Source organism: Oncorhynchus mykiss, chromosome 2, assembly GCF_013265735.2.
Source record: "Oncorhynchus mykiss isolate Arlee chromosome 2, USDA_OmykA_1.1, whole genome shotgun sequence".
NCBI classification, from domain to species: Eukaryota; Metazoa; Chordata; class Actinopteri; order Salmoniformes; family Salmonidae; genus Oncorhynchus; species Oncorhynchus mykiss.
The window spans coordinates 73,751,457-73,823,545 of NC_048566.1; the positions used below are offsets into that span (position 1 = coordinate 73,751,457).

The following is a 72,089-nucleotide window of genomic DNA, read 5'->3' on the forward strand; positions in this document are numbered from 1 at the left end:
CACTCAAGTCATACAGTGGGGCAAAAAAGTATTTAGTCAGCCACCAATTGTGCAAGTTCTCCCACTTAAAAAGATGAGGCCTGTAATTTATCATAGGTACACTTCAACTATGACAGACAAAATGAGAAAAAATAATCCAGAAAATCACATTGTAGGAGTTTTTATTTATTTGCAATTATGGTGGAAAATAAGTATTTGGTCAGTAACAAAAGTTTCTCAATACTTTGTTATATACCCTTTGTTGGCAATGACAGAGGTCAAACATTTTCTGTAAGTCTTCACAAGGTTTTCACACACTGTTGCTGGTATTTTGGCCCATTCCTCCATGCAGATCTCCTCTAGAGCAGTGATGTTTTGGGGCTGTTGCTGGGCAACACGGACTTTCAACTCCCTCCAAAGATTTTCTTTGGGGTTGAGATCTGGAGACTGGCTAGGCCACTCCAGGACCTTGAAATGCTTCTTACGAAGCCACTCCTTCGTTGCCCGGATGGTGTGTTTGGGATCATTGTCGTGCTGAAAGACCCAGCCACTTTTCATCTTCAATGCCCTTGCTGATGGAAGGAGGTTTTCACTCAAAATCTCACGATACATGGCCCCATTCATTCTTTCCTTTACAAGGATCAGTCATGCTGGTCCCTTTGCAGAAAAACAGCCCCAAAACATGATGTTTCCACCCCCATGCTTCACAGTAGGTATGGTGTTCTTTGGATGCAACTCTGCATTCTTTGTCCTCCAAACACGACGAGTAGTAGGCTTTGTTACTTTGGTCCCAGCTCTCTGCAGGTCATTCACTTTGTCCCCCCGTGTGGTTCTGGGATTTTTGCTCACCGTTCTTGTGATCATTTTGACCCCACTGGATGAGTTCTTGCGTGGAGCCCCAGATCGAGGGAGATTATCAGTGGTATGTCTTCCATTTCCTAATAATTGCTCCCACAGTTGATTTCTTCAAACCAAGCTGCTTACCTATTGCAGATTCAGTCTTCCCAGCCTGGTGCAGGTCTACAATTTTGTTTCTGGTGTCCTTTGACAGCTCTTTGGTCTTGGCCATAGTGTAGTTTGGAGTGTGACTGTTTGAGGTTGTGGACAGGTGTCTTTTATACTGATAACAAGTTCAAACAGGTGCCATTAATACAGGTAACGAGTGGAGGACAGAGAAGAAGTTACAGGTCTGTGAGAGCCAGAAATCTTGCTTGTTTGTTATTGACCAAATACTTATTTTCCACCATAATTTGCAAATAAATTCATTAAAAATCCTACAATGTGATTTTCTGGGAAAAAAAATCTCAGTTTGTCTGTCATAGTTGAAGTGTACCTATTACAGGCCTCTCTCATCTTTTTAAGTGGGAGAACTTGCACAATTGGTGGTTGACTAAATACTTCTTTGCCCCACTGTATGTCATAGCACTGTCTCTCCTCTGATTGACCTTTCATCTAGATCACTGTAGGAGTGAAAATACATTTGATAACATATTGTCCAGGGATCTGGAGGATAGACAGGCTTGTGGTTGGTTATCTAGGAAAAAAAGATAACAAATGCATATATTTGTGTTCTGAGTTCCAAAGAATTACTAATGTCATATAAATGGAAGAATCCCCCCCAAAAATTGTGGAGGAACATAAGTAGTTCATTTGTGGCATGTGTGTAAAACGTGTTTAAACACATTTGATTAAAATGTCCTCTGAGTGTCTTTGTCCTTTAATGCCTTCCCTCCTCTGACTTTATGAACTTGGGAGGTGACCTGCCTGGTCTTAACTGAGGGACTGGCTCACCTCCAAGCTTTGACTCTCACATGACTGCACTTCCCATTCTTTCTCCCAGTATGGTAACCCTCCACAGCTAATATTAGAGCCCTTCACAGAGGAGACGGAGTGTGAGAGGATTGTGTTGGCTCCATGTCCCAGTCCATACACAACCCATCTGGGCCTATCAAACCATAGAATATATTAACTGCGCTGTGAATTTGGACAACCAGCATAGAATGTCTTTACTCTAACTGCTGCTGAGAGTAAATGATGCCTACCTAAAACGTTATATTCAAATTAATCATGGCTGCGTCTCATTCTGTGTATATCATCATAGCTGCGGGAAGTAGTTTGGGGGTGGGCATGGTGAGTTTTTTTTCGCTGACTGGGTTGGGAGGATAAAAATGTCGCCCAGACATTATCACCCCAATATTAGGTTTATTAGGTTTACAGGTCTGTAGAATGGTGTGTACAATGTACTACTCAACCTCATACATAGGCTACATTTACTTATTTAGGCTACTTGTGGAACAGTGCATACAGTGCAACATGAAATAGATGCATAATGCACACTATCAAGGCCAACTTCAAATACCCACATCAATGTGAAAGTATCCGGAACATAAAACAGCTGACTGCGAATGCGAACTATGCCAGATAAATCCTACACGTGCATTGAAATATAAGGAATACTTCAAAGGAATCGCTTAAGGCTACAATCGACAAGGATGCATAAAGACAAACAAACTCGACCAAGGAATGAAAAACAATCTACACATTAAGTCCACACCCATGATTTAGCACCGCTGCCCGCCTGGTACAGGTAGGCATAGTTGAGCTCTGTGTGGTGTTGCTGAATGGACCTTGTCTCTGTCTAGTAGCCAGCTAGAATTAAGCTGTTCAGTTTGTGGGCAGTTAGACATTTTCTGGGGACAGTAGAGTAGAGTAGCCTACAATGCTTATATGAAAGTCATAACTGGCACGCAGATTTTTTTAAACTGCAGGATCAATTGTAAATTGTCACTCATATAAAAAAAGGTTGCAGACCCCCTGCTATAGGCTATATGAAACCATCCTTGTGTGAAACATTTTGTATCATCAGCAAGACTACTCAGAGAATATTCATATTGCAAAATAGTAGCCAATGAGGAGGCTGCCCCGAAAAACAGTTTGTCTCTATCTGAAATCATTGTGTTGCCTATGCAGCATCTGTTTGCTCATTATATACAAAAGAACAGCCCTACATCCACACTATAGCTAAATAACTTAGTCATATTTAATGAAGTTTTACCATCAATATTTATCTGTTAGAACATCTCATTTTAATTCAGGAAGATGGACAAGCAAGACTGATAGAGTAAGAGATGAAAGAGGCAGGTAGGCTACGGGTAGGGATGCAGGCAGAGGATAATGATGTAGGCCTAAAGCAAGAAGTTACAAAAATTAGCCCAACTAGGTAATAATTAATTATTTGCATTATCTAAATGATCATTCTGTCACTGCATGACAATGCACATTTGTTATAGTCTACAATTTTTATCTTTGAAGTTAAAACAAGACATGTCTTTTGGGGAAATGCTCTAAATATCAAGTTGTTTAGTTGTTTATCTTCATACCAATAGGCCTGAAACATGAAACCAAACTTGCACTAGTCTACTGGGAAAATAAATGAAAGTAACAATTAGGCTTACAGCTCTCACAACCTATATTTTAATAGCGAAAAACTAGCTTTTGGTTTTGAATGGTCACCGAAAAGGAGGGATCCCCACCTCCCAATTAAATTCACCCTTGGATATCAGAATACAACAACGTTAACAAGCAATGTTCTCTCTAACACCTCGATCACACCAACAGTGTTTTTATACACCAGAAGTACATCATTTTCCAATGGAACGCTGCGTTTGCCTTGCAGCATTGCGTTGTTGAGGCAGTTGCAGTGCGTTCTGTGTGGTGCATACATTGGAATTTCTTCTCTTTTTTTAACCTTTATTTAATTAGGCAAGTCAGTTAAGAACAAATTCTTATTTACAATGACGGCCTACCCCAGCCAAACTCTCCCCTAACCCGGACAACACTGAGCCAATAGTGCGCCGCACTATGGGACTCCCGATCACGACCAGTTGTGATACAGCCCAGGATTGAACCAGGGTCTGTAGTGACACCTCTAGCACTGAGATGTAGTGCCTTAGACCGCTGCACCACACGGGAGCGAATGTGTGCATCAAACTGTAGGGTATGTGTAGATGGCTTGACAGAAATGGTAGCAGAAGGTAAATGTTGAACTTTTGTTGCACACTTATCCAGATGATGTTGTGTATCATTTTGCATAATTACCCTATTGGTGTGTTCAAGATGTAAGCTGCACAGCTCCTCCAGCACTGCCACACCAGGCCACATAGAGACGCAAGAGACTGAACTTCACTGAGTTCACCCCATTAGTTTTCACTATATAGATCAACGTTTTTCTGTGATCGAATCAACATTACAGTGTATCAGCCCCTTTTCAATGCAACAAACCAAAACAAATCTAGTTTTGCATTATTGAATCTGTAATTTTGTTGTAGACAGAGCCAGAGCGCAACAGTGTCGATTTCTATTGGTAGGTAGCCCAGGAGGGGTCTTTCAATCACCCCAGAGTGAATGAATGCGCTTTTCAGATCAGAGCCATAATTGTGAAATTTGTTGATATCCTTTGCTAGTTAGAACGTTATTAGCCCAGTTATAGATAAGTATAGGTCAGCAATGGGGAGTTACTGCTTCCTACAAGAGCGCAAAACATGTAGGCTACTTTCAAGCTGTCTTTGAAAGGAGTCAAGTAAAAAGCTTATGACTTTATTAAAGGGGCAGTGTTGTATTTTGAGACAGGCTTGAATATGCAAATTAGCCAACAGTCAGAGGGGTAGCCTACATTGTCTAATTTTCTGTGTGGTAATAATAATACATTTTATTTATAAAGTGGTTTCTTGCATCATACAACATAAGACAATGCACTTTACAGTCAGCTATTTGGCCAATGGTGTTACAGACCAAGTAAAAAATAATGAACTAATGTCAGCCTTTCATAATGTAAAAACATTTTTTAAACTCTAATGCAATGTAGGCTATATCATAGAAATAAAAAAGCTATTTACATGTAAAAATGTCATGGGATATGCTCTATTGGTTTTGTTGGTAGGCCTGCATTAGGCTCAAATAGCCACACAACCCTATTGGCTACTGTCAAAAACTGTAAGAGTACAGCCTCAGTGTACAAGTTTCCTTTCACAAGACCTCAAATGTATTCAGTGCACCCCAAAAATGTGAGGGCACATTGTTTACAAATTCAAATTCAAAGCAATCAGGGCACTGCCTTAACAGCTGACTGGTAAAGCAACTGGCAGTCTGCCATCTGCTTTCTAAAAGACTGCTCTCCGAGCAATGCTTTGCATGGTCCTAGAGCCAGAATTTACAAATGGAGCTATAGCATTTTAATCGGGATTGTAATGCTTTCAATGTACTTTTTATATCAAAGGCTAATACAGGACTGGTAAAGGCCCAGTGCACAATTAGTGATTTAAAAAAAAATAATGTATTTGTATTTTTATTGTATTTAAAATAAAAATAAAAATCTGGTCAGATTTTTCAGAGGGTGCACCCCTACTTCCCGCGATCATGAATAAAACTGAAAGCTAACTGGCTCTTGTCTAGAATCGAGACAGCAGAACGGATGGCTGCGCAGACAACCCAGTCTCCCAGCCTATACCTCTCCTCTCAGATTGGGTTGGCGCAGAATGAAAATCATAAATACCCAATGCGGATTGGGATGGTTAGTTAGAAGTCCCTCCCTCCTCTATTGTCTTTGACTGTGTGACGTAACGTCAAGCGTGGGTGGGGTGGTGCTGACTATATTGCAGTGAGCGGGGGTTCATTTCGGCCCTTCTTTGCTCGGAGTTTCACGGTTATTAAGCTGCAAGTAATTTAGGCAAATCATGGCTGGGTACTTGAAGGTCCTCCGCTCTCTCTCTAGGTCGGCGACCACTCTCTCCAAAAACCCCGCTGTGCTCGCGCCAGCTGCAACCTCCCAGAGTTTGCAACAGAGGAATTGTGAGTTTTGAGCCAAATAGTGGCCATTTGTCATAGTTACATGATATTTTACAGAATCATACAAAAATGACTTTTATAAGGCACACCGGCAAAGCCCGGCAAAGTAACATTAGCCTATCCAGTGTAGCTTTCTCGCCGTTACTTTAGCTCGCTATGGTAGCTGTCTCTTGCGCCCCATTTGGCCAGTTTTTTTTTTAGATGTTTGTTTATTTTTGGTTGATGGGTAAGTAACTGTTACTACTAATATGAAACATTCTTCAATTAGCCAATTTATTCCACGAATGCACATAGCCATTAACCGAGCAAATGTTGTACTAACGTTAGCTGTCAGTGCATAAAATTGACTTGTTACAAAGCGAGTCATCTGCCTGACCTAGAAACCGGTAGCGAGGGGAAGAGGGTCGAGGGAGATTTGTCTGTCACTTTGTTGTCTATAAAATGTAAATAAAAAATGCATTTCACCTTTGGCCTAAAGTAGAGTGCATCACAACGAATTAGGCTAAATGAAGTTCTCGATATTAGATCAATGTATACTAAATATTGAAATATCAAATCTGACCATTACCATTTACCATGCGAGCAACGTTTGTGAATTAATTTATTTTAGATGTGGGAAAAATGTATAGTGTCAGTATGAAATACGGAATATACATGAATACAATTATTTTTAATAACTGTCTGTGTTTACACCTTCATTGTTTTGCTCTAGACACTTTTTTTGTTGCTAAGAAACCTTTACCAAGGTTAGCCTATTGTGGGACAGGGCTCTGCAACAGAGAAATGGTTGCCAGAAGTGTTACGTCCAACCAGCAGCATAACTGAACCATGTCGCAACCGAGTCTATCAAGAAATGTGTTTGACGGGCACTGATCCTTTTTTTTTTATTTATCTTGACCTCCCTAATAACTTTACAGATGCCCTATAACCTTCCAGATTTACATTCAAATTAGAAAGTCCAAAATATGGATGGTATTTAAGATAGTATTATTTTGTTAGTAGCTAGCTGTAATGCCCTGCCACTTCTGTTCTTTGACTTTGAAGCACTGTATAAAGTAGCAGGTCAGTTGAAGGGTAGCTTGTTTCCCCCTCTATCTGCACACATGTAGGCTTTACACTCCGTTGTCTCTGAATCCTAATCCTGATATTTATGTGTTGGAAGAAGTGACCTAGTTTGCTGCCAGTGATGTGTTTGTCTAGAATGGGGTTTTGTGAGGATTGACTCCAACGAAGGGGCTCTAGATAGATTAAAGGCCTTGGTCCTGTTAAAACAACCCACTATCCATCCAGTCATACCCTTGCTGTGGTTGTAAGGACAGACATAAAAGATCAGGCTGATTTTAAAGCAATCACAGGCAACACTTCTGTTAAAGTATTACAATGATCATGGATGGAAACTTTCAAACTATGGTGGATGGTTTTGGTGTGACATTTGACCTTTTCTTAACCAAAAACATCATTAGTCTGAGTTTGTATTGCTTTGATTCAATTGACATGTTCATAAAGGTATTGGCAAACTGTTCAGTTTTTATTATTACAGTCACAAGATGGACTTTGTCTGCCAGGAGCATTTTATTGTGTGTAGCTGGAGCTTTGAATTTTGCTGAGTGGAATGATTTTTAAATACAGGCATGAATGGGTATGGTAAATTTAGTGGTCTACTTTTGTCATTTTATTTGGTATAACATACTTAAGGTAAAGTGATATACAGAAAATGGAGTTATATAAATCCACGTTATAACCAACAAATGTTTTGGTCGTCTGTACCATACACAAACACACTTCGTTCAATGCGTATGCAGAAACAAATTACTACTTTAATTTGCTCATCTCAAGCTTCTTGAAGAGTAGCCAAGTTCTGTTTTAAATGGCTGACCTGAAATGTAGCCTAGACCTTCTGTATGTTTAAAAAAATTACCTTAAACACACTTGACTGAGATTTTAGTTAGCAGAATAAGCATAGCCATGATCTGACCTTCAAGAGTTAAGCGCATGTAGATATTTTGGTTTGCATTGTCCTTGACTACTCGAATAGGTGTATGTCATATGGATATGAAAGGCCTGTATCACACAAGACAAGCTCTTTCAGATAAGCCCTCCAGTTGCAAGTGACTGTTTGCTCATGTGTCCCTGTTGGCCTCCTTCTGATATTTTGCATACGTTAATGACTAATGTATAAACATTTTTTGTGAAAGCTTAAAAGCCGGATGTGGAGGTCCTAGGCTGGCGTGATAACACGTTGTTTACGGTTGTGAGGCTGGTGGACATACTGTCAAATTCTCTAAAACGAAGGTGGCTTATGGTAGAGAAATGAACATTAACATCTTTCGAACGGCTCTGGTGGCTATTCCTGCAGTCAGCATTCCAATTGCACACTCCCTCAACTTAAGATGTGACAACTGCACATTTTAGTGGCCTTTTATTGACCCAGGACCTGTGTAATGATCAAGCTGTTTAATCCGCTTCTTGATATGCCACACTTGTCATGTGGATGGATTATCTTGGCGAAGGAGAAATGGTCACTAACAGGGATATAAAGACATTTGTGTGCAAAATGAGAAGCTTTTTTTGTCTATGGAAAATATTGGATCTTTTATTCAGCTCATGAAACATGACCAACACTTTACAATTTATTTTTTATATTTTTGTTCGGTATAGTAGTCATCTCTCCTGCGCGAGTACACATTCTGGGTAAACAATTTCATCTCACCTGCTTCTTCTCTGGCAAGTTGTCATGGTGGATCACATTCTCAACTTTTCCTTGCACATCTTACATTACAAGAGTATTGCAGATTTAGCTTTGTTGTTTTTTTTTTTTTACAAATGTTTGGAGGGGGGTTGATGAATCTTTCATTCAGAGTTCACCCCAGTCCGTAAGCTTTTTACACCTGGCAACATTCTTGCTCAAAACATCTGATTTCTGCTAAATGTTCTCTACAGTATTCAAAAGTGAAGGATGGCCTAATTGTTGCCAGTTGTGATGGCACGTCAACTATTGGCTCTCAAAGGATTAAGTCCTGTATGACTGAATGAGTCTTCCTTTGATTGCATGCAGTAAACTAGATAACCCAATCTCTCTTTTTACTGTATCCGACTACTGTCTACATTCCTGGGCCATGACCCAATAAAGATGTTCGACCTTTTATTTAACCAGGCAAGTCAGTTAAGAACAAATTCTTATTTTCAATGACGGCCTAGGAACAGGGGCAGAAAGACAGATTTGTACCTTTTCAGCTCAGGGGTTTGAACTTGCAACCTTCCAGTTACTAGTCCAACGCTCTAACTCACTAGGCTACCCTGCCGCCCCGACCTAAATGAAGACTTGCGGCAGTGATGAGTAAGCGAAGTTATGGACCTTATTTTACTCCTTGTTGAGAGGGTTTGTGAATGTCCAACAGAGTTTCTGGAGTAGGGTGTTTTGAGAGGTGCATAGTTGCACTAAAGGTCACATGTTGTGTATACTTAATATAAAGGTTGTCGTACAGCATAGGTCCATGTGGCGGTCTTATTTGATCATTCTACTGAATACCGCCATTTTGTTTCTTTACACTTCTTGGATGTCCTGGGGAGCAGTAGAAACAGACTTGGCAGGAACATCAGAAAGTCACTTGATTCCCTGCACCTCCCCCTTTCCACTCCCTCTCCACTGCATGGTCTATCTGGAAGAGTGGGTGAGGGCCTGCCTTCTGCCAGGGCCTTTTTTAAAAGGCAGAGTCGTGTGGGAGCAGAGCCTTGTTTTCTAATAGATAATTGGACTACTTGTCTGGGTGAATCAGAGGGCATGATGCATTGCAGCTACAGATGAAGGAAAATAGAAATGTCTTGCTGTCAACATTCTTTAGTTATGGGCATTAAGAGAGCTGAATATCTAACTGTTCATGGAGATATGAAACCATGAAGTGCAAATGACAGTGCAGTGTCTTGTAGGAAGAGGTGACTTTGATCTCACAACTCTCCTAATTGAGAACCAACTGTTTCTAGAACCCTCCCAAGCAGCATGAGCCTGTTCATGAAATCTTTTCTGAGACTTTAAGAATATTCAGACTTTCAAAGAAAATATTCCAGTGCATATTGTAGTATTGGTTTTTGGGTGGGCATGTTGCAGTCAAATATCATAAAAAAAATATATTATAATACATTTTGTGTGTGTATGGTAATGAGCTAGAATGACTAGGCCAACATTGGTGCTCCTCACTACTAGGTGTAGGTCAAGATTGGGACAAAGGCTGCCAGTTTCCATTAATGCACTCTTCTATTTTGGACAGATGGGGACAAACGTATCAAGGTGTCCCAGCCTGTGGTGGAAATGGACGGAGATGAGATGACTAGGATCATCTGGGAGTTCATCAAAGAGAAGGTGCTGAACTGGGACCATTGGAGGAGGGTAGAGGGATGACACGGTGGTGTCTGTCAGACCCAGGGGAGGATTGCTCTCTGACTAGTCTATTTTTACACAACTGACTGACCCACAAATTGAGAGTGTTTATGTGTCTGAGTGCTGGGAGATTTCCTGTATGCTGTGTTTTTTGTTGTTGTTGTAAGGTTTCTCTCTTGCATTGGCTGCTCGCCTCCTGGAGATAGCAGATGGTGTGTTGGATTAGTCTGAACATAAATATTAATGGAAGAAAAACATGACCCGTTTTTCTGACTAAACATGTTTAATGCGTATTGTTCCACGTAAAACAATATGGGATCACACCACATGAATGAGGATACAAATTATTATATCTACCATGTTGTCATGTTGTGTTGCTACCATGCTGTGTTTTTATGTTGCTTCCATGCTATGTTGTCTTAGGTCTCTCTTTATGTAGTGTTGCGGTGTCTCTTGTCCTTTTTGTCCTATATTTTGTATTTATTTTTATCCAAGCCCCCGCAAGAGGCCTTTTGGTAGGCAGTCATTGTAAGTAAGAATTTGTTCTTAACTGACTTGCCTAGTTAAATAAAAAAAACAATGAGTGGTATCTAAATGGAATTCATTGTGTTTTTTTAAAGATTTCATGTCAGTATTGAATTGACAATCTTACTGTTATTTTGACCCTGATGTGCTTGGACTGTGTTGTGGACATTGATTAAAGCACATCCATACCATCAGTCATAGCTCACTGTTGAGACAATGTCTGGAATCCACTTGTCCTCTGAATAGATTATACCAAAGATCTATTATATTGACAAGATGGTCGAGTGACTGCTCCAACAATGGAAATACATTTCCTCCATGTCCGATGGGACCATTCTAGCAATGAGGCCAGATATGCGTGACTGGCACAACTAAGTTATTTTTCTCAGTTGCCGGAATGCCACGTGCATCCACTTGGATCCGTACATTTGTAACAGCCTAAACATTACAAAACTTCTATTTCATCAGATACGCCTCACATAATTCAGCACTTTTTCACAAACCTCGGACTCTCACCTGGACAGAATATGGGCGCTGTAAATCCTCTCGCTTTGCTTCGTCCTTTCTGTTTATACGTAAGGTCAACTTTCTTTGTCTGTGACAGCCTGCAGCTGGACATAGTTTGAGTTCTGATTCCTCTGTCAATGTGTTTTACTCCTCCAGCTTATCCTCTCCAACGTGGATGTGGAGCTGATGTACTACGACCTGGGTCTGCCATACCGTGATCAGACTGATGACCAGGTCACCATCGACTCTGCCATCGCCACCCAGAAGTACCATGTCGCTGTTAAATGTGCCACAATCACTCCCGATGAGCAAAGAGTAGAAGGTATTTGAATAACATTTATGTATTTTATAGTTTTACAGTAAAGGTTTCATCCCTTCTCCAAATGCCCCCCCACCCCACCCCCAAGGGTCACTCAACTTCACACAATGCATTACATATTTATTTATTTTTCACTCATTGGAACCTACGGTTTATGGTTTAAATGTTGCCATATTGCTGTTAAATGAGAACTGTGGTTTTCCATCAGAGTTCAAACTGAAGAAGATGTGGAAGAGTCCCAACGGAACCATCAGGAACATCCTAGGTGGCACAGTCTTCCGTGAGCCAATCATCTGCAAGAACATTCCCAGGCTTGTTCCAGGTTGGACACAGCCCATCACCATTGGCAGACATGCCTTTGGTGACCAGGTAAGTTCCTTCTAAATGAAAGAAATTGTATTATTTTTGTCTTCAGTATATGTGATTGTAACCTATCCATTGTTTTTACAGTACAGAGCTACAGACTTTGTTATCAGCCAGCCAGGCACATTCAAGATGGTCTTCTCCCCTACTGATGGGAGCAAAGGCCAGGAGTGGGAGGTCTACAAGTTTCCTGGCGGTGGCTGTGGAATGGGCATGTACAACACAGATGAGGCGAGTTCAGCACGTCATTCACTTCTTAAGATTACTTTACTTTATTTTGTCAACTAGATTAAAAATAAAAAAATACTGACATTATTTTGTCCTAGGTTTTTTTACCTATGAGATTCAAGTGGTAGTGCATGGAGTGAGTTCACCTCCTGTAAACCTGCCTTACCATGTTTGTTTACCATCATGAGGAGGAGTGTTTGATTTGACAATATCAGAGGTCATGTGGTAGACTTTCAACTTGTCTAGTGGAAATAGAAGTGTGAAGTGCGGACTAATCGGGGGGTTAATAGCCAGAAGGATGTTAACCTCTGTACTGCTGCTTATGACCTACTCTTGGGGTGACCCATGTTCTCTTTCTATTCTACCACAGTCTATTTCAGGCTTTGCGCACAGCTGCTTTCAGTACGCCATTGGCAAGAAGTGGCCCCTCTACCTAAGTACCAAGAACACCATTCTCAAAGCCTACGATGGTAGATTCAAGGACATCTTTGAGGAAATCTACCAGGCGTTAGTATTTATTTTTATGACCTCTTTAGCCTTAACCGGTTATGGAGTCAAATATTGGTTGTTTCTTCCTGGTTCATGGGGTTCCTCGCATAGTTTATATTGTGTAATGCACTGAACTCTAGGGTTGTGAGAAATGTACCATTTTCGCTTAACGTTAATACTGCACTATTTAAAAATCGTTTTAAACCTTGTTAAATCATAAAATGAAGCGAATTCACAATTCAGATATGGTTCTGTGTATGACCGCTGGGGGGGGCAATGCACTTCACTCTACCGCAGTCCTGGCTACCTACATACTGGTCGTCACTAGGTACCAAAGTCATAAAGCCAATCTATTTCTCTTCTTAACGTCATTTTAATCCTAACCTCCACTACACTGCTAACCTTATGCCTAACCTTTAAATTAAGGCCAAAAAGAGAGAAAAAAATGTGCATTAATTTTTACAATGGAGAGTTTTGACTTTGGCAGTGGTAACGAGTGAAAACCCTACTTGTACTTGCAGAGCAATCATTGTACAATTTCTCCATCAGTGCCATCACGGTTTTTAGACATGGCATTTGTAGTCTTGTTTTAGATATGCCGTTAAGAGTATTGAAGTCGACATCCTCTACCATTGACAATGGCTGCATATCAACTGCAATAATTTCTGTAATCAGCGCTGTGATTTTCTCGCTGTCTCTTATCGCACTGCTACCAGGAACTGGTTGGGTTGTCCCTTTCAGCACTGCACCTGTACTGCAACTGTAGCTCAGTTCCACATCACAAAGTTTGCATTTCATCAGCTCTTAACGTCTCAAAATATTGCCATACAGGACTTCGCTCCTGTCACTTCACTTTATATCTGTGTCAAATAATTTGAAAGATTCATATCTCCTAACGTTACAGCATTGTTGCATAAGGTATTTGTAAAAAAAAATATATATATATATATATACAGTGCCTTGCGAAAGTATTCGGCCCCCTTGAACTTTGCGACCTTTTGCCACATTTCAGGCTTCAAACATAAAGATATAAAACTGTATTTTTTTGTGAAGAATCAACAACAAGTGGGACACAATCATGAAGTGGAACGACATTTATTGGATATTTCTAACTTTTTTAACAAATCAAAAACTGAAAAATTGGGCGTGCAAAATTATTCAACCCCCTTAAGTTAATACTTTGTAGCTCCACCTTTTGCTGCGATTACAGCTGTAAGTCGCTTGGGGTATGTCTCTATCAGTTTTGCACATCGAGAGACTGAAATTTTTTCCCATTTCTCCTTGCAAAACAGCTCGATCTCAGTGAGGTTGGATGGAGAGCATTTGTGAACAGCAGTTTTCAGTTCTTTCCACAGATTCTCGATTGGATTTAGGTCTGGACTTTGACTTGGCCATTCTAACACCTGGATATGTTTATTTTTGAACCATTCCATTGTAGATTTTGCTTTATGTTTTGGATCATTGTCTTGTTGGAAGACAAATCTCCGTCCCAGTCTCAGGTCTTTTGCAGACTCCATCAGGTTTTCTTCCAGAATGGTCCTGTATTTGGCTCCATCCATCTTCCCATCAATTTTAACCATCTTCCCTGTCCCTGCTGAAGAAAAGCAGGCCCAAACCATGATGCTGCCACCACCATGTTTGACAGTGGGGATGGTGTGTTCAGCTGTGTTGCTTTTACGCCAAACATAACGTTTTGCATCGTTGCCAAAAAGTTCAATTTTGGTTTCATCTGACCAGAGCACCTTCTTCCACATGTTTGGTGTGTCTCCCAGGTGGCTTGTGGCAAACTTTAAACGACACTTTTTATGGATATCTTTAAGAAATGGCTTTCTTCTTGCCACTCTTCCATAAAGGCCGGATTTGTGCAATATACGACTGATTGTTGTCCTATGGACAGAGTCTCCCACCTCAGCTGTAGATCTCTGCAGTTCATCCAGAGTGATCATGGGCCTCTTGGCTGCATCTCTGATCAGTCTTCTCCTTGCATGAGCTGAAAGTTTAGAGGGACGGCCAGGTCTTGGTAGATTTGCAGTGGTCTGATACTCCTTCAATTTCAATATTATCGCTTGCACAGTGCTCCTTGGGATGTTTAAAGCTTGGGAAATCTTTTTGTATCCAAATCCAGCTTTAAACTTCTTCACAACAGTATCTCGGACCTGCCTGGTGTGTTCCTTGTTCTTCATGATGCTCTCTGCGCTTTTAACGGACCTCTGAGACTATCACAGTGCAGGTGCATTTATCCGGAGACTTGATTACACACAGGTGGATTGTATTTATCATCATTAGTCATTTAGGTCAACATTGGATCATTCAGAGATCCTCACTGAACTTCTGGAGAGAGTTTGCTGCATTGAAAGTAAAGGGGCTGAATAATTTTGCACGCCCAATTTTTCAGTTTTTGATTTGTTAAAAAAGTTTGAAATATCCAATAAATGTCGTTCCACTTCATGATTGTGTCCCACTTGTTGTTGATTCTTCACAAAAAAATACAGTTTTATATCTTTATGTTTGAAGCCTGAAATGTGGCAAAGGTCGCAAAGTTCAAGGGGGCCGAATACTTTCGGCACTATATATATATATATATATATTGGGGTCTGTTAGTGGTAGTTTTGTGATAACTGCACTGTGACTATAATAAAAAATAAATACAAAATATTTAAAGTTTTCAGTTAGGGATTGTTCTAAATGTTATTGATCCCAATGTCGTTTAAACTTTCACACCCCTGCTGCACTCACTATCATATTGTTTGTGTCCATAGGAATTACAAACCAGAGTTTGACAAGCTGAAGATCTGGTACGAGCACAGGCTCATTGATGACATGGTTGCCCAGGTGCTGAAGTCTGATGGTGCCTTTGTGTGGGCCTGCAAGAACTACGATGGAGACGTACAGTCTGACATCCTGGCTCAGGGTGAGGGATTAGGAAATGTACACTTCACTTCAAATGAAATGAGTTTGGATGAAAATAGTCCTTGTAACAGGTTTGACTATGGGTGACTGACATACTGTATGGGTTCTCCACAGGTTTCGGCTCTCTGGGTCTGATGACGTCAGTGCTGGTGTGTCCCGATGGCAAGACTATTGAGGCAGAGGCAGCCCATGGCACAGTGACCAGGCACTACCGCGAGCACCAAAAGGTTAGTCAGTCTACTAACCGCCTCCGTTACAACCCTAGGTCCATATTGAAGCATAAATCATGGCGCATGCAACAGTGGTATGGGAGGAGTCAAATTAGTGTGTCTGTTTTAATGTCTGCCTGGTTGATTTGTGTATGAACAGTGCTGTCTTGTGGTGGGAAATATGCTGCCAAAATGACTTCATAGGCTGAAAGAAATTATCCATCACCATGGGATTGTTGTAGCCCTATTTTGTACCTGCTTTTACATTATCAGTAAAGTATCAGTATTTCCATGGTTAAACTTTGACCTTTGTCCACTTTTAGGGAAACCCAACAAGCACCAACCCCATTGCCAGCATCTTTGCTTGGACCAGAGGGCTTGAGCACCGGGGTAAACTTGATGGCAACCCTGACCTGATCAAGTAAGAAATTAATTGAGCTAGTCTTTTAAATTATTATTTTTAACAGATTGTCACTAGATATGATCATTTAATGATCACATTTGGCTTTAACTTAAGTCTTCATATACTGTACCATGAAGGGAATTAATTATCATACAACAAGCAGTTGTGCTGCTTAGTCCCACTGTCCTATTCCATTAGTGTTTGCCAGGCCAAATGGCAGTGTTTTAGATTCACAGGTCAGCTGTTGTGACTATTACTGAAATCTTGTCTGTTTGACCTGCAGGTTCGCTCTGACTCTGGAGCGGGTGTGTGTGGAGACTGTTGAGAGTGGCGTTATGACTAAGGACCTCGCTGGCTGCATTCACGGCCTTTCCAAGTTAGCTCATTACTATTGCATTTACTAAATTATTGATCTGCCTAACATGTTAATTAATGCATGGATCATTGTCATGTTTTTGTATTATAATCAGGGGAAAGAGAATAATTTGATTTTGACCTGTTATTGAAGTGTGCATGACTCTCTCAGGGACAGGGCCTTGACTGAGTAACTTGTGTTCTTTCGTTGCAGATGCAAGCTGAATGAACACTACGTCAACACTGAGGACTTCCTGGACGCCATCAAGAATAACCTGGACAGAGCCCTGGGCAAGTGAAGGACTGAAGAGTGCAACTAGCCTGAATGTGACATTGTCCTGTTTTTGTACCTAATTGTTAACTTCGGTCATACATGCATATTGTCTGAAGAAAGAAGTAATATGTAGTGTGTCAGATTGTACTGTTGATCTGTTCCATCTAGCACTCCTGTCCCTATTTCCAGGGTTCTATTTTTGTAAAGAAGTACTATATTCCGATACTGTATTATGCCTTCAAAGCAACATGAAGGCCATGTCAAGAATATTTGCTAATACATCTTGTTTGATCTTATGCTTGTGTTCTGCCTCATTTTAATATTCTATGATAAAAGGAGCACACTGAGTTTAAAGGTAAATAAATTTATTATTTTACAGTATTGTCTGGCACACATTTTACATAGTTCTAGCAACAGGATATTTCCACACCAATGTGTAACACAGAAAGCCATTCAAGTTCCAGCTATTTTTTTTTTTCCCCCTCTAAATAGTTCTCTCAAATTTGCATTTTGTTTATTAAGGTGATGCAGGTGATGTCTGTAAAATTAAGCAGGGAAAAAAATATAGTGAATTTCCCAAATGTTCAGCTGGGTCTGTGGCCCTGTCATGTTGGGAGTTGTCGTTCATCACTTTAGACCAGTGTGCAGCATGATGGATAGCACACTCCAGGGCACTTCATTTCTGTCCAAAGTTTTAGGACCGTTCCTGTTGAGACTCCGCCCTGAACCAAAACCACCATGCGTATGCAGGGGCTGCATTTGCTTTTGAGATCTGTCCCATAAAGGCTTGCATGGGGGCATAAATTGTGACGTATCATGAAAAATGAAACTGCACTAGTGTCTTCATGGTAATCCTTTTTAAATATACTTTGGGGAGGATAAAGCCCAAAGTCTATTGGGAAACATGAACTCAAGCTCTACAATGCAGAGAAAGGGTGTCACTAGACTGCTATTGTGTTTGGCAATATGGCCCAGATTTGGTCAGATTCTTTGGTGACTACATCGGAGGGGCAATATAATTTATTTTGCTTTTAGCACACTAAGATAAGATGTGGTCTGCATCAATACACTTATTTGACTGGGGACAAAAGTGACAATGCAAGAACTTAATCAAGCTGGTCACATGGGGCTATAAATTGATGGCATGAGCAATATTAGCGTCTGACACTGGGCAACGGATTTATTTCTGCACATTGCAAATATTACAATCCTAGAACTGTAGTTGAAACTACTCACAGTATAAAATGTTAACCTGGGAAGTAAAAAAAAAAAAAATGGTTGGTTCACATGAACTGCTTTGAACGGTATCAGCTTTGGTAAGGGACATGAACAGAGGACACATTTGACAGGCCTGTATGCATTTCTAGACATGTTAGTAAAAGCAATAATACTCAGCTGTATTCTGACTTATCCGCAAACTTGCTCGGGATTGTCTGAGTAAGTGCATTTCACTATCACATATTTGTTTCCCTAAAACGTGTGCTTACAGAGTTAGGCCACCCCTGGGGATGTATGTTGAGTAGGACTCTCCCAGGAGGTTAGATGATTTATTTTCAGATATGACCTTTTTCACGTGAACACATCAATCACAATGTTGTGGCACCTAGAGGTGAAGTCACGTTTCAATACAAAACAAGATGCCGATGAGAAATGTACAATCCCAAATGACCTGTCTCTCACTCCCAATGAATATCAGAGCAAGAAAATTGAGATTCCAGTGCATATGAATGGGCAGATTCCACCACTTTAAACTGCTAGCGGCACTACCTCCCTTTTAGTTTACACTTCTACTCAATATGGAGTCTTTTGTCATCATTCATGCTGTGTTGTAGCGCCCTGGACCCTTGGTGTAGCTGCTATAATACTCCAATTCAGACAGTTTAGCGATGTCTGGTGTGTTGATACTGGCCAGGTTCTCTCGTTCGCTGAATTCAAGGTTCTCTTCATCGTAGTCCTCCTGGTTCTCTATGTCAGGGGGGGCTTCTGAGGAAGGAAATGCACAGACACACTCATGAGCCCATCTTGTCCTCTCTCACACACACAGCAACTCCCAGCCTCAGAGGACAGCCTCCCTATCACTCTCCACTGATAGAGACAGGAATGTCTAATACAAGAACTTCTATATTTACAAAACAGAGGGAGAAGAGCGGCAGAAAAGCATCATAACACTTGGCCAGTAGATTACAGTGGACTGACTGACAACAACGCAACATGACGCCCATTCAAATTTCAAGTGTATCTGAGAAATGAACATTATGTAAACATTTTTGTATTTTTTTTTTTTACATGGTATTGCATTAATTCATGACCAAAATCATAACTGCCATCAGGTGCATAACTGACATAAGGTACAAACTGATGGGTGGTACTGATGTTAGTCACCTCGTCCGTCTGGTGAAGCATCCAGGACGCCGTGTTTGACCTTCATGTGTCGGCTCAGATTGCCCTTCAGGTTGAACTTGCTGGAGCAGTAAGGACACTTGAAGGGCTTGCTGCCAGCGTGGAGGTGCATGTGGCCCAGGAGGTTGTACATTCTGTTGAAAGATTTGCCACACACCTGGAACACAATAGAATAACAATACTCTTGGAACTGTGGAACTCAACCCATGCTGTCTACTGAGACCTACTCCTCTTACCTTGCACTTGAAAGGTTTGACAGGCAGGTGGACGATCATGTGTGTTTTGAGGGTCTGTTTCTGGATGAAGGTCTTGAAGCAGACGTGACACTGGAAGGGCCTGATGCTGGCGTGGATCAGCATGTGTCTCTTGAGGTTAGCAGAGAGGGTGAACTCCCGGGCACACACCTCACATTTGAATTCTTTCATACCCTGGGAAAATAACGAGGGTTGGCAATTTAATTAATTAGATCATTTTCTTGTTGATAAACAGCAAGCTATGGTTTCACAGAGACATTGAAATTAACATAAATATTGGTTGTTATTATAGAGAAGCATACACACACAAACACAGAGAAATCATAGGTCAGAGCAGGATGTGTAATTGCTGTATGGTAGACGTGAAATCCTTGCTTAATGGCCTCAACTTGATGCATACACATTAGTTCCACCAAGTGTTGGCTCTGAGCCTGTGATGCTCTCACAATATGGAAAGGTGCATGTTTAGTATTGAAAAGCGCATTAAAACATTAACATGAATGTTTGGATACGCCTAGATTTTGATGAACACTAAAAATAAGTGTAATTATTCGTAACAGTATTTGTAAGCCAATATTTGAGTAAATATTTTGTTAATGTGACACCATAATTACTAAGAGCGAGGCTCTAGGTCTAGACAAATCATGGTAGAGATCAGAGCATAAAAAAAGGTATGAGTTGGTATGACACACCTCACAGCACAAAGCACATACAGGAAGAGGTCAGGCCAAATACAATGAACCAAGCACTTTGAAGGCTATGTTTACACTGCAACTGGTTGGGGCAATAGGAATAACAGCCTTTAGATATTTTGATATACCTCTGAGTTCACCTAACCCCATTTGTCTCTGTCTCTTAAAGTCTGAATTTATGGGAATATTGAGCAACACACTACAGCCCTTATCTTAGAGTTTATCACATTAATCAAGGGGTATGTGATTCATTAGAAGCAGACTACTTGATGACCTAGAGCATAGTGGAATATATGGACCATCAAAAGTCAGTGGAGTTTCAGTACCTGGTCAGCGAGGGCTTGCGGTATTAGTACCTTATGAGTGAGGGCATGCTGCTTGAGGTGATGGATCTGGACAAACTCCATGCCACACTCGGGGCAGACGTAGGGCCTTACGTTCTGGTGCTTCATGAGGTGGTTCTGCAGCTGGCTGCGGTAGGCAAAGGACTTGTTGCACTCGGTACACTGGTAAGTGGTGGGGCCCTGGTGGCTGGTCTGGTGGCGCTTCAGGTGGGCGTGGGTGGGGAACTCCATACCACACTGGGAACACAAGTGGCAGTGGCCGTTCTCGTGCTTGTTCTCGTGGGACCGGAGCTCACTGGGGTAGGCGAAGCCTCGCCCACAGAAGCGGCAGCTGTAAGGCTTGATGTCGGAGTGCTGCAGCATGTGCCTCTTCAGGTGGCTGGTCTGGGTGAAGGCCTTCTTACACACGGTGCACTTGTGTGGCCGGGTGCCCTGGTGGGTGAGCAGGTGGGTCTGGAGGTGGCTGGGCTGCTTGAACAGCTTGCCACAGTGCAGGCACTCGTGGGGCTTGATGCCATTGTGGCCCAGGATGTGGGTGACCAGGTTGTACTTGGAGGTATAAGACTTCTCACACATGCGGCACTTCCATCTCTTCAGGCCCTCTCCCACATCCACGCAGTAGGACTCATCTATCTGGACGTTGATGTCCAGCCGGTCGATCTGCATGCGCCTGGCTATCCCCTCGGCGTCTGCAGCCCACAGCATGCCCTGGCTGCTCTCGTCATAGTCCCCCACGGCCACGTCAGCAGACTCATAGGCCACCTCGCTGGACTCAAAGTAGTGGTTCATGATGGGATTGGGACTGTCTCCCCTATCTCCTCCAGTCTTGAGGTTCAACACTCCGTCCTCCTCAGCTAACTCCTCTTCTTGCCCCTCTCCTCCTCCCCCTCTCCTCTCCTCTGGCCGAGTGTCTGTCTTGGTCTGACTGGACGTCTCTCTCACACACACAGCACAGTTACCACAGCTCTGCTCCTCCTTCAGAGGCCCTCTGTGAGTGGCTGGCTCCTCCATCTTGCCTGGGCTGCTAGGGCTCTTTGCCATATGGATGCAGGACGGAGGGGTTTCAGACTCTCCCCTCTCCCCTTTGACCTGAGTCTGTACGCTGGGGACTTTGTGATGCTCCCCTGGCGCTCCTCCTTCATTCCTGGGCCCCCTGGTTCTCCCTCTGGGCCCGGGGCGCCTCCTCTCATTCCTGTGGGGCTCCGACTCCCCTACAGGCTCAGCCAGGTAGTCCCCGTTGGCCCCAATCAGCTGGTCAGCGTACTCATACTCCATGCCCTCTGGAGGAGGAGGGGTCCTGCCATACTCCCTGGGCTCGCCCATGTAGAAGCCATTGGGGGCGATGGTGGCTCCAAAGATCTCATTCTGGGAGATGAGGCCCAGGACAGCAGCCTGGGCTAGAGACAGCACCACCACGGGATCTGTCTGTGTTCCTGCATCCACCTGGCCTTCCATCACCTTGGGGTAGCACCGCACCAGACGGCCACTCTCCTCCTCCTGACAGAACACACACACAGCACTGATCAGGTCAGCACACAGCAGCAGCCCACATCACACAAGGACATGTATTCAGCATTGTGAGATTGCTTTATAACATAAGACACGTTGCTTACACATATTGCTTAACTACAAGGACTGACCAACAGATCTCTCTAAGTGATATGGATTCCTAAGAAATCAATGGTAGGTGTGTGTGGTGGGAATAATGATTAAGGATAGCCCTTAAGATCCCTGAAGTGGTCTGACATTTGTTTGTTATGCAACCCTCCTTCCCTACAACTCCACTGTTACAAGAATGTTTTCCAGACAGTGTTAGCCTGCTAGAGACAGTCAGCCGCATTCTGACAACACCGGGCTTCTTTGCTCTGAATCCAGTAGAGCACATTAGATGGAGGAGATAAGGCCGATCTGTGCCTGAGCCCCGCTTCCTTCCTTGACATCCTTTAAAATAATAAGGAACAGAAATGGGATGCAGGTCCAACCAGGAAGTGGACTTCCGTGGCCTGTCCACAGAGCTTCCTGTGGAGTCCAGAGTGGCCCTGGCCAGGCTGAACATGCTGGATTCATCATCACTGGGTTGAAGGTTGGGGCTATCTACCAGTCCCATTCATGAGGAGCAAGCCTAGCTGTCTGCCTTGCACACCTGACAGACTCAGTTATAACCATGACAGAACTCTCAAATCTTTCGATATTCAAGACTTATACATACGAGTAAGGTTGTGGTTTAAACTGAAATGCAGCATGACACGCTACAAATGATTGCGTTTTCCCTCTAGATGTTTGAAAAGGTGGAACTAGAAGAAAGCTGAATGCTGGCATGACCAAGCCTCAGCTCTATGATACATGACAAGTCACTAGACACCCCGATACTTTCAGTTGTTTCCTACAAACCTGGTGAAGTGATGGGAAAATGAATGAGAAAAACCTGTCTCTTTATAGGCCTACACCTTAGTCTAGGTCATACAATACCACACATCATGAGCTGCTACCTTTCATAATACAATACTGAAGAAAGAGACAGAGGATGGAGAGATGGGAAAAAGGAGAGAGAGAGAGAGAGAGAGAGAAGGAAAGAGTTGAGTAGACCTGGATGCCCTGATAACCACGTCATTTATAATTACTGCTTTTAAAGTAGTCAGACAAGGACAAACTGTGTGTTTGTGAGAGAGGAACAGAGTGAGTGAGGTGTGTATCTATCTCTCTCTCTCTCTCTCTCTCTCTCTCTCTCTCTCTCTCTCTGTGTTTGTGTGTGTGTCTCTGTGTGTGAGAGAGAAAGAAGGAGAGGGAGGAAGAGAGAGGGAGATGTGGGCGGGGGAGGAGTGGCGGGAGGGAGGGAGGGAGAGAAATGAGATGGAGGGGCTGAAAGATAAAGAAAGAGAAGGGAGGGAGGGAAGAGGAGGGAGGTGAAGGGAGAGATTGAGTGAGCATGTGAGAGAGAAGGGAAGAGGGAGAGAAAGGAAAAGGAGAGGGAGGGGTGTGGGGGGAGTGAAAGAGACAGATAGAGACAGAGTGAGTGAGTGAGAGAAAGAGAGAAAGGAGGGGAGGTAGAGGGGGGAAGGAAGGAGAAAAACACGACAAAATGAAAGGCAGGAGAAATGAAAGACAAATAACAGAGAAACAGAAAGGCAAGATAGTAATTGCAAGAATCCATAGTTATTCATTTTAAGTTGTATGTAAGGTTTAAGACAAAATGTCAAACAATGAGAACCAAATTATTAACAATAGCCTAGCAAATGTGTGAGAGACAGAGAATAGTTAGTAGTCTAGTCTTATCTGTAAAATATGTTATTGCTGCAGTACTCTATGTAGAAAAGTAATCTCCTTTGACTTAGACATACACAGTGTAACCACCTTTAAAACAACCCCACTATCTGAACTAGTATTGTAATCACGGTCTCAGAGGATAGGCTAACAACTCACCACATTGTTCCTGGTGTGATGTTTGAGGTGTTTCAGGGATCTCATCCTTCAGGAGAACTGAGTGGAGTAAAAAAATCCAGCTCCTATTTATATCTGTGGGAGAGTGGGGCGGTCCCACGACTCATCCTCCTCCTACTGTTGCTGTTATCAGAACTGACTGTGCCGGCCCCGCCTCCCCTGCCGCCTCCCCTGCCCCCTCCACACACACACACACACACACACACACACACACACACACACACACACACACACACACACACACACACACACACACACACACACACAATCACCCCATTTCTTTCTTTCTTTCTCTCTCTCCCTCCCTACCCCTTCCTTCCTACATCTCACTTCTCTTTCTCTCTCCCCCTCTCCTTTTTCATTCTCTCTCTCTTTCCCCCCTCACTCACTCACACACACACACACACACCGACAAACACACATACATACAGCACACGCATTTTCTCTCTCTTTCTCACCACACACAATTCAGCATGACCCTTCAACACACATTTGTCTTTAAGGCACACAGAAACCCTAGCTTCTCTTATCACACTCATACTTTGCATTTCCTTTTGCAAGCATACTCCAACACACAAACAATTATAACATCTAATCAGTTGCTCCTCTGTGTGTGCGCGCGCAGAGACACACACACAGACACAGTATGGGTGTAGGTGTGTCTGTCAGTGGCTGTCACAAAAATAGTGACTGAGATATGCAAGAATATTTACTTTCTAGAGAACATGTAGTTTGTTGGCTTTATTTCTTAAATTAAATGTATTAAAAGTGAGACAGTTTTAAGTGTACCATGTCTGACATTCAGTAGAAAAATGAGTGACAAACGAAAGAGGAGAAAGGAGAGAAAATCAGTCAGGAAAGAGAGGGAGGGAGTGAGACAGACATGGGGGAGAGAGAATAAGGAAGAAAGAGGGAGAGGGAGTGAGACAGAGAGGTGGGAGGAAGGGGGGTTAGAGAGACAGAAAGAAAAAGAGAGAGAGGAAAGAGAGATGGGGGAGGGGGAGGGAAGAACAGAATGCAGCAAAAAATGAGGAAGAAGGGATAGGAGAGACTGGGGGAGGGAGAGCAAAGCATAAGAAAGGATGTGGTAAAAGAAAGAGAAAGAAAGAATGAAAGAGAAAAGAAAATAGAGGAGGGAGGGGGAGTGTTCGAGAGGGGGTGGGGATGGGGAAGAGAGATAGAGAGAGGGAGGGCTGAAAGAAAATGCAGTGAAAGAAAGAGAAGGGGGAGGGAGGGCTAGAGGAAAGAAGAAGAGAAAAATAAGAAAAAAGGGGGATGGTGGAGTGTAAAAATAAAAAGAAGAGTCCATCAGCAAGAGAGAGAGAGAGGGGGGGAGTGCAGAATGAAGGAGAGCGAGGGGGGTGAGAGCGAGGGGAATGAAGAGAAAGGAAAGAAGATAGGGAGAGAGAGGGAGGGAGCGAGAGAGAGAGGAAAAGGAAAAACAGCCAGGGAAGACATTAACTATTGAACTTCCAGATTTATTTCAGGCTGTATTCAGAAACAGTGCGGCAAAGTACCTGCGGGCTGAGCTTAGGTAGTCAGTGTGTGCTTAGTTGTGTGCTTAGGTAGTCAGTGGTCCGACTCCGGATGATCTTAGTAATGAGCCAGGTACGCTTATATGACCATGCTTCTCTTTAAGTCAGAAACAACAGATCAATATCCCTGACAGAGTACTACTGTCACAACACACACTAGTGATAGATCAGTGATAGTCTGATTTGATAACATTCCCTCAGTGAGAGACTCAGCTACCAGGGGTCAACTTTACCTCGTGAGGAGGGACATCTACTAGCAGTGACATGGAATTATGCTGTGGGACATGTACTGACTGTACATACAACATACTGTATCTTACTGTGTGTCTTTGTTACACACACACACACACACACACACACACACACACACACACACACACACACACACACACACACACACACACGATATGAACACATGCCAATCCTAATTGTATAGAGCATAATATTCTCCCCTAAATAACAGGAAAGGGCAAACCTTGAAAACCTTGAACAATCATCAGCAGTTGGGAATGCTGTGAGAATGAGAGAGAGCTAGAGAGACGAGGGGAGAAGAAGATAGGGAGTGAGAGCGAGGGAGAGAGAGATTGAGTGAGGGTGTGCGTGAGGGGGAGAGATAGCAGGAAGTCGAGAGAATGGGAAAGAAAATAGAAGGAGAGCAAGGGAAGAAACAAAGAGATAAGAGGCTGAAAGACAAAGAAACCACATGGAGGAAACAACAAGGGCCACGTACATTAAACAACACAGAACTAGCCTATGGGGAAAATGAAAAATACTGAGACAACAAAAGTTTGGGGAAGGAACACACTGGCTCCGTTCCAGGCCCACATCTTCACAACACAGAACCTGTCCAGTTGCCCATCTGCCTATACATCTGGGGCTGCTGCTGGAAACCAGCACTAATATGATAGAGAGAGACAGAAACATACAATGAATAATGAGAGCCTACTCATGTCACCGCTCTGTGTGTTTCCACAGGTTTCCACATGCATCCGTACTGAGAGAAACAGAGGGAAGTGAGCCATGGCCCAGCTCTCACTAGTGTAGCCACTAATAGTGTTTCCACTGTGTGTGTGTGTATGCCTGGGAAGTGGAACAGGCCCACACTGACACCAACACACACTTTCAGTTCCCTCCACCGCCCTGGAGCTCTAAAACAACACACTTATGAAATGGGTGTCTGTGTGAGTTACTGTAATAAGTTTCTCTTTACATTTCCTCACAGACTGGTTGTTTACATGCTATGATCTGGAAGAGAGGAACCATAATATATCCAACAGCATCATATCTCAGTGAGTCAGATTTGATAACATTTCCTCAGAGAGAGAGAGAGAGAGAGAGAGAGAGAGAGAGAGAGAGAGAGACACTCAGCTGCCAGAGGTCAGCCTTACCCTGTGAAGAGGGACTTCTACTAATAGTGACATGCAATTATGCTGTGGGACACGTATTGATTGTACGTACAAAATATCTTACTGTGTGTCTTTGTTAAAACACACAAACAAACACACACACACACCCCCACCCTCCTTCTCCATATGGTCCCCTGACACCCTTGTGTATTGAGCTCACATAGCCAGTGCTTCAGAGACATCTTCATTCATCATAGTGACAGAGTGGGGAGAATGGCATCAGATCTTAGGGTAGCTCAGGGTAACGCTAAGCTTTGGACATTGAGTCTGCACCTCCATTAGACCTACTAGTAACCATCTGCAAAAAACAGCTAAAGATTTCAAGATATACACTGAGTGTACAAAACATTAGGAACGTCCTAATATTGAGTTGCACCCCCTTTTGCCCTCATAACAGCCTCAATTCGTTGGGGCATGGACTCCACAAGGTGTTGAAAGCATCCACAGAGATGCTGGTCCATGTTGGCTTCCCACAGTTGTGTCAAGTTGGCTGGATGTCCTTTGGGTGGTGAACCATTATTGATGCACACGGGAAACTGTTGAGCGTGAAAAAACCAGCAGTGTTGCAGTTCTTGACACACTCAAACCGGTGCGCCTGGCATCTAGTACCATACCCCATTCAAAGGCACTTAAATCTCTTGTCTTGCCCATTCACCCTCTGAACGGCACACATACACAATCCATGTCTCAATTGTCTCAAGGCTTGAAAATCCTTCTTTAACCTGTCTCCTCCCCTTCAACTACACTGATTGAAGTGGATTTAAGTGACACCAACAAGGGATCATAACATTCCCCTGGGTTCCCCTGGTCAGTCTGTCATGGAACGAGCAGCATGTTTTGTACACTTAATGTATATTCACATTTCAAGTGGGGTAGAGAAAGAGTGTTTCTGACCAGTGTCTTTCTAGTTAACCCCCTCACATTCTCTACACCCTGGGAAACAACGACGTGAAAAGAAACTTACAAAGAAATCACTTCCCTCTCTGGTTTTGAACCTGGGCTTGTGATCAGTCCTGTGGGTTAATGTTGTTTGTGGCCTAGTAGCCTATCTGACCTCCCATCTCAGACATGTATCAGGAAGCAGCCAGGCCCAGAGTCAAAGCCACACCAGCCTCACTTCACCTCTGCATGGCACATTGATATAATGATGTGCCTCAAGCATGATTAGCAAGTGTAATTAAGCTTCTCCCCAAAAAACAGCAGGCTTTTTCATAAGCACAGACAATTGCACAATTTGAATGTGAGTGTCGCAGATGGAATATTGCAATGGGTATAAAAGCTGCCCCACCCTGCCTGCATCTGTCCAGCTCTCTGCTAAGTTGGCTTGTAAATGAACAACACTTACTGAAGCAAACAAACACACATCTGCAGCATTACTGATTGAACAATGCATGTTTCTGAAGTATTTTTTTCCCCACTTTAAGTAACTAGCATGCCCCGCCCACCTGAGGATCTGGCTTTTTCAGTCATCTATTTCCTGTGTTTGAGGGCCACAAAATCCACTTGTCACTCAAATTCTTGCTGGATTGATTGCTTTCATTTTACTCCTGCGACCCTTTCATACTCTTGCTTGTGCCGGTCGTTTTTTCCAGTTAACTTTACGACTGCGGAAATGTTTGTAATGACCTGTCAAACACACCACAGTAATGTCTGAAATGGGCTCAATGGAATACATTGTCTTTCCGTTGCATCTATAAGAAAGCTAAAGCTTTGTCTAGGATTTAACATATCATCTCGACACTTCAACGCTAAAGCTTTGTCTAGGATTTAACATATCATCTCGACACTTCAACGCTAAAGCTTTGTCTGGGATTTAACATATCATCTCGACACTTCAACGCTAAAGCTTTGTCTGGGATTTAACATATCATCTCGACACTTCAACGCTAAAGCTTTGTCTAGGATTTAACATATCATCTCGACACTTCAACGCTAAAGCTTTGTCTGGGATTTAACATATCATCTCGACACTTCAACGCTAAAGCTTTGTCTAGGATTTAACATATCATCTCGACACTTCTACGCTAAAGCTTTGTCTAAGATTTAACATATCATCTCGACACTTCAACGCTAAAGCTTTGTCTAGGATTTAACATATCATCTCGACACTTCAACGCTAAAGCTTTGTCTGGGATTTAACATATCATCTCGACACTTCAACGCTAAAGCTTTGTCTGGGATTTAACATATCATCTCGACACTTCAACGCTAAAGCTTTGTCTGGGATTTAACATATCATCTCGACACTTCAACGCTAAAGCTTTGTCTGGGATTTAACATATCATCTCGACACTTCAACGCTAAAGCTTTGTCTGGGATTTAACATATCATCTCGACACTTACATCACAAGAAAGAGAAGGTAATTAATGAGGCAGTCTAGCCAACTCAGGTGAGTGCAGGTAGGGTAGACAGGACGTTGTGGTGGTTGTAGCCCTGTTCCACCCATTTCTGTTCATATATACAAATACACCAGTGTCTTTATACAAATTAGGCACATATAATTTCCTTTATTTGAACACAAAATAAAAAAAATACCTGATACCATTAGAAAATGCATAGATGAGCGCATAAAAAATAACTTTGACAATAAATTGAATACCTGAATTTCCCTGAATTCCATTCATATTTGTCTGTGCCAGTAAACTGTTTCATGTGTCAATACCTGATGGATTTTTTAAATTCTAAAAGTTTGGAGTATCTTCATCCATTGCCCAACTGTTGCATCTATTAGAATTGTTTTTAAAACCTTAATTTTGATAACCGTTGCTACTGTTAGATTCTTCTAACAAATCATTTTCACAGACACAGAGACAGGATGCAGAGATGGGCAGACAAAATCCTAAATAAAAGATTACTCCCCTCATTCTGCACAGGGCTACTGAATGGAAAGACAGAATATTAGGAATGAAATAGCTCTGCTAGGAGACAACATTGGAGAAAGGAGTGTGGGAGAGCTGGAGAAAAAAGACTGAATATAAAAGAGAAAAGACAGAGTTGAGGGAGGAGAGGAGAAGAGCATTCAGCAAGGAGGATATAAAAGGAGCAGAGAGGGGGGCGAGGGAGTGAGACAGAGAGCTATGGAAGGGAAGAGAGAAAAAGGAGAGTGAAAGAGAGAGAGCATAAGAGAGTGAGAGAAAAGAGGGGGGCATGGGAGAGCGAGAGAGAGCAGGAGTGGAGAGTGAGTGAGGAGAGAGAGATCAAGAGAGAGGGGGGGGAGGGAGGGAGGGGGAGTGAGTGAGAGAGAAGCAGAGACAGAGGACGAGAGAGAAAGACAGAGAGAAGAGAAAAACAGAGAGGGGGAAGGGAGAAAGAAAGAGAGCCACAAGAGACTCAAAAACCACAGAATAAAAAGCCTCTGTTTGCCTGTAACTCTATATAGATATACAAATATGAATATATAGATATTCTCTGTATGTATCTATGACAGAGTAGAAGAACACAGTACAGCATATATCATGGACCTCAAATTAATTGAATCAGTCACTAAACACAAAGTGGCACCATGGAGGAAAGAGACATATATTTTCCTATCAAATATAGCCTACCTCTTCATTTTAAGATGAGTTTTGTGATAGATCTACCCAGATATCTCATCCCAAGGACTTTGAGCCCCAAGATGCTTTACGCCATGCAACACATGTAAAGGTATTGCTCAACCGAGGTAAAGGCTCATCAAGTTCCGTCCAGTCATTATGTGTGGACAGGCCCTGACACTTTGCACACCGTTCAGAGAGGTAGCATGATGCCAGTGTCCTACACTACTCCCATGTCTCCAGATTTACCCAAGGTGAGGCCCACAATGAGCCAGTGAAACCTATTAACACTAGAGGTCTCTGGAGTGCCTAGTTTTGGGCAGAGCCCACCTCATTCACATGGACTCATAAACAGACACCAGGACAGAGCTGTTGTTGTCCCTCTATTGTTTACTTACTGTTTTGTATTATTCCTTCACCTCCTGGAAATAAATTTCAGTCCGAATTACTTTTCCTTCATCCAAGTTTCATTCTTTTAATTCAAAACCCTTTGTCTATCTCTTCTTTGTACCTTCCTCCTGTTTCCATGGTTACCCCTCTCTCTGCTCTGTACACTATCTATCTCTTCCTCCGTTTCCCTCTCTGTCTCTCTCACTCTGTTCTTATCTTTCTCATTTTGCTTTCATCTCTGCCTCCCTTCCTCCTGCTTTATCCCACACCCTCCTCTCTCCGACTTTTATCTCTTTTCACTTTCATCTGTCTTTCACCTTTTTCTCCCCTTCAAGCCTGCCATTCCATCATCCATGCTTTTGGTTCTTACTTATGGAGAGAAAGTTTTATCGGTTTCCCTGTCAATTCTGCATTTGTAATCATTTCCAATTTATCCAACCCACTTTCCATTGCCATTCGTTTTTTTTTAATGCTTTCAATTATTTTCCAAGAAAGAATGCGTGACTAAGATAGTGACCACAGGTGCTTAGGCTACTATTTTATCATAAAAAAACAATGATTTCTATCCAGATATCCTGTGATTAACTGGTTGTTTTGAAATGATTTATTCTGAGTAATAATCATTGACTGAGGTTGCTCGATCCACCTGACCTCCTTTAAGGAACACATGTATGTAGTAGTGCAGCCCAATGTGCTTATCTGAGTATATCCCCATTGAGACTGAGGCCTGAGAGTAAGTCATGCTACTCTACATGGCAGCCCCTCCTGTATGTAGCCTGTCATCTCTCTGCAGTGATGAAGATGTTCTTGTGTAGCACAAATGCCTCCCTCCTTGTCCATTGCTCTGTTGCGAGATAAAAACATGCACACATAGCTGTGTCAGTTTAACACACCACCCCATCAAGGTCACCAGGTGACACTAAACCCAACACACCATTCAGCCAGGGCCAGGGAATGGAACACTATGGCTCTTTGCAACATGCTATGTTGATGCTGGAGAGAACACTCACCAATACATTTCGTATATAAAAATAGTTACAACTGTGTAGGGATGAGTGCCATGGAACCATACTGGAGGTCTGTCAGTCATGGTGGTATACATAAGAGGGGGAGTGTGCTGCCTGCTAGTCAGTGACAAACTCATTCCAAGAGACACTGCATGTGGTGTGGGAGGAAGTTTTGTGCTGCAGCTTTGACTGAAACTAACCTCCCTCCCCTCTCCCTCTCCTTCCCCTCAAAGTACCACAACTATTCAGAAAAGAGAATAAAGAAAACCTGAATAGAGGAAGAGAAAAAAATGGGGTCCCAAGGCGAGGGAAAAAAGAAAAACAATGAAAGAAAATAGGAATGAAAGGAAGCCAAAGAGAAAGAAAGAAAAGAAGGACAGAGAGAAGGAGGGGAGACAGAAAAAGAGAGAGAAAAGCATAGCGAAAAAGAAAAAGTATTGAATGTTGGAGTAGAAAGACATTTCCGTGGAAATGCATTTTGAAGGAGAAAAACAAGGGAGGAACACATTAAAGGCTTTCTTACAGATTATATACAATGCTAAAATAGTCTGCTTATTCACAATAGAAATGCTTTCAACATTACATCTGCCAATAGAGTGTTTTTAGCATTATGGTATAAGACCACTAGTCACCAATTACATTTTACATTGGATAGAACATATTGTATTAGCCTATTCTAAGGACACAAGTAAGGTGCAACATCAAAGTTTCTGATATGCCGCAGATCATATTGAACAGAGAGCAATACAGGTTTATGGGTAGCAGGTTGCTAGTAAAGATGGGTCTTCATTGACTTATTCAAATTCTAGAAAACTTGAACATCACCATTTTAGTTTAGGCTAAATAACTTCAGCAGTCACATATATATATATATATATATATATATATATATATATATATATATATATATATATATATATATATATATATATATATATATATATATTTTAAATACAAGGAAACTCAACTAATATACTGTATTTCTACACTTTACTGTAACACCATCAGCCTAATAGGCTTATACATTCTCTCAACTTCTCTGTGAGAAAAATGATGTAGCTTGCCTTGAATAATCAAAACTAGGCCTATGTTCACAAGAAAAAAGGTCTCCTAACACGATAACATAGTTATAAATATAATAATATATTGAAAAACAACTGTTGGGAAAGAAGGATGTGCTTTTCCCATGAGAAGATTATGCTATTTTTAAGAATTACAACCATCTGTGACTGACAAAATCAAATCCAAAGATTACATTCACAAAATGACTTATCTAGAAAAGATGGTGCCTGAAATACAATCACCCACTGAAAGGGGAACACTAGGCTATGTCTGATGGATAATCATGTGAGTGACCACATCGATCCATCCTCTTTCCATCTGACAGTGATAGTAACACTATTCATTTTTTATGTCTGTGTGGCCTTCATGAGGTTAACTCTACCCACAGACCCAAATGATGTCATGATCAAAAATCTGATACCGGATATCAGCAACGCAATCTGTAATTGAAAAGGCTGACCTTCTAGCTCTACCCTGGCAAAGTTGCACGTGATGAACAATAATAACAGTGTTGGCCAATATGAAGGATGGTGTTGACGAGAGGGCTGAGCTACACTTGTGATTTAAACAAAACGTGGATCCACATCCACTCCTCCTGTAATATCACCAATTCGGTCCCAAAAATATCACACTTAGGACTGAATCAGAGATAGAGAGATCATAGTCTGGAGTTGTCGGTCTACTACACAGACACCTCTTGATGTTGGTCGTGTTGTCAACAATACTTTTTTTTTAAACTCACAAACACCAAAGCTGTAACATAAAATGTTGTCCACAAGCCAAACAGGCTAGTTCAGTACTGAGCCCTAGTGTGACGCATCCTCCTGATACATGCTATCTGAAATGTCTTATCCTTCATTACAGGCATACAGTGGGCTTCATGAGACTGAGAATGCGGAAGGGAAAGACAACATGAGGGCTACAGTTCCTGACTTAGGTATTTAGATACTCTAAAGCCCCACACAGATCAAACTGGAGGGCACAGTCAATGGTCTAAAAATATATAACAAATCAAATTAAAAGCAGCTGCAAGTAATCTCTTCCTTCATTTGCTTTGAGACCTTAGTGATGCTGGTTGACATCTATTGTTAATATTACAAAATGCCTTTCATACTCTCCAAACAGATCCTGAAATATCCCGTCTACCTTTGGTCTGAGTGGGATAGATGATTTACTATGCTCAGGAATACACATTTCTGGTCAAGGGTTCAACCCAGGACATTTTAGGGTCTAGTTTATTATGAATTATGTTAATTGAGATAACGGGGCTTTTTCAAAGTGCACTTTGCATAATTTTGCTCTAGGGGCACTCATGAGTAAAAAAGGGTACCCACAATTGTACATCATTGGACAGAAAAGGGAACACCTTTCAACAACCACACTATCCCCATCTTTCAGAAAGTGCCTCCCTGCACTTCGACTTACTTTCAAAACCCTTTGTATGTTCACCACATGCATTTTCTCTTAGTTGGTCACTATATAACAGTACCAGTCAAAGGTTTGGACACACCTACTCTTTCAAGGGTTTGTGTGTTGTCATGTGTTGCTCAGACTATATATATATAGTTGAAGTCGGAAGTTTACATACACCTTAGCCAACTCCATTTAAACTCAGTTTTTCACAATTCCTGACATTTAATCCCAGTAAAAATTCCCTGTCTTAGGTCAGTTAGGATCACCACTTTATTTTAAGAATGTGAAATGTCAGAATAATAGTAGAGAGAATTATTTATTTCAGCTTTTATGTCTTTCATCACATTCCCAGTGGGTCAGAAATTTACATACACTCAATTAGAATTTGGTAGCATTGCCTTTAAATAGTTTAACTTGGGTTAAACGTTTCAGGTAGCCTTCCACAAGCTTCCCACAATAAGTTGGGCGAATTCTGGCCCATTCCTCCTGACAGAGCTGGTGTAACTGAGTCAGGTTTGTAGGCCTCCTTGCTCGCACATGCTTGTTCAGTTCTGCCCACACATTTTCTATAGGATTGAGGTTAGGGCTTTGTGATGGCCACTCCAATACCTTGACTTTGTTGTCCTTAAGCCATTTTGGCACAACTTTGGAAGTATGCTTGGGGTCATTGACCACTTGGAAGACCCATTTGTGACCAAGCTTTAACTGATGTCTTGAGATGTTGCGTCAATATATCCACATATTTTTTCTCCCTCATGATGCCATCTATTTTGTGAAGTGCACCAGTCCCTCCTGCAGCAAAGCATTCTCACAACATGATGCTGACACCCCCGTGCTTCACGGTTGGGATGGTGTTCTTCGGCTTTCAAGCCTCCTCCTTTTTTCTCCAAACATAACGATGGTCATTATGGTCTAAAAGTTATATTTTTGTTTCATCATGCCAGAGGATACTTCTCCAAAAAGTATGATCTTTGTCCCCATGTGCAGTTGCAAACTGTAGTCTAGCTTTTTTATGGCGGTTTTGGAGCAGTGGCTTATTCCTTGCTGAGCAGCCTTTCAGGTTATGTCGATTATTGGACTCGTTTTACTGTGGATATAGATACTTTTGTACCTGTTTCCTCCAGCATCTTCACAAGGTCCTTTGCTGTTGTTCTGGAATTCATTTGCACTTTTCGCACCAAAGTACGTTCATCTCTAGGAGACAGAACGAGTCTCCTTCCTGAGCGATATGACGGCTGCGTGGCCCCATGGTGTATATACTTGCGTACTATTGTTTGTACAGATGAACCTTCAGGTGTTTGGAAATAGCTCCCAAGGATGAACCAGACTTGTGGAGGCCTACAATTTATTTTCTGAGGTCTTGGCTGATTTCTTTTGATTTTCCCATGATGTCAAGCAAAGAGGCACTGAGTTTGAAGGTAGGCCTTGAAATACATCCACAATTGACTCAAATTATGTAAATTAGCCTATCAGAAGCTTCTAAAGCCATGACATCATTTAAAAATTCCAAGCTGTTTAAAGGCACAGTCAACTTAGTGTATGTAAACCTCTGACCCACTGGAATTGTGATACAGTGAATTATCTTTTAAATAATCTGTCTGTAAAAAATTGTTAGAAAAATTACTAGTATCATGCACGAAGTAGATATCCTAACCAATTTGCCAAAACTATAGTTTGTTAATTAGAAATGTGTGGAGTGGTTGAAAAACGAGTTTTAATGACTCCAAACTAAGTGTATGTAAACCTCCGCCTTCAACCGTATATACAGTGCCTTGCGAAAGTATTCGGCCCCCTTGAACTTTGCGACCTTTTGCCACATTTCAGGCTTCAAACATAAAGATATAAAACTGTATTATTTTGTGAAGAATAAACAACAAGTGGGACACAATCATGAAGTGGAACGACATTTATTGGATATTTCAAACTTTTTTAACAAATCAAAAACTGAAAAATTGGGCGTGCAAAATTATTCAGCCCCCTTAAGTTAATACTTTGTAGCGCCACCTTTTGCTGCGATTACAGCTGTAAGTCGCTTGGGGTATGTCTCTATTAGTTTTGCACATCGAGAGACTGACATTTTTTCCCATTCCTCCTTGCAAAACAGCTCGAGCTCAGTGAGGTTGGATGGAGAGCATTTGTGAACAGCAGTTTTCAGTTCTTTCCACAGATTCTCGATTGGATTCAGGTCTGGACTTTGACTTGGCCATTCTAACACCTGGATATGTTTATTTTTGAACCATTCCATTGTAGATTTTGCTTTATGTTTTGGATCATTGTCTTGTTGGAAGACAAATCTCCGTCCCAGGCTCAGGTCTTTTGCAGACTCCATCAGGTTTTCTTCCAGAATGGTCCTGTATTTGGCTCCATCCATCTTCCCATCAATTTTAACCATCTTCCCTGTCCCTGCTGAAGAAAAGCAGGCCCAAACCATGATGCTGCCACCACCATGTTTGACAGTGGGGATGGTGTGTTCAGCTGTGTTGCTTTTACGCCAAACATAACGTTTTGCATTGTTGCCAAAAAGTTCAATTTTGGTTTCATCTGACCAGAGCACCTTCTTCCACATGTTTGGTGTGTCTCCCAGGTGGCTTGTGGCAAACTTTAAACAACACTTTTTATGGATATCTTTAAGAAATGGCTTTCTTCTTGCCACTCTTCCATAAAGGCCAGATTTGTGCAATATACGACTGATTGTTGTCCTATGGACAGAGTCTCCCACCTCAGCTGTAGATCTCTGCAGTTCATCCAGAGTGATCATGGGCCTCTTGGCTGCATCTCTGATCAGTCTTCTCCTTGTATGAGCTGAAAGTTTAGAGGGACGGCCAGGTCTTGGTAGATTTGCAGTGGTCTGATAAACCTTCCATTTCAATATTATCGCTTGCACAGTGCTCCTTGGGATGTTTAAAGCTTGGGAAATATTTTTGTATCCAAATCCGGCTTTAAACTTCTTCACAACAGTATCTCGGACCTGCCTGGTGTGTTCCTTGTTCTTCATGATGCTCTCTGCGCTTTTAACGGACCTCTGAGACTATCACAGTGCAGGTGCATTTATACGGAGACTTGATTACACACAGGTGGATTGTATTTATCATCGTTAGTCATTTAGGTCAACATTGGATCATTCAGAGATCCTCACTGAACTTCTGGAGAGAGTTTGCTGCACTGAAAGTAAAGGGGCTGAATAATTTTGCACGCCCAATTTTTCAGTTTTTGATTTGTTAAAAAAGTTTGCAATATCCAATAAATGTCGTTCCACTTCATGATTGTGTCCCACTTGTTGTTGATTCTTCACAAAAAAATACAGTTTTATATCTTTATGTTTGAAGCCTGAAATGTGGCAAAAGGTCGCAAAGTTCAAGGGGGCCGAATACTTTCGCAAGGCACTGTATATACACACACAGTTGAAGTCGGAAGTTTAAATACACCTTAGCTAAGTACATTTAAACTCAGTTTTTCAATATTCCTGATGTTAATCCTAGTAAATATTCCTTGTCTTAGGTCAGTTAGGATCACCACTTTATTTGAAGAATGTGAAATGTCTGAATAATAGTAGAGAGAATGATTTATTTATTCATGATTTACTATAGGAATTCTGGTATTAATATAACATTTCCCGTAGAATAAGTATTTTAGGGAGAATATACACCAATAGAGAAGTACGTAGCAGAGGGTCGCTGGTCACTGCATTACAGTTCTACCAAGTATTCATACAACTGACAGACTTGTATGAACATTTTTTACTGGAACTAAGCGTATACAGTAGTTATGTAATTAAGATTTTGTACAGTTCTAACCATAGCTGGGTACATAAGGTGCACCATATCTGCAGGTCTATCTGTCTATCTGGTCAAAATCACTGATACAGGTCCCCATCCACCCTCTGAGGATCTGTATAAATTACTATTATGTCTCCAGATTAACCTGGATTCAAAGAAAGCATTTTTAATATTTGCTGTAGACTACTTTTTGGAGAATACAAACCAATACAGCTACAGTTGAATTCGGAAGTTAACATACAGCTTAGCCAAATACATTTAAACTCAGTTTTTCACAATTCCTGACATTTAACCCTAGTAAACATTCCCTATCTTAGGTCAATTAGGATCACCACTTTATTTTGAGAATGTGAAACATCAGAACAATAGTAGGGAGAAGGATTTATTTCAGCTTTTATTTCTTTCATCACATTCCCAGTGGTTCAGAAGTTTACATACACTCAATTAGTATTTGGTGGCATTGCCTTTAAATTGCTTAACTTGGGTCAAACGTTTCAGGTAGCCTTCCACAAGCTTCCCACAATAAGTAGGGTGAATTTTGACCCATTTCTCCTGACAGAGTTGGTGTAACGGAGTCAGGTTTGTAGGCCTCCTTGCTCGAAACACGCTTTTCACTTCTGCCCACAAATTTTCTATGGGATTTGGGATCTATGGGCTTTGTGACGGCCACTCCAATACCTTGACTTTGTTGTCCTTTAGCCATTTTGCCACAACTTTGGAAGTATGCTTTGTATGCTTTGGAAGATCCATTTGCACTCAAGCTTTAACTTCCTGACTGATGTCTTGAGATGTTGCTTCTATATATACACATAATTGTCCTTCCTCATGATGTCATATGTTTTGTGAAGTGCACCAGTCCCTCCTGCAGCAAAGCATGCTCACAACATAATGCTGCCACCCCCATGCTTCACATTTGGGATGGTGTTTTCGGCTTGCAAGCCTCTCCCTTTTTCCTCCAAACATAACGATGGTCATTATGGCCAAACAGTTCTATTTTTGTTTCATCAGACCAGAGGACATTTCTCCAAAAATTATGATCTTTGTCCCCATGTGCAGTTGCAAACCGTAGTCTGGCTTTTTTAATGGCGGTTTTGGAGCAATGGCTTCTTCCTTGCTGAAAGGCCTTTCAGGAGATGCCTATATAGGACTCGTTGTACTGTGGATATACATACTTCTGTACCTGTTTCCTCCAGAACCTTCACAAGGTCCTTTGCAGTTGTTCTGGGATTGATTTGCACTTTTCTCACCAAAGTATGTTCATCTCTAGGAGACAGAATGAGTCTCCTTCTTGAGCGGTATGACGGCTGTGTGGTCCCATGGTGTTTATACTTGCGTACTATTGTTTGTACAGATGAATGTGGTACCTTCAGGTGTTTGGAAATTGCTCCCAAGGATGAACCAGACTTTTTTCTGAGGTCTTGGCTGATTTCTTTTGATTTTCCCATGATGTCAAGCAAAGTGGCACTGAGTTTGAAGGTAGGCCTTGAGACACATCCACAGGTACACTTCCAATTGACACAAATTATGTCAATTAACCTGTCAGAAGCTTCTAAAGCCATGACATAATTTTTGGGAATTTTCCAAGCTGTTTAAAGGCACAGTCAACTTAGTGTATGTAAACTTCTGATCCACTGGAATTGTGATACAGTGAATTATTAGTGAAATAATCTGTCAGTAAACAATTGTTGGAAAATTACTTGCGTCATGCACAAAGTAGATGTCCTAACTGACTTGCCAAACTATAATTTGTTAACACGAAATTTGTGGAGTGGGTGAAAAACTAGTTTTAATGACTCCAACCTAAGTGTATGTAAACTTCCGACTTCAACTTTATATATATATATATATATATATATATATATATATATATATATATAATTTTTTATTTTTTTTAAATTTTTTTTTAATTTTTATCCCAGCCCCCGTTAGTAGGCCGTCATTGTAAATAAGAATTTGTTCTTAACTGACTTGGCTAGTTAAATAAAGGTTAAATAAATAAGAGGGGTTTTCTATATTTTTACTACAAAAAAAGTGTTAAAAAAAATTAAATATATTTTTTTATTTTAGATAATTCAAAGTAGCCACCCTTCGCCATGATGACAGCTTTGCACACTCTTGGCATTCTCTCAACCAGCTTTTCCAACAGTCTTGAAGGAGCTCCCACATATGCTGAGCACTTATTGGCTGCTTTTATTTCAATCTGTGGTCCAATTAATCCCAAACCATGTAAATTGGGTTGAGGTTGGGTGGCTGTGCAGGCCAGGTCATATGATGCAGCAATCCATCACTCTCCTTCTTGGTGAAATAGCCCTTACACATCCTGGAGGTGAGTTTGGTCATTGTCCTGTGGAAAAATAAATGATAGTCCCTCTCAGCGCAAACCAGGTGGGATGGCGTATCGCTGCAGAATGCTGTGATAGCCATGCTGTTTACGTGTGCATTGAATTCTCAATAAATTACTGACAGTGTCACCAGCAAAGCACCCCCACACCATCACACCTCCTCTTCCATGCTTCACGGTGGGAACCACACATGCCAAGATCATCCGTTCACCTACTCTGCGTCTCACAAAGACATGGCGGTGGAACCAAAAATCTCAAATTTGGACACAGACTAAAGGACAGATTTCCACCGGTCTAATGTCCATTACTTGTGTTTCTTGGCCCAAGCAAGTCTCTTCTTATCATTGGGGTCCTTTAGTAGTGGTTTCTTTGCAGCAATTCGACCATGAAGGCCTGATTCACCCAGTCTCCTCTGAACAGTTGATGTTGAGATGTCTGTTACTTGAACTCTGTGAAGTATTTATTTGAGCTGCAATTTCTGAGGCTGGTAACTCTAATGAACTTATCCTCTGCAGCAGAAGTAACTCTGGGTCTTCCTTACCTGTGGCGGTCCTCATGAGGGCCAGTTTCATCATATCGCTTGATGGTTTTTGCGACTGAACTTGAAGACACTTCCAAAGTTCTTGAAACTTTCCAGATAGAATGACATTCATGTCTTGAAGTAATGATGGACTGTAATTTCTCTTTGCATATTTGAGCTGTTCTTGCCACAATATGGACTTGGTCTCCTACCAAATATGGCTATCTTCTGTATACCACCCCTACCTTGTCAAAACACCACTGATTGGCTCAAACACATTAAGGAAAGAAATACCACAAATGAACTTTTAACAAGGCACACCTGTTAATTAAAATGCAGGTGACTATCTCATGATGCTGGTTGAGAGAATGCCAAGAGTGTCCAAAGCTGTCATCAAGGCAAAGGGTGAGCTGTTCTTAACATAATATGGACTTGGTCTTTTACCAAATAGGGATAACTTCTGTATACCACCCCTACCTTGTCACAACACAACTGATAGGCTCAAATGCATTAAGAACGAAAGGAATTCCACAATTTAACTTAACAAAGCACACGTTAATTGAAATGCATTCCTGGTGCCTACGTCATGAGGCTGGTTGAGAGAAAGCCAAGAGTGTGCAAAGCTGTCATCTAATTTGAAGAATCTCAAATATTAAAAATATGTTGAATCTCAAATATCAAATAGAAAAAGTGTATATTTGTTTAACGTATGTGTTATTTCATAATTTTGATGCCTTCACTATTATTCTACAATGTAGAAAATAGTAAAAATAAAGAAGAACACTGGAATGAGTAGGTGTCCAAACTTTTGAATGGTACTGTATGTAATGTTGTATGTTTTATTTATTCATTTTATGGATTCCAGGACTCCCTAGAAAACAGTAGCACGTGTTACTGAGTGGACTATTGCTGGCTAAATAAATTAATTAATGGCATAACTATCCCACTTCAGACGCCAATGCTGCAAATTGAAGGGTTAGCATGTAGCTTGACTGTCGGACTCAAAACAAGGTCATTCTAGTTCCAAGGTAATCACACTTAAGGGAAATTGACTCCATAGGCTTTTAACAGCCCAAAGGTCATCAGATGGCGATTTTGAGTTGCTTCATCTTACTGTCCAAAGGCATTGAATGCTGATACACTCGTATCCCCCGTGGACCGGTTCGTACATAAAACATTCTCCATCCAGGCTGCAAAGGCATCAATTTCCTCCTTAATTCGTTTTAATGGCGAGAATGCAGGAAATAAAATTGGAAAATATGCATACTTCCTTTACAAAACACAATTTTTCCACCACCATGCAAATGGAGTCGACAGAGAGGGCCACCTTGTTTTCTGTCCTTAGGAAACTTCACAGTATTTAGTTATGTATTATTTCTTACATTGTTAGCCCAGAAAATCTTCAGTGTTATTACATACAGCCGGGAAGAACTATTGGAAATCAGAGTGACATCAACTTACCAGCACTACCACCAGAAATGTGACTTTCCCAAAGCGGATCCTTTGTCCGAACCACCCAGCACATCTGAACTGATTCCAGTGGCTGACCCAAAACAACGTCTCCGCAGAACAGGTAGACGAAGCGGCTTTCTGGTCAGACTTCAGAGGCGCGCACACCACCCACCACTTCCGAGTATAGTACTCGCTAATGTCCAGTCTCTAGATAACAAGATAGACAACATTTAAGCAAGAGTTGCTTTCCAGAGACATCAGGGATTGCAACATACTCTGTTTCACGGAAACTTGGCTCTCTTGGGATATGCTGCCAGAGTCGGTATAGCCACCGGGATTCTTTGTGCGTCGTGCCCGACAGAAATAAACATCTCTCCAGGAAGAAGGAGGGTGGGGGTGTATGTTTCATGATTAACAATTCATGGTGTAACTGTAACAACATACAGGAACTAAAGTCCTTTTGTTCACCTGATCTAGAATTCCCCACAAACAAACGCCAACCGTATTATCTCCCAAGAGAATCCTCATTGGTTATTGTCACAGCCGTGTATATCCCCCCTCAAGCTGATACCATGACGGCCCTCAAGGAACTTCACTGGACTTTATGCAAATTGGAAACCATATATCCTGAGGCTGCATTTATTGTAGCTGGGGATTTCAACAAAGCACATTTGAGAACATGGATACCTAAAGTCTATCAGTATATCGATTGTGGTACCTGCGGTGGCAAAACTCTGGATCACTGCTACTCTAACTTCCGAGATGCATACAATGCTCTCACCCGCCCTCCTTTTGGCAAATCTGAATACGACTAAATTTTGCTCATCCCTTCCTATAGGCAGAAACTCAAACAGGATGTACCCGTGATGGACTATTCAACGCTGGTCTGACCAATCGGAATCCATGCTTCAAGACTCTTTCGATCACGCGGAAGGGGACATGTTCCGGGTAGCCTCAGAAAAGAATATTGATTTATATGCTGATTCGGTGAATGAGTTAATAAGGAAGTGCAAAGGAGATGTTGTACCCACTGTGACTATTAAAACCGACCCTAACCAGAAGACGTAGATAGATGGCAGCATTCGTGCAAAGCTGGAAGTGCGAACCACCGCATTTAACCATGGAAAGTTGACTGGGAATATGGCCGAATACAAACAGTGTAGTTATTCATTCTGCAAGGCAATCAAACAAGCGAAATGTCAGACACAAGATGTATGTAGCAGGGTCTACAGACAATCATGGACTACAAAAAGAAAACCAGCCACGTCACCGACACCGACATCTTGCTTCCAGACAAAGGAAACAACATCTCCAGTTTGCTGATCCTCAACACTGAGGCCCCACAAGGGTGCGTGCTCAGCTCCTTCCTGTACTCCCTGTTCACCTATGACTGTGTGGCCATGCACGCCTCCAGCTCAATCATAAAGTTTGCAGACAACACAACAGTTGTAGGCTTGATTACCAACAACGACGAGACAGTCTATAGAGAGGAGGTGAGGGCACTTGGTGTGGTGTCAGGAAAACATCCTCTCATTCAACGTCAACAAAACAAAGGAGATGATCGTATACTTCAGGAAACAAGAGATGGAGCACATCCCTATCCACATCGACGGGACAGTAGTTGGAGAAGGTGAAAAGTTTTAAGTTCCTCGGCGTACACATCACGGACAGACTGAAATGGTCCACCCACACAGACAGTGTGGCGAAGAAGAAGAAATATGACTGATCACTTAAAACCCTCACAAACTCTTACAGATCCACAAGTGAGAACATCCTGTCGGGCTGCATCATTGCCTGGTACGGCAACTGCACCGCCTATAACCGCAGGGCACTCCAGAGGGTGGTGCGTTTTGCACAACGCATCACCAGGGGCAAACTACCTGCCCTCCAGGACACCTACAGCACCCAATGTCACAGGAAGGCCAAAAAAGATCATGGACAACAACCACCTGAGCCACTGCTTGTTCACCCCTCTACCATCCAGAAGGCGAGGTCAGGACAGGTGCATCAAAGCTGGGACCGAGGGGGGCATTCTTCCTCTCTAACCACATGACCTTTGTTTTGGAGATGTTCAGAACATGGTTAAGGGCAGAGAAAGCTTGCTGGACACTAAGAAAGCTTTGTTGTAGTGTTCAACACAAAATCTGGGGAGGGGCAAGCTGAGTATAAGACTGTATCATCTGCATATAAGTGGACAAGAGAGCTTCCTACTACCTGAGCAATGTTGTTGATGTAAACTGAGAAGATGGTGGGGCTTAGGATCGAGCCTTGGGGTACTCCCTTGGTGACAGGCATATGTTCTGACTTCACAGATTGCACGCTTTGAGAGAGGTAGTTAGCAAACCAGGCCAAAGACCCCTCAGAGACACCAATACTCCTTAGCCGACCCACAAGCATGGAATGGTCCACCGTATCAAAAGCTTTGGCCAAATCAATAAAGATAGCAGTACAACATTGCTTAGAGTCAAGGGCCGTGGTAAAATAATTTTGAACCTTTAAGGTTGCAGTGACATCCATAACCAGAGTGGAAAACTGTTATTGACAATCATTGATACAATTACCATGAGTGGTATGAAATGTATTGATATGGATAGGTTATGCATTAGCTTTATATCAATCAATCAGGATTGATGGGGTTTAGAGGCACCTGATAGCTTGCCATCTTAGCAGCTATACTAAAGATGTTGTTTACTGACGCTGAACCGAGGTAGCCTTGTCTAATCTATCACCTACCTAAGTTTGTGTTGACTGATGATGATGTGATGGCTGCATAGCTAGGTCAACGAGTTAGGACACCAAACGATTTCCAACAACCGGCTATTCTCAGAGTTCACACATCTGACACTTAGTCTTGGGAATAAAAATATGAGTTTAAAGTATGTCTTTTCACATGAATTGGTAGCAACATTTGCTAGCTAGCAGTCGCATAACGATAATAATCTGGGAAACCCAGAAACAAACGACATATAAACCCCAAAACCAGCTAGTGGATTTGGTTCTGAGGGGGAGTTAAATGTTTGGCCTATTACAGTTTTTTTCGATTGCTAAACGACAGTGGACACAACTGGAGTCACATGTGCAAAACTCTAACTACAGTCTGCACCCCAGTAGTTCATGTGGACCAAACTCTAGTTCGTTTTTCATTGCTTGAACACAGTTTTCAAAACTCTACACACTTATCCCATGACTTTAACCACAACCTGCACAACACTGTGGATTTACAGCACTTTGTTCAAATGCTAACACACTGCTGTCAAAACTGTGAACCACACATTCAAAACGGAATAGATTTCAGCCTTGTGCCTTTCAAACACTGTTGAAGAGGAAAAATATTTTCAGATGCGCAGGAAAATGCTATTGTTGACATGGTTGTTGTCAACAATGCAATAAAACTGCGGGAGATTCAAGATTCTTCAACAGGCTGATAATGATATATTTGAAAATGTTAATTCTGTCAGCACAACAACTATTGCTCGAGTCCTAAAGAAACACCAAGTTACAATGAAACAGTTATACACTGTACCGTTCGAGAGAAACAGTAAACGGGTAAAAGAGCAAAGATACCAATATGTCCAGGTAAGACGTCTGAGGTTACGTACACAGCTATACAAAATATTTACAGTAAAAAAAACACTAGCATTTCTACAGTAAAACTGTGCACTTACTGTTTTTCAGAGAGTAATGGAGGTGGAAGCACTGGAAAGACCACATTCATTTGTATTTATCGATGAAGCTGGATTTAACCTTGCCAAAACACGGCGCAGAGGAAGGAATGTTATAGGTCAAAGGGCCACTGTGGAGGTTCCAGGCCAAAGGGGGGGAAATATCACCATGTGTGCTGCAATGGCCAATGATGGTTTGCTTCTCAACACACCACTCATTGGCCCATACAACACAGAAAGGCTTATAGCTTTCCTAGAACAGCTCTATGCTCAGCTAGTGCCAGCAGAACAGGGGGAGCCAGTAAGAAACCTCCAAGTTTTTGTCATAGTTTGCGATAACGTTGCTTTTCACCACTCTGCAGCTGTCACAGATTGGTTTGCAGCACATCACAGATTTATGGTTTTGTACCTGCCTGCATATTCACCCTTCCTCAACCCAATAGAGTAGTTTTTCTCTGCCTGGAGGTGGAAAGTGTCACCACCCACATGACCAAATGTCTCTTTTGGAAGCCATGCGTGCCGGATGTGAGGACACGAGTCCAGAGGATTGCCAGGGATGGATAAGGCACTCCAGAAGGTTCTTCCCCAGGTGCATGGCAAGAGAAAACATTAGATGTGATGTTGAAGAAAACCTGTGGCCTGATGCTAGAGAGAGGCAGGATTAGCCCCTCAATTATTTGTTCGAATTACAGTATGTACTTTTAGTTTCTACCTTTTTTTTCTCATTACTGTAATCCCGTAAATTACTACAGACTATTGAAGCAAACTGCTAATTTTCATTTACCTTAAAGAATTGTTATGTTCTAAAAATTTTAATAAATCATGTGAAAGAATGTCACTCTTTTCTTTGAAGAAAATATTACTTTGTATGAAGTCACTGAAATTGTTCAAACTGTAAAGATGAAAAGTTTGTATTTTCTGTATTGGTGTTTGATGCTAGTGTTTTTACTCTCAGTGTGTTCTGAGTGACAGTGTGTGTTATCTCAGTGAGGGTTGTGCATAGTGTTTGGCTGCACTGAGCGTGTTTTGAGCCATGTGTTAAGAGTTGTGTTGCTTGGAATGAGTTTTGCAGGTGATGTGAACTGTTTAGCTCAGGTGACTGTTGGTAGTGCAGACTGTAGTTAGAGTTTTGCACATGTGACTCCAGTTGTGCCCACTGTCGTTTAGCAATCGAAAAAAACTGTAAGTGATTGTCAATTTTGTTAAGGATGTTAGCTAGGGAGACACTATCAAAGACAACAAATTACTTGCTGTAACCTTGCCTGTGCCAAAAGTGCTTTTTGCGGGTCTCGAGGAATTCGGCCGCTTTGTTCAGAATGCGTACAAAGAAACGCTGTCAAGTTTACGTGTTCGAAAAATGTATTAGCAGTGTTTCTATACCCAGACGAGCAACATCGCAAGCCTTCCGGGAACGGACAAGTGGGGGTTTGAGAAGTCAATGAGAGAAGTGAAAAATTATTCCTTAGTGGTTAATTTTCTCTAAATCTAACGGCACAACCTAGATTCGAGACGATGTCTTAAGTAGTTGAACTTGTTATTATTCCAACTTCGTGAAAGTGACAAATTAACACGTTTTAATTTTTGTCAAAAACAACTTTATATGAAAGTAGTGCCGTTGAGCACATGCTGACCAGACCAGACACGTCTCGTGTGCGAGCGTTGCAAAATAAATGTAGAAATCCATGTTATTCAATTATTTCACCCACCCTGCTTGCGCGTGCCAACTAGTGTCTGCGATTCCAAGGCTAAAATAGAAGTCGCTTCTATTTGTGACCCAGATCTTGCTGCAAGTCCTGCCTCTCCCATCTCCTCATTGGTTTATAGAAGCAGGTACCCATGTGCCATCTTTGAAAGATGAAACTTTTGCCGGTTGTGGTGGTAATACCATGAAAGTGTAGATGCCAATCACCATATAAATTCAAAGATGAAAAAGTCTGGAAGGAGGAGAGATGACTAGAAACGATTCGGTTTGCCATTTTATGTGTGGATTAATTGTCGGAGAAGAGAACCTTGTGCATTTCAGGTAAAAGAACAACTCAATGTTTATGTCCCAGGACAAATTAGCTAGCAACAGCAAGCTAGCTAAATAGGACAAATTAGCTAGCAAGTGCAAGCTAACTAGCTAAATTGCCATACATGTTTAATGCTTTTCGACCTGTCCCCAAATTAATGTAATTGGTTCAGAGTTTGTTTTGATATTTTAACCTGCATGTCGTGATGCGTTTGGTGTAGGGGGACAAAATACATTTATGCACGATGGCGCACATGTGCAGCCGGTTTGGGTTCCGTGTTAGACGGGGTGAATTGCTTCTAAGCATGAGTTTAGCTTGCCAACGTCACCATGACATCGCCCGCAAGTGTGATCGGGGATTTCGATTGGAGAAGCAGTTTTAGCCAATCATCATATTGTACTGTCTTTGACGTAACGTATTATTTTATTTATTTTACTTGGCAAGTCAGTTAATTAAGAAGAAATTCTTATTTTACAATGACGGCCTACCCCAGGCGACACTGGGCCAATTGTGCGCGCCCCTATGGGACTCCCAAACACTGCCGGTTAGGCACTGAGATGCAGTGGCTTAGACCGCTGCGCCACTCTGGAGGGGTAACGTTACTGGTCTTGAACTGGGCTCACTTTTTGGTTTGAAGGAGCGTATGGGTCGGTGCACAATGCAACAACTTATATGGTAAATCATTGCAAAAAAAAAAAAAGAGTCCTAAATGCGATTCGAACAACACGTGTGATTGATAATGATACGTCAAATGCTAGCACTCTCTTCAGCTAGTAGGTTCTCATCAGCTGATTCAGTGCCAAGCCACTGACTGAGAACAGCGTTTTAATAATTAAAGTGAAGTTACACTACTCTAAAGAGTAGGTCTATTACAGCATAAAGTAACAATGTTTCTAGACAGATAGTCAACGTTACTTTGATCGAATTCACCAACATTTAATTACGACCTCTGTGACTTCAACCTCTCTCCATGTAGAATTACACATTCCCGGACGTCATTATCTGAAGTGAAATTGAAAATCCAGCAGATGGCGCAGGAACTCCGTTCAAGATATGCAGGTTGGGTGCTTGCCTGGATTTGATATGAATATGGATTTTGTGCAGTAAAGTCAGTAGATTATATACATGTCAAGTGATTGTCAACATTTAATATTTAAGCATATTTTGAAGCAACACAGTATTTGTTTACAAATTATGAAGTAAACTTAATTTCAAGCTTATGATTAATTTATACAATTAATTATTCAATAATCAATATGAATTAAAACCAATGATCAGCAGTAGCCTACATATTGCAGATGGCACCTTGAAATCAGTCTATGTGTAGAAATAGAATAATCGTGCAACGTTTTTATGGTTTTCATCAATTCGTTTTTTGTATTATGGGTAAATTAAGTTGTTTCCCCTGAATGCTGCCGGGACCGGGAGGCTGCGCTGACAGGAGTAGGCTATGTGCTCAGACCAGTCAATGAGCCTGTCAATGATCCAGAAAGTCATGCCCAGGCAGCCGTGCATTGAATTTAGTCCTAACATTTTAGAACGAGTGCCATTTGCACTCTTATGAATCGACTGAATAACCAAAATAACATATTGATTGATGGCACATTCAGGCTGCTAAAACGTTTTTATATATGTGACAGTGTAACCTTTGTAAATTTTTTGTAGATTTCAACATAACCAGCACAAGTACAGCTCGTCACCAAGGTGAATCTTAGTGAAAGGATTTTAGTGGCTGATGAAGTGTGTGTGTATTTGCCAAAATGGTCAAGTCGTCTTACAAGATTCCTAAATTCTCTCCCCGTAGTTGGGCTCCGGAGAGGGCGACTTGATACATAGTAGACAGTTATTGCATTGAGATGATGCTGATATTCTATAGTCCAGCTCATTTAGGTGAGATCTGATTTCTTCCTAATTTCATTGTATTCAGGAACTGTACGATATGACAAGACTATATCCAAATAAGCATCTCCTTCACTTATCTTACCCTCTGACTCTCTAATTAGTTATCCCTTTAAATGTTCCCACAGAGGTCATAAAGTGGAGTGAACATGTTTTTCTTGTAAATTGTAATCACCACCACAAATGATTTGTTTGTGGTGTAACTTTATGACTGTGAAGCAATTATTGTTTTAATGATATACAAATTAACTTCCACAAGGGAACGGAAATCGACAAGAAAATAAGAGCCACCTGTTTCTACATTTTACCTCAAGCAGGCATACCTTCCTACTGGGCCCTTTTGCCAAAATAGCAGAGTTTTGGAGGGTTGAGCTAATTCCACTTTGAGGTTGTGCCCTGATGTGGTTGTGGTTGACCAGTAGGGGGATCTCTATCCACCATATTCTTACTACTGTAAATCAGAAGACAATATACAGTAACAACAACTGTTGGTCTTATCCACAGGTGGATAACTTGTTTTGAACAGTAGTATGGAAGCACACACACCACATATTCACATTTGAAGACTTGTTGGAATAGGCTTACTGTAAAAAATTACTTCCTGGGTCAAACGCGTAGTAAGAAGTAAATAGTTTTAGACTAGAGGATAAACCGATAAAAGCATGGTTAAGTCAAGTTGCAGCTTCACACCTGAAACATCCTAATCAATTCATCCAGAACCCATGGGGAGGAACATTATGCAAGGACAATTGCTTTGGCTTCATCTACAAAGCTTCCCAGTTAGAAAGAGATCTTTGTGCTCAATGATGAATGTGTGTGAGAAGGCTTTAGTATACATGACACACAGCTGAGACTGAAATGGAACAGATGAGGAAGTTCAGGGGTTGAAAATGAATTGGTCTCCCCCTCTGCTCACATTATACAGCGCTGCTTGATAAAGTGAGCCCTACTAACCTCAATAGCAATGTGCAGGACCAGAACACATGCAAAATACTTACCATTTTATGTTAGGCCCAATGTGCCGCAAAATATTAAATTGATCATTAATCCCAAATTTGGGCTGAGATTGGTTGTGTTAAAGTTGCCTAGCTGTACTGCTGCTCTTTGTGATGTCATAACCTGTAGCTCCCAGCTGTGCAGGTGCAGACGTGTCCTGGCCATGACTTTAATGTTGATTTACCTCCCAGATTCAAATGAGAGCCAGCTGTACACTACACTTCCTTCAGGCTGAAGTTCCAAACCCAGTGGAATATTTATGATCACTGACACTGCTGCAGGTGTTTTTATGACTAGATAGACTGGTAGTAAACAGGAAGGTTGTTGAGTATAAAATGAACTGATCAGGTGGAAAACATTTGCCACAAGGGGAAAATGACATAGCAATAGGAAAACCTGGGTCTCATTTGAAGTTGTGGGTTTTGCAAGTCAATCCAGAGTCCTCATTAAAAATGGGCATCTAGACATCAAATCACATTTTATTGGTCACATACACATGTTTAGCAGATGTTATTGTGGGTGTAGCGAAATGCTTGTAAATCATTCGAAAGCACAGATGAAGGTATAGAAGCTGAAACGTATGCTCCTTTTTTTTGTACAGCACTTCGTATGACTTTCATCTTTATTCTTTGGAGCATAGATTAAATTAAATGGATAGTTCCCCCGTCAAAACATGTTATAAACACCTTTGGCAACTATTACAGCTGTGAGTTTTTTTGGGTAAGTCTCTAAGAGCTTTGCATACCTGGATTGTGCAATATTTGCCCATTATTCTTTAAAACATTGTTCAAGCTCTGTCAAGTTGGTTGTTGATCATTGCTAGACAGCCAAGTCTTGACATATATTTTCAAGCAGATTTAAATCAAAACTGTAAGTAGGCCACTCAGGAACATTCAATATTGTCTTGGTAAGCAACTCTAGTGTAGATTTGGCCTTGTGTATTGTCCTGCTGAAAAGTGAATTGGAAAGTGTTGGAAAGCAGACAAAATTAATACATGCTAAATCAGTTCTAATTTTGTCTACAGCCTAAAATTGATTAAATTAAATGTTTTCCTCCTCAATCTACACACCTCATGATGACAAAGTGAAAACAGGTTTTTAGACATTTTCGCAGAAACATATTTTGTTGAAATAACTTATTTACATAAGTATTCAGACACTTTGCTATGAGACTCGAAATTGAGCACAGGTGCATCCTGTTTCCATTGATCATCCTTGAGATGTTTTTACAACTTGATTGGAGTCCACCTGTGGTAAATTAAATTGATTGGACATGATTTGGAAAGGCACACACCTGTCTATATAAGGTCCCACAGTTGACAGTGCATGTCAGAGTACAAACCAAGCCATGAGGTTGAAGGAATTGCCTGTAGAGCTCACAGACAATATTGTGTTGAGGCACAGATCTGGGGAAGGGTACCAAAAAATGTCTGCAGCATTGAAGGTCCCCAAGAACACAGTGGCCTCCATCATTCTTAAATGGAAGAAGTTTGGTACCACCAATACACTTCCTAGAGCTGGCTGCCTGGCCAAACTCCTCAGTAAAAGGCACGACCGCCCGCTTGGAGTTTGCCGAAAGGCACCTAAGGACTCTCACAACCACTCCACTTTATGACCTCTGTGGGAACATTTAAAGGGATAACTAATTAGACAGTCAGAATCATGCCTTGTCGCAAAGTGTGGCTACTTTGAAGAAAAACAAATCAAAATATATTTTATAAATACTTTTTGGTTACTACATGATTGTGTTATTTCATAGTTTTAATGTCTTCACTATTATTCTACAATGTATAAAATAGTAAAAATAAAGAAGACCCCATATATATATATATATATATATATATATATATATATATACACACACACACGCAGTTGAAGTTGGAAGTTTACATACACTTAGGTTGGAGTCATTAACACTCCACACATTTCTTGTTAACAAACTATAGTTTTGGCAAGTCGGTTAGGACATCTAATTTGTCATGACACAACTCATTTTTCCAACAATTGTTTAGACAGATTTAATTCACATATAATTCAATGTATCACAATTCCAGTGGGTCAGTAGTTTACAAACACATAGTTGACTGTGCCTTTAAACAGCTTGGAAAATTCCAGAAAATTATGTCATGGCTTTAGAAGCTTCTGATAGGCTAATTAACATAATTTGAGTCAATTGGAGGGGCACCTGTGGATGTATTTCAAGGCCTAACTTCAAACTCAGTGCCTCTTTGCTTGACATCATGGGAAAATCAAAAGAAATCAGCCAAGACCTCAGAAAAGAAATTGTAGACCTCCACAAGTCTGGTTCATCCTTGGGAGCAATTTCCAAACGCCTAAAGGTACCACGTTCATTTCATCTGTACAAACAATAGTACGCAACTATAAATACCATGGGACCACGCAGCCGTCATAACGCTTAGGAAGGAGACGCGTTCTGTCTCCTAGAGTGTATGTAAACTTCTGACCCACTAGGAATGTGATGAAAGAAATAAAAGCTGAAATTAATAATTCTCTCTACTATTATGCTGACATTTCACATTCTTAAACTAAAGTGGTGATCCTAACTGACCTAAGAAAGGGAATTTTTACTAGGATTAAATGTCAGGAATTGTGAAACTGAGTTTAAATGTATTTGGCTAAGTTGTATGTAAACTTCCGACTTCAACTGTACATTGCTCATATATATGAGCAATGTCAGAGTGGCATTGACTAGAATACAGTATACATATAATAGTGAAGAGATTTATTTCAGCTTTTATTTCTTTCATCACATTCCCAGTGGGTAAGAAGTTTACATACACTCAATTAGTATTTGGTAGCATTGCCTTTAAATTGTTTAACTTGGGTCAAAAGTTTCAGGTAGCCTTCCACAAGCTTCCCACAATAAGTTGGGTGAATTCTGGCCCATTCCTCCTGACAGAGCTGGTGTAACTGAGTCCGGTTTGTAGGCCTCCTTGCTCGCACATGCTTTTTCAGTTCTGCCCATATGTTTTTTTTCATAAGATTGAGGTCAGGGCTTTGTGATGACCACTCTAATACCTTGACTTTGTTATCCTTAAGCCATGATATCAATTAAACTATCAGAAGTTTCTAAATCACAACATTTTCTGGAATTTTCCAAGCTGTTTAAAGGCACAGTCAATTTAGTGTATGTAAACTTCTGACCCACTGGAATTGTGATAGTGAATTAATTATAAGTGAAATAATGTCTTTAAACAATTGTTGGAAAAATGACTTGTGTCATGCACACAGTAGATGTCCTAACTGACTTGGCAAAACTATAGTTTGTTAACAAGAAATTTGTGGAGTGGTTGAAAAAAACGAGTTTTAATGACTCCAACCTAAGTATGTAAACTTCTGACTTGAACTGTGTATACAGTGGGGAGAACAAGTATTTGATACACTGCTGATTTTGCAGGTTTTCCTACTTACAAAGCATGTAGAGGACTGTAATTTTTTATCATAGGTACACTTCAACTGTGAGAGACGGAATCTAAAACAAAAATCCAGAAAATCACATTGTATGATTTTTTTTATTTTAGTAATTAATTTGCATTTTATTGCATGACATAAGTATTTGATACAATAGAAAAGCAGAACTTAATATTTGGTACAGAAACATTTGTTTGCAATTAGAGATCATACGTTTCCTGTAGTTCTTGACCAGGTTTGCACACACTGCAGCAGGGATTTTGGCCCACTCCTCCATACAGACCTTCTCCAGATCCTTCAGGTTTCGGGGCTGTCACTGGGCAATATGGACTTTCAGCTCCCTCCAAAGATTTTCTATTGGGTTCAGGTCTGGACACTGACTAGGCCACTCCAGGACCTTGAGATGCTTCTTACGGAGCCACTCCTTAGTTGCCCTGGCTGTGTGTTTCTGGAAGACCCAGCCACGACCCATCTTCAATGCTCTTACTGAGGAAAGGAGGTTGTTGACCAAGATCTCGCGATACATGGCCCCATCCATCCTCCCCACAATACGGTGCAGTCGTCCTGTCCCCTTTGCAGAAAAACATCCCCAAAGAATGATGTTTCCACCTCCATGCTTCACGGTTGGGATGCGTTCTTGGGGTTGTACTCATCCTTCTTCTTCCTCCAAACGCGGCGAGTGGAGTTTAGACCAAAAAGCTATATTTTTGTCTCATCAGACCACATGACCTTCTCCCATTCCTCCTCTGGATCATCTAGATGGGCATTGGCAAACTTCAGACGGGCCTGGACATGCGCTGGCTTGAGCAGGGGGACCTTGCGTGCGCTGCAGGATTTTAATCCATGACGACGTAGTGTGTTACTAATGGTTTTCTTTGAGACTGTGGTCCCAGCTCTCTTCAGGTCATTGACCAGGTCCTGCCGTGGAGTTCTGGGCTGATCCCTCACCTTCCTCATGCTCATTGATGCCCCACGAGGAGAGATCTTGTATGGAGCCCCAGACCGAGGGTGATTGACCGTCATCTTGAACTTCTTCCATTTTCTAATAATTGCGCCAACAGTTGTTGCCTTCTCACCAAGCTGCTTGCCTATTGTCCTGTAGCCCATCCCAGCCGTGTGCAGGTCTACAATTTTATCCCTGATGTCCTTACACAGCTCTCTGGTCTTGGCCATTGTGGAGAGGTTGGAGTCTGTTTGATTGAGTGTGTGGACAGGTGTCTTTCATACAGGTAACGAGTTCAAACAGGTGCAGTTAATACAGGTAATGAGTGGAGAACAGGAGGGCTTCTTAAAGAAAAACTAACAGGTCTGTGAGAGCCGGAATTCTTACTGGTTGGTAGGTGATCAAATACTTATGTTGTGCAATAAAATGCAAATTAATTACTTAAAAATCATACAATGTGATTTTCGGGATTTTTGTTTTAGATTCCGTCTCTCACAGTTGAAGTGTACCTATGATAAAACATTACAGTCCTCTACATGCTTTGTAAGTAGGAAACACTGCTGATTTAGCAGGTTATCAAATACTTGTTCTCCCCACTGTATCTGGTACACTTATTAAGTGTTTCCACTGTTCCATATGGTCAGACAATTATAATATTGTAATCTAACTGTTTGGCACACATAATACTCACGGAACGCTTGCACCAATACCCACCTTTTTCTGGATCTCCTGTAGTTTCCACAACTAAGTCAAATGTATTTCACAGATCTGACTTCCCCTTTCCCTCCTGAGCAATATGTAAACATTCACCCGTTTCGAGTTTCTTTTTCACGTCCTCCGCATCCATTTTGCTGTCACCTGTTAGTGTGTTAGGAGTTTGTTATAACCAATTTATTGATGTGATTGTGATAGGCTATAGGCCAGGCCCTATTGGTGACATGCATGCGATGCTTACATGTTTCACATAAAGAGAGCAAGGGTTGAAGGAATATGAAATGTTTTTCCTAAACAAATTAAGAATTTCGGTAACAGAACTTTTCAGTCAAAAACAAGAAACTAAATGGCTGTAATTATGTTGCAGCTTCAGCACGGACAGTGCAATAAACACTTGTTGTGCTGTGATGCCTATTCGCTGCAGTAGGGAGGAGAGCAAGACAACGTGCGCCAGTCAGACAGGCAGTCGCTGTCATTTTTGTTAACATGGTGTGACCATCGGGCTCTTAAGTCATTTGTTTGTCTTAATAATTTAAATCAAACAGTGTGCTTAAAACATCAGTACCTATGTAATTGTTTTTATTCAAACACATAGGGTGTGTCTGTCTATATATGGGAAAATTATTTTAAACAAGAACAGGACGACTCGGTCAACCAAGATTTTCTTTAGTCGGGACAACCCTAGGACCATTACCCTGAATTTGAAATATAGACCTGCATATGTAAGAGTGTATAGACATGCAGACCCAGATGTTCATGAGGGATAGCAAAGCCATCAGGGTGTGATGACAGGAACTGTTCTCATACAGGGGTCAGGGCTGTAGGTAGCCTTCTGCTGCTGATACTGGCCTGGAAAGACCTCCCAATCAAATTTATTTATATAGCCTTTCTTACATCAGCTGATATCTCAAAGTGCTGTACAGAAACCCAGCCTAAAACCCCAAACAGCAAGCAATGCAGGTGTAGAAGCATGGTGGCTGGGAAAAACTCCCTAGAAAGGCCGAAACCTAGAGAGGAACCAGGCTATGAGGGGTGGCCAGTCCTCTTCTGGCTGTGCCGGGTGGAGATTATAACAGAACATGGCCAAGATGTTCAAATGTTTATAAATGACCAGCATGGTCAAATAATAATCACAGTAGTTGTCGAGGGTGCAACAGGTCAGCACCTCAGGAGTAAATGTCAATTGGCTTTTCATAGCCGATCATTGAGAGTATCTCTACCGCTCCTGCTGTCTCTAGAGAGACAGGTCTGGGACAGGTAGAACTTCCGGTGAACAGGTGAGGGTTCCATAGCCGCAGGCAGAACAGTTGAAACTGGAGCAGCAGCACGGCCAGGTGTACTGGGGACAGCAAGGAGTCATCATGCCAGGTAGTCCTGAGGCATGGTCCTAGGGTTCAGGTCCCCAGAGAGAGAGAGAGATTTTTTTTTTTAGAGAGAGCATACTTAAATTCACACAGGACACTGGAGAAATACTCCAGATATAACAGACTGACCCTAGCCCCCCGACACAAACTATTGCAGCATAAATATTGGAGGCTGAGACAGGAGGGGTCAGGAGACACTGTGGCCCCATCCGATGATACCCCCAGACAGGGCCAAACAGGCAGGATATAACCCCACCCACTTTGCCAAAGCACAGCCCCCACACCACTAGAGGGATATCTTCAAACACCAACTTACCATCCTGAGACAAGGCCGAGTATATCCCACAAATATCTCCTCCACGGCACAACCCAAGGGGGGGCGCCAACCCAGACAGGAAGACCACATCAGTGACTCAACCCACTCAAGTGACGCAACCCTCCTAGGGACGGCATGGAAGATCACCAGTAAACCAATGACTCAGCCCCTGTAATAGGGTTAGAGGCAGAGAATCCCAGTGGAGAGAGGGGAACCGGCCAGGCAGAGACAGCATGGGCGGTTCGTTGCTCCAGAGCCTTTCCGTTCACCTTCACACTCCTGGTGCCAGACTACACTCAATCAAATGACCTACTGAAGATACCAAAATGTCAATTTATTTGGTGCGTTTGATCCAGAAAAACACAGCTTCCAACATACGCAACGTCGCTACAAAATATCTCAAAAGTTACCTGTGAAATGTTTTGGCAAAGTTTAAACTACTTTTGTAATACAACTTTAGGTATTTCTAAACGTATATAATCGATCAAATTGAAGACGGGATGATCTGTGTTCAATACAGGAGCAAAACAAACTGACGCTACTTTTCTGGTTACGCGCCTCTATCAAAAGGTACACATGAAGTGACTCTCGTTCTGAGCAAAAAAATCTCAACCAATTTCTACAAACTGGTGACATGCAGTGGAAGCGGTAGGAACTGCAAGAAAGTCGATTAGAATTTTGGATTCCCCATGAAAACGTATTGAAAAGACTGACCTCAAAAAAAAAAAAAAAAAAAATCTGAATGGTTTGTCCTCGGGGTTTCTGTAATATTCACAGACATGATTCAAACAGTTTTAGAAACTTCAGAGTGTTTTCTATCCAATATTAATAATAATATGCATATATTAGGATCTGGGACAGAGTAGGAGGCAGTTCATTTTGGGCACGCTATTTATCCAAAAGTAAAAAATGCTACCGCCTGCCCCAAACAGGTTAAAGGTCTAGACCGAGTCTGCATCTCTCACATGGGTAGGCAGACCATTCCATAAAAATGGAGCTCTATAGGAGAAAGCCCTGCCTCCAGCTGTTTGCTTAGAAATTCTAGGGACAATTAGGAGGCCTGCGTCTTGTGACCGTAGCGTACGTGTAGATATATTTTCGGCAGGACCAAATCGGAAAGATGGGTAGGAGCAAGCCCATGTAATGCTTTGTAGGTTAGCAGTAAAACCTTAAAATCAGCCCTTTCCTTAACAGGAAGCTAGTGTAGGGAGGCTAGCACTGGAGCAATATGATCAAATGTTTTGGTTCTCGTCAGGATCCTAGAAGCCGTATTTAGCACTAACTGAAGTTTATTTAGTGCTTTATCTGGGTAGCTGGAAAGTAGAAGATTGCAGTAGTCTAACCGAGAAGTAACAAAAGCATGGATTCATTTTTCTGCATCAATTTTGGACATAAAATTTCTGATCTTTGCAATGTTACGCAGATGGAAAAAAAGCGGTCCTTGAAACAATCTTGATATGTTCGTCAAAAGAGAGATCAGGGTCCAGAGTAACGCCGAGGTCCTTCACAGTTTTATTTGAGACGACTGTACAATCATCAAGATTAATTGTCAGATTCAACAGAAGATCTCTTTGTTTCTTGGGACCTAGAACAAGCATCTCTGTTTTGTCTGAGTTTAAAAGTAGAAAGTTTGCAGCCATCCACTTCCTTATATCTGAAATACAGGCTTCCAGCGAGGGCAATTCTGGGGCTTCACTATGTTTCATAGAAATGTACAGCTGTGTGTCATCCACATAGCAGTGCAAGTTAACATTATGTTTTCGAATGGCATCCCCAAGAGGTAAAATACAGTGCCTTGCGAAAGTATTCAGCCCCCTTGAAATTTGCGACCTTTTTCCACATTTCAGGCTTCAAACATAAAGATATAAAACTATATTTTTTTGTGAAGAATCAACAACAAGTGGGACACAATCATGAAGTGGAACGACATTTATTGGATATTTCAAACTTTTTTAACAAATCAAAAACTGAAAAATTGGGCGTGCAAAATTATTCAGCCCCCTTAAGTTAATACTTTGTAGCGCCACCTTTTGCTGAGATTACAGCTGTAAGTCGCTTGGGGTATGTCTCTATCAGTTTTGCACATCAAGAGACTGACATTTTTTCCCATTCCTCCTTGCAAAACAGCTCGAGCTCAGTGAGGTTGGATGGAGAGCATTTGTGAACAGCAGTTTTCAGTTCTTTCCACAGATTCTCGATTGGATTCAGGTCTGGACTTTGACTTGGCCATTCTAACACCTGGATATGTTTATTTTTGAACCATTCCATTGTAGATTTTGCTTTATGTTTTGGATCATTGTCTTGTTGGAAGACAAATCTCTGTCCCAGTCTCAGGTCTTTTGCAGACTCCATCAGGTTTTCTTCCAGAATGGTCCTGTATTTGGCTCCATCCATCTTTCCATCAATTTTAACTATCTTCCCTGTCCCTGCTGAAGAAAAGCAGGCCCAAACCATGATGCTGCCACCACCATGTTTGACAGTGGGGATGGTGTGTTCAAGGTGATGAGCTGTGTTGCTTTTACGCCAAACATAACGTTTTGCATTGTTGCCAAAAAGTTCAATTTTGGTTTCATCTGACCAGAGCACCTTCTTCCACATGTTTGGTGTGTCTCCCAGGTGGCTTGTGGCAAACTTTAAACAACACTTTTTATGGATATCTTTAAGAAATGGCTTTCTTCTTGCCACTCTTCCATAAAGGCCAGATTTGTGCAATATACGACTGATTGTTGTCCTATGGACAGTGTCTCCCACCTCAGCTGTAGATCTCTGCAGTTCATCCAGAGTGATCATGGGCCTCTTGGCTGCATCTCTGATCAGTCTTCTCCTTGTATAAGCTGAAAGTTTAGAGGGACGGCCAGGTCTTGGTAGATTTGCAGTGGTCTGATACTCCTTCCATTTCAATATTATCGCTTGCACAGTGCTCCTTGGGATGTTTAAAGCTTGGGAAATCTTTTTGTATCCAAATCCGGCTTTAAACTTCTTCACAACAGTATCTCGGACCTGCCTGGTGTGTTCCTTGTTCTTCATGATGCTCTCTGCGCATTTAACGAACCTCTGAGACTATCACAGTGCAGGTGCATTTATACGGAGACTTGATTACACACAGGTGGATTGTATTTATCATCATTAGTCATTTAGGTCAACATTGGATCATTCAGAGATCCCCACTGAACTTCTGGAGAGAGTTTGCTTCACTGAAAGCAAAGGGGCTGAATAATTTTGCACGCCCAATTTTTCAGTTTTTGATTTGTTAAAAAAGTTTTAAATATCCAATAAATGTCGTTCCACTTCATGATTGTGTCCCACTTGTTGTTGATTCTTCACAAAAAAATACAGTTTTATATCTATGTTTGAAGCCTGAAATGTGGCAAAAGGTCGCAAAGTTCAAGGGGGCCGAATACTTTCGCAAGGCACTGTATATAGTGTAAACAATAGTGGTCCTAAAACAGAACCTTGAGGAACACTGACATTTACAGTTGATTTGTCAGAGGAAAAATCCATTCACAGAGACAAACATATCTTTCCGACAGATAAGATCTAAACCAGGCCAGAACTTGTCTGTGTAGACAAATTTTGGTTTTCAATCTCTCCAAAAGAATGTGGTGACCGATGGTATCAAAAGCAGCACTAAGGTCTAGGAGCACGAGGACAGGTGCAGAGCCTCGGTCTGACGCCATTAAAAGGTAATTCACCACCTTCACAAGTGAAGTCTTAATGCTATGATGGGGTCTAAAACCAGACTGAAGCATTTCGTATACATTGTTTGTCTTCAGGAAGGCAGTGAGTTGCTGCGCAAAAGCTTTTTCTAAAATCTTTGAGAGTATTGGGATATTCGATATAGGGCAATAGTTTTTCTATATTTTCTGGGTCAAGTTTTGGCTTTTTCAAGAGAGGCTTTATTACTGCCACTTTTAGTGAGCTTGGTACACATCCGGTGGATAGAGAGACGTTTATTATGTTCAACATAGTAGGGCCAAGCACAGGAAGCAGCTCTTTCAGTAGTTTAGTTGGAATAGGGTCCAGTATGCAGCTTGACGGTTTAGAGGCCATTATTATTTTCATCATTGTGTCAAGAGATATAGTACTAAAACACTTGTGACTCCCTTGATTCTAGGTCCTGGCAGAGTTGTGCAGACTCAGGATAACTGAGCTTTGGAAAAATATGCAGATTTAAAGAGGAGTCCGTAATTTGCTTTCTAATTATCATGATCTTTTCCTCAAAGAAGTTTATGAATTTATTACTGCTGAAGTGAAAGTCATCCTCTCTTGGGGAATGCTGCTTTTTAGTTAGCTTTGCGACAGTATCAAAAATAAATGTTGGATTGTTCTTATTTTCCTCAATTAAGTTGGAAAAATAGGATGATCGAGCAGCAGTGAGGGCTCTTAGATACTGCACGGCACTGTCTTTCCAAGCTCGTCGGAAGACTTCCAGTTTGGTGTGGCGCCATTTCCGTTCCAATTTTCTGGAAGCTTGCTTCAGAGCTCGGGTATTTTCTGTATACCAGGGAGCTAGTTTCTTATGGCAAATGTTTTTAGTTTTTAGGGGTGCAACTGCATCTAGGGTATTGCGTAAGGTTAAATTGAGTTCCTTAGTTAGGTGGTTAACTGATTTTTGTCCTCTGATGTCCTTGAGTAGACAGAGGGAGTCTGGAAGGACATCAAGGAATCTTTGGGCTGTCTGAGAATGTATAGCACGACTTTTGATGCTCATTGGTTGGGGTCTGAGAAGATTATTTGTTGAGATTGCAAACGTAATAAAATGGTGGTCCGATAGTCCAGGATTATGAGGAAAAATATTAAGATCCACAACATTTATTCCATGGGATATAATTAGGTCCAGAGTATGACTGTGACAATGAGTAGGTCCGGAGACATGTTGGACAAAACCCACTGAGTCGATGATGGCTCCGAAAGACATTTGGAGTGGGTCTGTGGACTTTTCCATGTGAATATTAAAGTCACCGAAAATTTGCTATGACTACAAGGTCCGATAGGAATTCAGGGAACTCAGTAAGGAACGCTGTATATGGCCCCCCCAAAAAAGTGATTGAGTAGGCTGCATAGATTTCATGACTAGAAGCTCAAAAGACAAAAACGTCTGGGGATTTTTTGTAAATTGAAATGTACTATCGTAAATGTTAGCAACACCTCCGCCTTTGCGGGATGCGCGGGGGATATGGTCACTAGTGTAACCAGGAGGTGGGGCCTCATTTATCACAGTAAATTCATCAGGCTTAAGCCATGTTTCAGTCAGGCCAATCACATCAAGATTATGATCAGTGATTAGTTCATTGACTATAACTGCCTTGGAAGTGAGGGATATAACATTAAGTAGCCCTATTTTGAGATGTGAGGTATCACAATCTCTTTCAATAATGGCAGGAATTATTCTAGTGAGATTGCTAAGGCGAACACCGCCATGTTTAGTTTTGCCCCACCTTGGTCGAGGCACGGACACGGTCTCAATGGGGATAGCTGAGCTGACTGTGCTAGTGGCAGACTCCACTAAGCTGGCAGGCTGGCTAACAGCCTGCTGCCTAGACTGCACCCTATTTCATTGTGGAGCTAAGGGAGTTAGAGCCCTGTCTATGTTCGTAGATAAGATGAGAGCAACCCTCCAGCTAGGATGGAGTCCGTCACTCCTCAACAGGCCAGGCTTGGTCCTGTTTGTTGGTGAGTCCCAGAAAGAGGGCCAATTATCTACAATTCTATCTTTTGGGAGGGGCAGAAAACAGTTTTCAACCAGCGATTGAGTTGTGAGACTGCTGTAGAGCTCATCACTCCCCCTAACTGTGAGGGGCCAGAGACAATTACTCGATGCCGACACATCTTTCTAGCGGATTTACACGCTGAAGCTATGTTGCGCTTGGTGACCTCTGTCTGTTTCATTCAAACATCGTTGGTGCTGACGTGGATAACAATATCCCTATACTCTCTACACTCGCCAGTTTTAGCTTTAGCCCGCACCATCTTCAGATTAGCCTTAACATTGGTAGCCCTGCCCCTGGTAAACAGTGTATGATCGCTGGATGATTCGTTTTAAGTCTAATACTGTGGGTAATGGAGTCGCCAATGACTAGGGTTTTCAATTTGTCAGAGTTAATGGAGGGAGCCTTCGGCGTCTCAGACCCCGCAACGGGAGGAGTAGAGACCAGAGAAGGCTCGGCCTCAGACTCTGACTCGCTGCTTAATGGGGCGAACCGGTTGAAAGTTTCTGTCGGCTGAATGAGCGACACCGGTTGAGCATTCCTACAGCATTTCCCTCCAGAAGCCATGAGAAAGTTGTCTGGCTGCGGGGACCGTGCAAGGGGATTTATACTACTATCTGTACTTACTGGTGGCACAGATGCCATTTCATCCTTTCCTACACTGAAATGACCCTTGCCTAACGATTGCATCTGAAGCTGGGCTTGTAGCACAGCTTCAGATGTATATTATGAGTACAGCGACTGCAATTAGAAGGCATCATGTTAATGTTACTACTTAGCTTCGGCTTTTGGAGATCTTGACGAACCATGTCCAGATAAAGCGTCCAGAGTGAAATGGTTGAATAAAATAAAAGTTGAGTGAGGGGAAAAACTAAAAATATAAACGGTAATTAAAAAGTAAAAACCGTAAAGTTGTCAGGTAGCAAAGTAAGGTTTGCAACAAAACGCACAGCAGCATGTAAACAAGTCTGCACGTAAACAACAACTCAACACATACTCCTCAGACACACAGTTCCATTCTAACCTGCCCAGCTCTTAGCGAAAGGGGGATGTGTCTACTAGATGTAGAGTTTAAAAGGTACTCGCACTTAAACCATGAAAAGGAAAATCCAAAATCCAAGGAGGCCAAGATACAAAGATATTGTAATGAAACAGCAGGGAGCAGGTCTCAAACCCTCGACCCCGAGGTCCGGCGCGCTATCGACTGTGCCGCAAAAGCATGCTCGAGCGGCAGAGTCGATTTCTCGCGCTTATAAACCCAGGGTCGTTACAATATAATTCAAAAGATAGTTCACCCAAATTGCAAAATGACACACACATTGGTTTCCTTACCCTGTAAGCAGTATATGGGCGAAGTATGACAGCAATCCATGCTTTGGTTTAGTTTGCCTGGCAGTGGCTAGCTCTGTTTCCAAATGCTAATTCAAGTAATTGAGCCGATCTTAGCATTTTTCACGGATAATTTTCAAATCATCTTTAAATGACATTGTTGAGCTTCACAATAAATGTTGAATACTTTTGAATGATTTGGACATGATGCGTGAAAAATTATAATATCAGTCCCATTCCTTAAATGGGATTTGTGCCACAAATGTCAAAACATTAACATTTGGAAACAGTGCCAGGGAAACTGAACGGGCCAAAGCTTGGATTGCTGTCATACACAAGCAACACACCTGAGGATCTGTCTTTTTCAGTCATCTATTTCCTGTGGTTGAGTGATGCAAAATGCACTTGTCACTTAAGTCTCGCTGGATTGATTGCAATCATTTTAATCCGAGTGTATCCTGCTATTGACACACTTGTTGAATTATGCAAGAGAATGTGACAACAACAGTAATTAATGAGGCAGTCTAGACAGCGCAAGAGAATGCAGGTAGGGTTGACAGAGCAGGTAGGGTAGACAGAGCAGGTGGTTGCAGCCCTGTTCTACACCTTTTATTTATTCATATACAGTGCCTTCGGAAATTATTCAGACCCCTTGACTTTCTTCACATTTTGTTACGTTACAGCCTTATTCAAAAATTGATTTAAAAAAATCCTCAGCAATCTACACATAATACCCCATAATGACAAAATGAAAACTTTATTTTTTTAAAGAAAATACCTTATTTACATAAGTATTCAGACCCTTTACTATGAGACTCCAAATTGAGCTCAGGTGCATCCTGTTTCCATTGATCATCCTTGAGATGTTTCTACAACTTGATTGGAATCAACCTGTGGTAAATTCAATTGATTGGACATGATTTGGAAAGGCACACACCTGTCTATATAAAAGGTCCCACAGTTGACAGTGCATGTCAGAGCAAAAACTAAGCAATGAGGTCAAAGGAATTGTCCGTAGAGCTCCGAGACAGGATTGTATCGGGGCACAGATCTGGGGAAGGGTACCAAAACATTTCTGCAACATTGAAGGTCCTCAAGAACACATTGGCCTCCATCATTCTTAAATGGAAGAAGTTTGGAACCACCAATTATCTTCCCAGAGTTGGTCAGGGAGGTGACCAAGAACCCGATGATCATTCTGACAGAGCTCTAGAGTTCCACTGTGGAGATGGGAGAACCTTCCAGAAGGACAACCATCTCTGCAGCACTCCACCAATCAGGCCTTTATGGTAGAGTGGCCAGACGGAAGCCACTCCTCAGTAAAAAGGCACATGACAGCCCTCTTGGAGTTTGCCAAAAAGCACCTAAAGACTCTCAAACCATGAGAAACAAGATTATCTGGTCTAATGAAACCAAGATTGAACTCTTTGGCCTGAATGCCAAGAGTCACGTCTGGAGGAAACCTGGCACCATCAAGACGGTGAAGGATGGTGGTGGCAGCATCATGCTGTGGGGATGTTTTTCAGCGGCAGGGACTAGAAGACTAGTCAGATAAACGGCGCAAAGTAAAACCTGCTCCAGAGCGCGCAGGACCTCAGACTAGAGTAAAGGTTCCCCTTCAGGACAACAACCCTGTTGGAAGTCTCTGATTGTCCTTGACTGACCCAGCCAGAGCCTGAAGTTGAACCCTATCGAACATCTCTGAAGAGACCTGAAATCAGCTGTGCAGCAACGCTCCCCATCCAACCTGACAGAGCTTGAGAGGATCTGCAGAGAGCATAACCAAGAAGACGCGAGGCTGTATCACTGCCATAGGTGCTTCAACAAAGTACTGAGTCTTTATGGGTCTGAATACTCATGTAAACATGATATCAGTTTAAAATGTTTTATAAATTTGCAAAAACGTAAAACCTGTTTTTACTTTGTCATTATGGGGTATTATGTGTAGATTCATGAGGTAAAAATATATTTCTTATACATTTTAGAGTAAGGTTATATATAGCATAATAAAATGTGGAAAAAGTCAAGGTGTCGGAATATTTTATGAATGTACTGTATAAAAAATACACAGTGTATTCATGCAAATTAGGTACATATAATTTATTTTAACACAACATTTTTTTTTAATTATACATAAAGAAAATGTGTACAGTGCCTTGCGAAAGTATTCGGCCCCCTTGAACTTTGAGACCTTTTGCCACATTTCAGGCTTCAAACATAAAGATATAAAACTGTATTTTTTTGTGAAGAATCAACAACAAGTGGGACACAATCATGAAGTGAAACGACATTTATTGGATATTTCAAATTTTTTTAACAAATCAAAAACTGAAAAATTGGGCGTGCAAAATTATTCAGCCCCTTTACTTTCAGTGCAGCAAACTCTCTCCAGAGGTTCAGTGAGGATCTCTGAATGATCCAATGTTGACCTAAATGACTAATGATGATAAATACAATCCACCTGTGTGTAATCAAGTCTCCGTATAAATGCACCTGCACTGTGATAGTCTCAGAGGTCCGTCAAAAGCGCAGAGAGCATCATGAAGAACAAGGAACACACCAGGCAGGTCCGAGATACTGTTGTGAAGAAGTTTAAAGCCGGATTTGGATACAAAAAGATTTCCCAAGCTTTAAACATCCCAAGGAGCACTGTGCAAGCGATAATATTGAAATTGAAGGAGTATCAGACCACTGCAAATCTACCAAGACCTGGCCGTCCCTCTAAACTTTCAGCTCATACAAGGAGAAGACTGATCAGAGATGCAGCCAAGAGGCCCATGATCACTCTGGATGAACTGCAGAGATCTACAGCTGAGGTGGGAGACTCTGTCCATAGGACAAGAATCAGTCGTATATTGCACAAATCTGGCCTTTATGGAAGAGTGGCAAGAAGAAAGCCATTTCTTAAAGATATCCATAAAAAGTGTTGTTTAGTTTGCCACAAGCCACCTGGGAGACACACCAAACATGTGGAAGAAGGTGCTCTGGTCAGATGAAACCAAAATTGAACTTTTTGGCAACAATGCAAAACATTATGTTTGGCGTAAAAGCAACACAGCTGAACACACCATCCCCACTGTCAAACATGGTGGTGGCAGCATCATGGTTTGGGCCTGCTTTTCTTCAGCAGTGACAGGGAAGATGGTTAAAATTGATGGGAAGATGGATGGAGCCAAATACAGGACCATTCTGGAAGAAAACCTGATGGAGACTGCAAAAGACCTGAGACTGGGACGGAGATTTGTCTTCCAACAAGACAATGATCCAAAACATAAAGCAAAATCTACAATGGAATGGTTCAAAAATAAACATATCCAGGTGTTAGAATGGCCAAGTCAAAGTCCAGACCTGAATCCAATCGAGAATCTGTGGAAAGAACTGAAAACTGCTGTTCACAAATGCTCTCCATCCAACCTCACTGAGCTCGAGCTGTTTTGCAACGAGGAATGGGATAATATGTCAGTCTCTCGATGTGCAAAACTGATAGAGACATACCCCAAGCGACTTACAGCTGTAATCGCAGCAAAAGGTGGCACTACAAAGTATTAACTTAAGGGGGCTGAATCATTTTGCACGCCCAATTTTTCAGTTTTTGATTTGTTAAAAAAGTTTGAAATATCCAATAAATGTCGTTCCACTTCATGATTGTGTCCCACTTGTTGTTGATTCTTCACAAAAAAATACAGTTTTATATCTTTATGTTTGAAGCCTGAAATGTGGCAAAAGGTCGCAAAGTTCAAGGGGGCCGAATACTTTCGCAAGGCACTGTATATGAGTGCATTCTTTTTTTTAGAATTTTACAATAAATACCTGAATTCCCACAAAAATCCCTGAACTCCATTCATTATTTGTCCGTGCCAATAAAACATTTTATGCCATGTAATTCAGTCAATATCTGATGGATTATAAAAATTCAAAAGGTTTAGAGTATCTTCATCCATCGTCAAACTATTGTACTTATTATACCTCTTTGGGATAGGGGGCAGCATTTTAACTTTTGGATAAATAGCGTGCCCAATTTCAACTTTCTGCTACTCATGCCAAGAATATAAGATATGCATATTATTGGTAGATTTGGACTCTGAAGTTTCTAAAACTGTTTGAATCATGTCTGTGAGTATAACAGAAATTATGTAGCAGGCAAAACCCTGAGGACTAACCTTTCAGAATTATTTTTGAGGTCACTGTCTGTTCAATGAGTTCTCATTGGGAAACTATATTTCTTAGGCACTTGTTTGCATTTCCTTCCGCTTCCACTGGATGTCACCAGTCTTTGGAATTTGGTTGAGGTTATTCCTTTGTGTAATGAAGAAGTATGGCCATTTTGGAACAGGGTAATGTTATGTGTACTGTTTGAGTGTTGCGCAAGACTTGAAAAGTAGTGTTAGTTTGTGATCCTCCGGTATTGAAAACAGACAGACCCGTCTTCAATTTGATCGATTATTATTGTTTAAAATTACCTAAAGTTGTATTACAAAAGTAGTTTGAAATGTTTTGGCAAAGTTTACAGGTAACTTTTGAGATATTTTGTAGTGACGTTAAGCAAATTGGAAGCTGTTTTTTTGTGGATCAAACGCGCCAAATAAATGGACATTTTGGATATATATCGAAGGAATTAATCGAACCAAAGGACCATTTGTAATGTTTATGGGACATATTGAAGTGCCAACAAAAGAAGCTCTTCAAAGGTAAGGCCTGATTTATATTTTATTTCTGCGTTTTGTGTGGTGCCTGCAGGGTTGAAATATGCTATTGTCTCTTTGTTTACTGTTGTGCTATCATCAGAAAATAGCTTCTTATGCTTTCGCCGAAAAGCCTTTTTGAAATCTGACATGTTGGCTGGATTCACAACGAGTGTAGCTTTAATTTGGTATCGTACATGTGTGATTTAATGAAAGTTTGAATTTTATAGCATTTGTTTTAATTTGGCGCTCTGCATTTTTCCTGGCAATTGTCCAGGTGAGACATATGCGTCCCGCCTATCCCAGAGAGGTTATTAATTTAAATTTAAAAAATTAAAACATTTTAACAATTTCCATGACCGTTGATACATACATTACTTTCAGAAAGTATTCACATCCCTTAACTTTTTCCACAATTTGATGTGTGACAGCCTAAATATAAAATGTATCAAATTTAGATTTTGTGTCGATGATCTACACAAAATACCCCATAATGGCAAAGTGGAATTTTTGTTTTCAGAAATGTTTACAAATTAATAAAAAATGAAAAGCTGAAAGGTCTTAAGTCAAAAAGTATTCTACCCCTTTATTATGGCAAATGTCAGGAGTAAACATTTGCTTAACAAGTCACATAACAAGTTGCATGGAGTCCCTCTGTGCAATAATAGAGGTTAACATGATTTTTGAATGACTACCCCATACCTACAATTATCTGTAAGGTCCCTCAGTCAAGTAGTGAATTTCAAGCACAGACTCAAAGACCAGGAGAGTTTTCCAATGCCTCACAAAGAAAAGCAAAAAAAAAAGGATAGAAAAGGGTTTAAAAAACTGACTGAATATTCCTTTACGCATGGTGAAGCTGTTAATTAGGCTTTGAAAGGGGTATCAATACACCCAGTCACTACAAAGATAAAATAAAATAAAATTGTATTGGTCACATACACATATTTAGCAGATGTTATTGCGGGTGTAGCGAAATGCTTGTAATCCTAGCTCCAACAGTGCAGTAGTATCTAACAATTCACAAAAATACACACAAACCTAAAATATATATATATATATATATATGTGTGTGTGTGTGTATGTATATATGTATGTATGTATGTATGTATGTATGTATGTATGTATGTATACAGTGGGGAGAACAAGTATTTTATACACTGCCGATTTTGCAGGTTTTCCTACTTACAAAGCATGTAGGGGTCTGTAATTTTTATCATAGGTACACTTCAAAAATCCAGAAAATCACATTGTATGATTTTTAAGTAATTAATTTGCATTTTATTGCATGACGTAAGTATTTGATACATCAGAAAAGCAGAACTTAATATTTGGTACAGAAACCTTTGTTTGCAATTACAGAGATCATACATTTCCTGTAGTTTTAGAAGATTTCTCAGAAAAACAAGCATATCTCAGTGAAATGTTAATGGAGCACTGAGCGTACCACAAGTTTAAAAACATTTTTTAAAGCCATTTATATTTAATTCAGCTTGTGTCATGTTAATTTTGCTTTTTGCAACCCGCAGGAACAACTTTGCAGACAACCACCGCCACAACATGTAAAATCCTCAAAGGTCGCTGCGAGAAGCGGCACTGCCTTTTCAACAGAACTCTGCTTATTTTCGGATGTATGTATTACAGTAGGTTATGAAATCTGACTTTTTAGATATAATGTTAATGATATGTTAAAGATCCCATTGAACGATTAAGAACATGAAGAATGATATTTGTCTGGGTAAAATGTATTTGATAAGATAAGGAAGTGAAATTTCAGCACCAAAGTGTGTTTTCAACCACTTTTTTTTCCACTAATGGAATTAAGCTTTTGTTGCAGGAATTTAATTCCTCTGTTTTAATTCCCAATTCAAATTAAACACTCTGTCAATTCATAAGAATTTGTATGACCCTTATTTTATTGAAATGGACAGAGCCCTGTCTTAAAGTCAAATAGCAGCCTTTATTCACTAGAGTACTTAACACGATAGAGGTTACCACAGGTTATAAACTGAAAATGATGTCATTAGTTCCAGTACCAACCCGTCTCTTCTCCCACCCTGGTACAAAGGCAGTATCTCAAGCCTTCCCACATCGCCTCCCTACCAATTTAATATAATTTATGAGCCAAGGTCTTCTTGTGTAGATAAGCATTCTAGCCAGTCTGAAGATATCGTTCATTCATTTCTACCAAGGAACAGACAGTCATTGTTCTAACTCTTGACCACATTTACACACATTATATTCAGCACTGGGATCAAGAAAGAAAACTCATACATATACAGCAACATAATAGTATTCTGATTAGTACATATACAGTAACATAATAGTATTCGGATTAGTACATATTCAGTAACATAATAGTATTCTGATCAGTCAGTCCTGATTGAAATGTATACATAATTAGTCATCATTGATAAAAATTCCCTTAACAGCTTTGGCTCAGTTTTTTTCACTTTAAAATATATGCCAAACAAAAACCATTTGATTTCAAAGTTTTACAAACTATACAACTCTATGCACAAGGACTATACTTAACAATTTCCACTGAAACATTTACAAAAATACATTTTAGTGGAAAACTGGGCAGATGCTAACTTTGGTAACAGAATTACGGTAAAATCAGGTTTTTATAAGACCACATTTTCCCAAACTCTGTTAAATATAAGAATCTGTTATGACACAGCACCT

General features: G+C 41.3%; 2 protein-coding genes across 6 annotated transcripts; one reads left to right on the forward strand and one right to left on the reverse strand.

Moving 5' to 3' along the window:
- The first annotated feature begins 5,515 nt into the window (after nucleotides 1-5,515).
- Nucleotides 5,516-17,075, forward strand: idh2 (isocitrate dehydrogenase (NADP(+)) 2). The gene is made up of 11 exons (XM_021571480.2): nucleotides 5,516-5,826; nucleotides 10,089-10,180; nucleotides 11,387-11,552; nucleotides 11,758-11,918; nucleotides 12,000-12,143; nucleotides 12,511-12,647; nucleotides 15,389-15,540; nucleotides 15,654-15,766; nucleotides 16,072-16,169; nucleotides 16,435-16,527; nucleotides 16,720-17,075. The coding sequence occupies exons 1-11, from the start codon at nucleotides 5,712-5,714 to the stop codon at nucleotides 16,802-16,804; spliced, it is 1,356 nt and encodes a 451-aa protein (XP_021427155.2). The 5' UTR covers nucleotides 5,516-5,711; the 3' UTR covers nucleotides 16,805-17,075.
- Nucleotides 17,076-17,127: 52 nt separating this feature from the next.
- LOC110495933 (zinc finger protein 710) lies at nucleotides 17,128-23,992 on the reverse strand. Of its 5 annotated transcripts, none has more exons than XM_036955333.1 (5): nucleotides 23,890-23,992; nucleotides 20,563-21,966; nucleotides 19,416-19,607; nucleotides 19,162-19,336; nucleotides 17,128-18,762 (listed from the first exon to the last, which is right to left on the reverse strand). In XM_036955333.1, exons 1-5 carry the CDS (start codon nucleotides 23,932-23,934, stop codon nucleotides 18,596-18,598), a joined length of 1,983 nt encoding a protein of 660 aa, XP_036811228.1. In that variant the 5' UTR covers nucleotides 23,935-23,992; the 3' UTR covers nucleotides 17,128-18,595. The 5 variants fall into 5 exon arrangements, with proteins under 5 accessions (XP_036811228.1, XP_036811245.1, XP_036811222.1 ...); XM_036955350.1 differs by having other exon boundaries at nucleotides 19,162-19,313; nucleotides 20,482-21,966; XM_036955327.1 differs by having other exon boundaries at nucleotides 20,482-21,966.
- Between the last annotated feature and the right edge of the window lie 48,097 nt (nucleotides 23,993-72,089).

Excerpts from the sequence above, each read along its gene's own strand:
- idh2 (XM_021571480.2), top strand. The coding sequence starts at position 5,712 with ATGGCTGGGTACTTGAAGGTCCTCCGCTCTCTCTCTAGGTCGGCGACC. Across the intron at positions 11,553-11,757 it reads CGATGAGCAAAGAGTAGAAG|AGTTCAAACTGAAGAAGATG; the intron begins GTATTTGAATAA and ends GTTTTCCATCAG. Across the intron at positions 12,144-12,510 it reads GCATGTACAACACAGATGAG|TCTATTTCAGGCTTTGCGCA; the intron begins GCGAGTTCAGCA and ends ATTCTACCACAG.
- LOC110495933 (XM_021571468.2), bottom strand. The coding sequence starts at position 23,934 with ATGAGATCCCTGAAACACCTCAAACATCACACCAGGAACAATGTG. Across the intron at positions 19,608-20,451 it reads CGCAAGCCCTCGCTGACCAG|GGTATGAAAGAATTCAAATG; the intron begins GTACTGAAACTC and ends TTATTTTCCCAG. Across the intron at positions 18,763-19,161 it reads TGCTTCACCAGACGGACGAG|AAGCCCCCCCTGACATAGAG; the intron begins GTGACTAACATC and ends TTCCTTCCTCAG.